Source organism: Schistocerca cancellata, chromosome 1, assembly GCF_023864275.1.
Source record: "Schistocerca cancellata isolate TAMUIC-IGC-003103 chromosome 1, iqSchCanc2.1, whole genome shotgun sequence".
NCBI lineage: Eukaryota > Metazoa > Arthropoda > Insecta > Orthoptera > Acrididae > Schistocerca > Schistocerca cancellata.
The window spans coordinates 458,948,097-459,020,185 of record NC_064626.1 but is presented as its reverse complement, the minus strand read 5'-3'; the positions used below and the strand labels follow the sequence as shown (position 1 = coordinate 459,020,185).

Here is a 72,089-nt window from a genome sequence, read left to right as displayed (position 1 = left end):
CCAACGCCATCTCTGCGCGATAGCGATGTAGATACTATCGAAGACAGTGCTGCCAAAGCAGAGTTACTAAACACAGCCCCCCGAAATGTCTTCACAAAAGAAGACGAAATAAATATTCCAGAATTCGAATCGAGAACAGCTGCCAACATGAGTAACGTAGAAGTAAATATCCTCGGAGTAGTGAAGCAATTTAAATCGTTTAATAAAAACAAGTATTCTGGTCCAGACTGTGTACCAATTAGGTTCCTTTCGGAGTATGCTGATGCATTAGCTCAGTACTTAACAATCATATACAACCGTTCGCTCGACGAAAGATCCGTACCCAAAGACTAGAAAGTTGCTCAGGTCACACCAATATTCAAGAAAGGTAGTAGGAGTAACCCACTAAATCACAGGCCCATATCGTTAATGTCGATATATAGCAGGATTTTGGAGCATATATTGTGTTCAAACATTATGAATTACCTCGAAGAAAACTGTATATTGACACACAATCAAGATGTGTTTAGAAAACATCGTTCCTGTGAAACACAACTAGCTCTTTATTCGCATTTATTTGAATAAAATATTATTTATCAGTTTAAATATACAGACGTGTAATTACTGCAACCAAATTCCAGTTTCAAACTTCTATAACTGGTACATGGTGAAGTAAGTTTTGAGGCTAGTTGATACTCCACTACCTCGTTTCCTAACTCGTGCAGATAGCCATTTGCGATCAACATTTGTTAATCGGTGAATAATGTTTCAGAAGTCAACAGTACTGATGCCACATCGATATATTTGAGAACAATTTTGTGAGGCTAACAATACTCAGCTATTGACTACTGGTAATACAGAAATATTAATTTAACATTACAGGTACACATTGTAGTAGTGGAAACGAGAGGCAAAATGAATTTACCATGAACAGTTTCCATCAGAACTGTGCTCTGTATTTATGAGGAATTATTCAGTAGACAATGGATCTGCTTTGTGACTTACATCTGATACTTGATTTTTCAGGAATTTCCTGCCTTTTAATGGAAATATAATAAACATTTTACTCTTTTATCACCAGGAATTACAACAGTTTGGTAGTCCCAATGATAGCAGTGAGCTTTGACAGAAGCTATGAGTAATATGATGTCACAGCTAAGTTGTTTCTCTAGCATTATAAGATACTGACTGACACGTGACTGAGAGTGTGTACACAATAACCAACTACATTTGGTGATCACCACAGTTATTGCTAATGCTGTAATACATGGTATATGTGCTAGTTGCACAGACAGTTGTAATTACATTGTAAACACTGTACCATACTGCTATGGTGTGTGTATCTTTCTTACTTCATTTGGACTGAGAAGAATTCTTACTTGTCCTTATAGGTTTTCACAATAATTTGAACAGACAACTATAAATGCTTTGTAATAGTTTGTACTATACTGCATAACTGTGTGTACTTATACTGTTGTATTTGATCAGACACGATTGTGGACTCACACAGCAAGCAGTTTATTATTCCATGTTTTTTCTGTCATAACAAAATGTAAAATGATTTACAGCTGAAAACTTGACACATTTGTCCACACGTATGTAATGCTGGTAGTATTTAAATTTGTGTACCATATTTGCATTACTTTTGATTGTTCACAGATATGTTGTGTTTATTATCACCCACCCACGGCATTTGTTGGGTTGGGTTGATTTTGGGAAGGAGACCAAACAGCGAGGTCATCATTCTCATCGGATTAGGGAAGGAAGTCGGCCGTGCCCTTTCAAAGGAACCATCCCGGCATTTGCCTGAAGCGATTTAGGGAAATCAGGAAAACCTAAATCAGGACGACCGGACGCGGGATTGAATCGCCTCCTCCCTAATGCGAGTCCAGTGTGCTAACCACTGTGCCACCTCGCTCGGTCAGGCTTTTGTAACTACACTTTTTGTATCATGCTTTTGTGTTTGATTCTTTTAACAGAATATTTTGAGAGGCTTCTTTTATTGTATCAGCAGAAACGTCTCTGTAAAATTCTTGTTTAATAGGGGACGGGTGATGAAAGGTGGCTGTCCTATTTGCTATGATAATTCTACAGTATTTATCTAGTGGGCTATAAATAAGAGTCATTTTGTAAATTTGATAAATGTTCTCAAGCTTTGTATTGTTGCTTTAACATTGTCGTTATGAACATACACTTTGGAACTATTTTCGAAACCAGAGTTGTTGGTTAGAGATGTCAGCTTTACTTTGTCAAAGGGGGTAGAATGTGACGGCACCAACTGTGTGGTAGTGTCCTTGGTTTGAAATGGCCAGAAGCTAACCTGCCCTGGATTAGAGGCAGTATTACTTGGAGCAGTTTTTGTAGTTTGATGGTTCAAGACAGATGTTGTTGTTGTTGTCGTGGTCTTCAGAGACTGGTTTGATGCAGCTCTCCATGCTACTCTATCTTGTGAAAGCTTCTTAATCTCCCAGTACCTACTGCAACCTACATCCTTCTGAATGTGCTTAGTGTATTCATCTCTTGGTCTCCCTCTACGATTTTTACCCTCCACGCTGCCCTCCAATGCTAAATTTGTGATCCCCTGATGCCTCAGAACATGTCCTACCAAGCCATCTCTTCCTCTAGCCAAGTCGTGCCACAAATTTCTCTTCTCCCCAATTCTGTTCAACACTTCCTCATTAGTTATGTGATCTACCCATCTAATCTTCAGCATTCTTCTGTAGCACCACATTTCGAAAGCTTCTATTGTCTTCTTATCTTAACTGTTTATCGTCCACGTTTCATTTCCATACGTGGCTACACTCCATACAAATACTTTCTGAAACGACTTCCTGACACTTAAATCTGTACTGGGCGTTAACAAATTTCTCTTCTTCAGAAACGCTTTCCTTACCACTGCCAGTCTACATTTTATATCCTCTCTACGTCGACCATCATCAGTTATTTTGCTCCCCAAATAGCAAAACTCATTTACTATTTTAAGCGTCTCATTTCCTAATCTAATTCCCTCAGCATCAATAGATTTAATTCGACTACATTCCATTATCCTCGTTTTGCTTTTGTTGATGTTCGTCTTATATCCTCCTTTCAACACACTGTCCATTACGTTCAGCTGCTCTTCCCGGTCCTTTGATGTCTCTGACAGAACTACAGTGTCATCGGTGAATCTCAAAGTAGGATTATAATACACACATCAACAAAAGCTTTGCATCAGCTCGGTTCCGAGGATTCCGAAAACTGTACAGAAAATTGGAATAGAGATCAACGTGAACATCATTTCCGCCCTTTCTATTGCTCTTGAGAACCACACATTGCATGTTGTACCACCATACAGTGAGACCTTCAGATGTGGTGGTCCAGACTGCTGAACATACCGTACCTCTAATACCCAGTAGCACGTCTTCTTGCATTGATGCATGCCTGTATTCGTCTGGCATACTATCCACAAGTTCATCAAAGCACTGTTGGTCCAGACTGTCCCGCTCCTCAACTGCGATTGCTCTGTATCCGAACAACATCCCTTTGGTTTACTCCGAGACACCTGGACACTGCCGTTGTTGAGAGCCCTTGGTGGCACAAAGTAACAATGTGGACGCGATCGAGCTGTGGTATTGACCGTCGAGGTATGACTGAACTACAGACAACGCCAGTCGTGTACCTCCTTCCTGGTAGAAAGACTAGAATTGATCGGCCGTCGGACACTTCGTCTAATAGGCGCTGCTCATTCATGGTTGTTCGCATCTTTCGGCGGGTTTAGAGAAATCTCTGAACAGTCGAAGGGACTGTGTCTGTGATACAATATCCACAGTCAACGTCTATCTTCAGGAGTTCTGGGAACTGGGGTGATGCCAAACTTTTTTTGATGTGTGTATAAGATGAATGAGAAAAGGTAACATTTAAAGGTAACGTGCTTTGCTGTATTTGTTGAAGTAGTAAGTGATTGTTACAACAGTGCTTATGGTTAAGATTTTCTGTACCGCTTTTATAGTCAGGTTATAAGGTTCTCTCTTTCACTACCGTATTAGATGCCAAAGAATCGTTTTGCGAGTCAGTTCATGTGTGATAAGTGTGGAAAGTTGTATTGTTGCTACGACTTAATGAAGCCCAATCAAAACTTAAAGTGTCGATTCAGTTATTTCACTGTCGGTGAGATTAGTACACGATTTTTCATTTGCCTTCGTGGTTTTCTTTGTGTACACACTCGTTGATTTTGACAGTCAAATCATTGTTTTCATACAAAACAAGGTTGCAGAGCAGACGAGCGTTCCATTGCGCGCAGGTAAGCCATAAATTTCATATTCAGTCAAGAACAGTGATTGTCAGAGTGTATTTACGAAAATAATTTTAGCAAATGTTCAAAAGTTTAATGCGCATGAAATATTTTATGGAAGTGCTTCATTTATATTTCAAACATATTTAATCACTAAATTTTGATGCGTTTTATTTAGTGATAATTTGTTGTGTGATTATAATAATAGTTAATGTTCAGAAGTTGTTCTCTAAGCTAACAAAGATTCACAAATTTCAGGGCCAACATTCAACACACAGTCATTTTGTCACAAAATCAGCTAGTGTACGTAAATTTTACCGAACTGATTTCTTTCTTGGAGTCGTATTGTTTGATCGATCGGTTTCTCTGGATTTCAAATCGTGTAACGTGAGCTTCACAATTTTCCATCTCAAATAACTTTAGATATTTTCGGTCAACATTTCTCAGTTAATCAGCTTTGGTATTGCACAGCCTGACGTCACAATTGTAGGAGTGAGTACTAAAACATTTTAAACGGTACTTTCAGCCGTATAACTATAGTCTATGGCACTTGTAAAGTTTTCATTAAACAAGTTCACTAAAAGATGTAAAACCTAAATGTTCTCTGGCGCCAAACCAGTGCCATAGACTATAGTTATGCTGAATTTTGAGTTTTCTCCCTTTGCTGGTCGTTGATATTGTGTCAGTGTTTCATCTTCAGACAATAATCAGCGTCAGACTGATTTCTTTCCAGAACACATTTTTTTATTCTTTTATTTTTCAGATGCATTCAATTCACGTTAGTGAAAGAATTTGCCCATAGAAACTATCAAAAGAAGAAAAATCAAACTGTTCGAACCCATGGTTTCCTTCTGAAATGCATAACGTAATGTGGCACATAGTTTCATTCTTAATCATTCTGCGTACTTTGTATGAAAAATAAAATAATACTACAGCATCTATAATTGGCAAAGCACGTTCTTGTTAGCACAGTGGTTCGTCACCTAAACAAGCTTCAGAAACCGAAATATCAATGTTCTCGAATACATTTTTCACTTAATGTACGTGAATGAGCGGAAATAGTTAAGTAAGATTGTAATTATTTGAAGCTCCTACAAATAAAATGTATCGAATACATACGCAATACATATGAAAGAGGAACAAACGATTTTATCAATAACTTAAACAGCGTATAACGAAAAGGCATGGCCAAAGTTAGAGGAAACGTTCCTCACACATAGAGACATAAAATATGTTATATGGCTATTGGTCCAGAAACACCTAATTTCCATTTTTTATATCTCTTCATAACCAGATTAATCGTCGGAAATACATCTGGTTTGAATCATAATGAACAAACATAATACAAAGAAATGTGCTGAATAATTCAACCAGTGCTGGAAGGAGAATAAAATTTTACTGTCAAGGAATAAATCACGAAGGTTCATATTTCGGTCCTCTCCTCTTCCTTGCTATGGACTGTCGAGAATCCTCAGGAAATTGTGCAGTTATGTAATCAACAAATACGATTATTTTCTGCCAGCGTTTTGGCCGACATTATTGCTGACTGTTTTTTAGGACATCATGTTCTTCCAACTAGGCTGAGTGAAAAAGCTTGCGATGCTTTCTTAGAGAACACACTGCTCGTTCTGTTAGAACACGTCTCGTTACGATTGTGGCAAAATATGAACTTCATGCACGATGGAGTTCCGCCTCATTTCGGTGTTAATGTTCGTGGGCTTCTAAATAACAGTTTACGTTGCTGATCGTTAAGCGGATGTGGACTAATTCCTCAGTCTGTACGCTCTTCGTACCTAAAACCATTAAACTTTTTTTTGGTGTGGTGGAGGGGTGTCGGTGCGTTTGAAAGCCCTTGTGTACGGAGTCTTTGTACCATACTGCTATGGTGTGTGTATCTTTCTTACTTTATTTGGACTGAGAAGAATACTTACTTGTCCTTATAGGTTTTCACAATAATTTGAACAGACAACTGTAAATGCTTTGCAATGGTTTGTACTATACTTCAAAACTGTGTGTACTTATATTGTTGTATTTGATCAGACAAGATTGTGGACTCACACAGCAAGCAGTTTGTTATTCAATGTTTTCTCTGTCATAACAAAATGTAAAAAGATTTACAGCTGAAAACTTGACACATTTGTCCATACGTATGTAATGCTAGTAGTATTTAAATTTGTGTACCATATTTGTATTACTTTGTGATTGTTCACAGATATGTTGTGTTTATTATCACCCAGCCACGGCATTTGTTGGGTTGGGTTGATTTTGGGAAGGAGACCAAACAGCGAGGTCATCATTCTCATCGGATTAGGGAAGGAAGTCGGCCATGCCCTTTCAAAGGAACCATCCCAGCATTTGCCTGAAGCGATTTAGGGAAATCAGGAAAACCTAAATCAGAACGACCGGACGCGAGATTGAATCACCTCCTCCCTAATGCGAGTCCAGTGTGCCAACCACTGTGCCACCTCGCTCGGTCAGGCTTTTGTAACTACACTTGTTGTATCATGCTTTTGTGTTTGATTCTTTTAACAGAATATTTTGAGTGCCTTCTGCTATTGTATCAGCAGAAACGTCTCTGTAAAATTCTTGTTTAATAGGGGACTGGTGATGAAAGGTGGCTGTCCTATTTGCTATGATAATTCTAATTATCTAGTGGGCCATCAATATGAGTTATTTTGTAAATTTGATAAATGTTCTCAAGCTTTGTATTGTTGCTTTAACATTGTGGACGTAGTGTGGAAAGCTGTTAAACAGTACGCAATTCTCCAGGGGTATATCAGCGCATCACGGATTCACAGCGATGCCGGTTCCAGTTTGTTGCTTGTATCCTTGCTAACCGAGGGTATATTGAACATTTTATTTAGATAAGTGTCTCACACTGCTCTGATATGTTGTTTTCTGTATATTTCCCATTGTTAAAATGTTGAAGGGTTGTAGAAACTGAGGCCTGACATGGAAATGAAGCGTCTCCGGAAACACGTCCATATAACATATTTCCTTCCTCTACGTGTGAGCAATATTTCCTGAAAGTTTGACCACACCTTTTTGTTACAATCTGTATAAAAATAAATATTTCATCCAGACAAATCAAGTGTAACAGTGACGGTCATAAATTAGTCACTTCCTTACACGGGTACACTGTCGCTTTGGAGCCTTATACATTAATAGAATTGGAATGACGCAGTCATGCGACTTCCGCAACTGACGTTAGTCAGTGCAACGGCAGGCGTGTATCTGCCAGATGATATGGATTCAACGCAGTAAGCTGGAGACAAGACAGCGTGGCAGGGAGGAACCATCCTGTTTGGTCGTGACCATGAGCACATCACAAATGAAGCTGACTGGCCATCATGTCTATAAAGAATTGTGTACCACCCGTAGCCATGTAACGCAGCCTAAGAATATTAGTCGCAAACAACTGATAGCCGACATGGACTGTGTACGCGTGCTCACGCTTTGTCAACGACATTTCGTTTCAAACCATCGAATGTTACGAAGTGAGCTACGTGCAATGGACGTTCCTAAATGCAATATAACATATACCGTACAGTTAAAAGGAAGTCATGCTTGATCAAGGTCCGCGTCACCGTCCATTTTTGACCAGACATAACGTCTGAGAATAGAAAGAAATAATAATAATAGTAATGGTAATAATAACAGATATAGAGTGATTCTGAATTCACCATTCACGGAACGCTGAGAGCCTGACAGTGTTCTGTCATAAACGCAGATGTAACCCCCACTCGCAGATAATACTATATGTACAATGTGTTAGGCCTGCAAACCGAACTACACACGACGACATTTCCGTATTTTCTTTTAAACTGTTATCATTCGTTTGGCGTATGTAGGAAAGAGGTTTACTGCAAGCTCTGAATTATATGAATATTAATTGAAACTCGAGGAGATCGGAGATCTACGGATAGTCCACGGTTGTCCACAAAATTTGAAAGGTGGCTACACTGAGCCACAGCGCCAGAAATCGCGCCAGAGAGTATTGTTCCGCCGCCTCCACTGGCAGTGATTATTGAGACGTAGCGGCAAGCAGTTCTTGCCGAGAAGTTGTGGTGGACACTGCTTGTAGCTGAAGTCAGAGTGAGATGCGGCGGTAGTGGAGAGTGTTGTTCCATGTTTATGCAGTTATTTGATGGGAGAGATAGCAGATGTTGTTCCAATGGAGATATTGTAATGATCTGAGTGCTTTTCGTCAATATAAATTAAGGTAACTAACTACTGTTCTTTATTTTCTTATTATTTGTGTGTCCTGAATAATGCTTCATTACAGGTTCAGTCAACAAAGCATCTGGCGTGTGTTCTTGTATTAGAGTGTAATTCTGGGTTTCTTGCACAATTATAGTATTTCTAATTTTCTTTTATCACGTCAGTATAAATGATATTTAAAAATTCTTGTCTTGTTGAAGAAGAACCGTGCCAGATGTGCGTTGAGTCATACTACCACATACAGAACAGCTACACTTGTGCTTTGTTGGTTTCGTAGGTTTTATAGTTGCTGGGGACTTAATTAATTAACTGTGCTAACGAAAATTTTCTTACATTCTTTGTTGTCATTCTAAGCAGTCAGATTGCGTACTAATACTAGTCAGGGCCAGCCGTTTACGAGACTTGCGTAATCGGACATACAGCTACTAAAAATATTTGCATTCATATTTAATTTTAATTTAGCCCCCATGCACGATATGCCCTTCCTCCACAGGCTAGAATTTGATGGTATTTTTGCCAGCATTGGTGGTGAAAATACCACCAAATTCGTCAAAAAAAATACAGACAAAAATAAAAGATAATATTAATACGTAAGTATCATATAACTAGATAAAATTTTGGCTTTGCACTGACCTTTCAATAGCCTAATATATAAAATACACTAAGCAATACAAATTCTTTCATACATGTGACTTTACATAATAGTTTACACAAATATCATGTGGTTAAACAGTTCAATCAATAGCGTCAGCAATGACGAATATGTACAGGTAAGAGTCTCATAACTTTTCACAAACAGTAATACACAAAAAATCAGTTTATACAAATATTCACAACAAGTAGTTGACAGTTCCAGCAGTAGCACCCAGCAATGTTGAGTAGGTGCAGACACCATCAGGTGACATCATTTCAGTAGAAGCAGTCCATCAGTGGCACCCAGCAATGTTGAGTAGGTGCAGACAGCAAGAAGTAACATCATTTCAGTAGAAGCAGTTCCATTTGTGGTACCCAGCAATGTTGAAGAGGTACACACAGCAACAAGTCACATTTTTCAGTAGAAGCAGTTCATCAATGGCACCCAGCAATGTTGAGTAGGTGCAAACAGCAACAGGTGACATCATCTCAGTAGAATCAGTCCATCAGTGGCACCCAGCAATGTTGAGTAGGTGCAAACAGCAACAGGTGACATCATCTCAGTAGAATCAGTCCATCAGTGGCACCCAGCAATGTTGAAGAGGTACAGACAGCAAGAAGTAACATAATTTCAGTAGAAACAGTCCATCAGTGGCACCCAACAATGTTGAACAGGTGCTACAGCAACAAGTGACATTATTTCAATAGATGCAGTCATCAGTGGCACCCAGCAATGTTGAGCAGGTGCAGACATCAGTCCATAATATTCACTATCACTAATCACACTGTTGATCAGAGTTTATCAGCAGAAATGAAACATGTCCTAGTGGCACCAATCACGTAGAAAAAGTGCAAGTAACAGTCCATAATATTCACTATCACTAATTAGACAGTTCATCAGCAGTAATTAAACATTTCCAGGTGGCACCCATTATGTTGAACAAGTGCAGGTAACAGTCCATAATATTCACTATCACTAATCAGACAGTTCATCAGCAGAAATTAAACATTTCTAAGTGTCACCAATCATGTAGAAAAAGTACAAGTAACAGTCCATAATGTTTACTATCACTAATCAGTTAGTTCAAGCATGAACAATAGTTTGAATGCACATACAAATGCTTTTACAATGCTCTTACACTAAACATACAAATCATAACAAACACACAAATGATATCAGATAATTGTTATATTACTATTACAAATACACAAACATCAGTAAACCTATAATATTTATGGGTGTCAGTGCAAGCCACTACAAACAAATAAAATAATATTTAGGAGATAGGTGGGTAGGATTAGGAAAGGAAAACACACAAGACACACTCACTCATCTTTCATCCACATTAAGTACTACTGTGTAATTGGATAGTGTTAACTGTGTGAATCCACTTCTGTCAAAATTTCATGTTTATCATGTGTATCAAGTAGTAGTGACAGCATGTATAACAGTCAATAATAGTTAAGTCAACGTCATAGTCATCATGTCAAGACCAATGTTTGCCAAGCCAGATCAAAATGTACGGTTGCTGAACAACTGTCAGTGTGCCAAGATCTGCAACTTCCTCTCTCCAAAAAAAAAAAAAAAAAGTACATACTGCTTAGTGATTTAACAAAGTGTGTGTAGACAATCTTCCTTCCATTTTAGTGTTCTAGTCTGCTATCTTCATCCTCCTTGTTCCATATAGACCAACAACAAAAAAGAAATATGCACCTCACTTATTTTACCTCTTATACACCATAACTCCAATCAACTTCATATAATCTCAATACCTCCATAATACCTCTTCAATACGTCGATACATATAAACCTTATTGCCAGTATCATTTCACTTCCATAACAACTGTTTCCTCTAGTCAGTCTCCTCGATCGAGTACAGATAAAATCCTAATGCAAACCTCCTCATCCCATACAATCCGAAGACACACTGTCAACACACAACCTCTGTGTAATCCATCTGACCAAAATCTTCTACTCATTATGAATTATAAACAAAGAATGCATACATGACCTCTAACAGACTTAGTTCGAATAACTCTCAGTAACTAAGTACGATTACGGAGTGTGAATGATCCTAATATTTCACAGTGTGTACACCACTTCAAGAATTATAGCAAACAGAAGCAAACATGTGGAGTATTTCTTGTGTCAAGTGTCACTTCCTATTTCAATTGCTCACGAAAAATGCAGTGTAATAACTGTGTTGGTATGTCATGTCGTTAGCTTCCTTCCTATTGGCATACATTTATACAGCTTTCATAAAACCTCCAGCTCATGTGATTTCTATGATGTTTCTTGTACTAAAGTCGCTCGTCGAATTACTGCAGTTCATTTTCTTATGTTAAAATATAAAGCACTGAGCGTAAGCAAAACAAGCAACAGCGAGTAAATATACCAGTAGTGAACAGAATGTCAACAAGTGGATGCAGCACAATTTCTATAACGAGGCTTCGCCAAGCGAACAATCCGTAACCCATACCACATCGTAACCCACACTCCATGTCCGTACACTGTACATCAGCATTGCTATATACCAAATTAATGTATAGTTATGACAACAAGCAGAAATGTGTAAATGTGCAATCCATACGCATAGCGGTAAACATATATCTTACGTACTAAACAGGTCATTAGCATCGTATCTTAATAAGTAAACATGAAGGCGCAAGCAGATAAATCACAAAGTATAACTTACATACCTAACCACATCAGCACAATTAATCAGGTGACAATTATAATTTAAATAAATAGGCACAGCAGGCACATAATTAAAAATATGACATCAGTGAAAAGGCAGTACAGCCAAGCGATGCATAATATACACAAGTAACAATCCAGTACATAAATAATCATTGTCAAAATCAGTTAACGTATGCAAGCACGTTGCTTCACAAGTAATTTCATTGAACATGTAATTAGCGCAAAGTATGAATCACGTAATCGCGAGCAGCAAATTACGTCTAAAGTACGTACCTAAGTGGAAATATGTTACCTGAAAAATAAACTCAATTAATAATTACCTTTTTAGTTTATTACTTTCTTCTTCGAAATGACATTTTTCCTGAAATTTTCTCGATAGCAAGTCGTCTTAACGTCGGACACGCACAGAATTTACCTGAAGTTCTTAAATATTTTATAGAACCGTATCCTGAAAAATACTGAATGTTAATAACAGAATTCATGAAGTCACTATAGCTTTATACTGAATTTAGTCGGAGAAATTAGACTGTGTATTTATTTACGGCTGTCAGTGCATTCGCACTGAGCGCTCGATCAGCTGTAGGCGCGTGACGTAGGAAGTGATTGTTTGCGGTCAACGACTGCCTTGTGCGGCGCGCAGACTTGACTGTTGCTTTGAGTATATGCCGCCGCCAAAACACAGCGCGGTATCCTTGTACTCTCCGTGTGTTTACATACAACTGTTAGTTTCTCAAAAGTATGTCATTCTACAAAAATTTTTCAAAAGTATATCATTCCACAAAAATTTTAACGTTAGATATATGATGTATTCCCTTAGAGCGTCGTGATTTAAGAGTTTCTACTTCGACAGTGTTATCATGAATAATTTTGCGAATTCTATATGGACCGTTATAAAGCAGAAAAAATTTCCGACACAAGCCTTTTCCTTTGTGAGACAAACGATGAGCCTTAATTAACACCTTCTGACCAACTGACAAGATTTTTAACCGACCAGGACGCTTAGCTGATTTCTCTCTTCTAGCAGCCGCAGATGCAATATTTCGTACAGCCAGGTTGACAACTTCAGAATGCCGCAGTTTCCGTGAAGGCGGAAAAGGAACGATTTCAGAAATGCGATTTGTCGGTGCTTTGTTTTTTAAAGAAGTTGAATCATTAGGGAGTTCATTCAGGATGTTTTGAAAAATATGAAGATACTGATCCCACGTTCTGTGATTCTGATGACAATAAAGACGACACAATTTATTGATTTCCTTCATCCATCTCTCTGAAGCGTTAGATTGAGGGTGAAAAAGTGAAATGAAAATTGGTTTAATTTTACGATGCTGTAGAGTACGAAGCCAAATTTTAGAACGAAACTGTGATCCATTATCTGATATAACCTTATCAACATGACCCACTTCTTTAAGAAAATGTTTGATGAAAGCGTTAGATACTGAACGAGCTGTTGCTTTGCGTAAAGGTGTAAAACACACATATTTTGATGTCAGTTCCACTGCTACGAAAATGTACGCAAAACCATTAGTAGATCGAACCACTGGACCGAACAAATCAACTGCAGCCATGTCCTTTAATTTTGCAGGAATGACAGGAAACAACGGTGCTCTGTGAGAAACTGTCGGCGGCTTAGCCTTTTGACATAATTTGCATTTGGCAAGAACAAATCGAATACGTTTTTCCATATTATTGAAGTAGCAATTTTCTCGTAATTTATGAAAGCATTTTCTGGGACCAAAGTGTGCATAACTGAAATGCGTATACCAAATCAGCTTATTAACCCACTCATCAGGAATACAAACTAACCAAACAGAGTTGTCGACCGATTTTCGTTTGAAAAGAATGTCGTTGCGAACTAAATAATGCTGTCTAATCGCTACGCTTTCCTTTCTCCTCCACTTCTCCTTAATGTCCTTCCAGATTGGATCCTTATTTTGCTCCTTAGCGATGTCCTGGAGCGAAGACGAAATAAAGTTCTCAAACGCAACACCTTGAATATACATCAAACAATAATTGTTTTCCTTGCAGTCCTCTTCAGCACTTTGTTTCAAACCCATAGGTGCACGTGATAAAGCATCGGCAACAATATTTGAAGAACCCTGTATGTAAACAATACTAAAATCAAACTCCTGTAGGTACAACGCCCATCGTGACAACCTGCCATGAGTTAATTTTGTCGACATAAGAAACTCCAGAGCTCGATGATCGGTGTAAACCTTAGTAAGCCTGCCAAACAAAAATGTGCGAAATTTTGTAAAAGCCCAAACAACAGCCAAAGCTTCAAGTTCCGTAATCGAATAATTCTTTTCTGATTTAGAGAGAACACGACTTCCAAATGCAATAGTCTTTTGTACTACAACGCCGTTTTCTTCTATCTCTTGAAATAAATGTGCACCTAGGCCTTTGTATGATGAGTCCGTCGCCAAACAAAAATCTTTAGATAAATCCGGGTGTGAAAGAAGTGGAGCAGCAACTAAAGCATCACGAAGTTGTTCGAATTCTGACTGAGCTTCCTCATCCCAACACCAATTAGATTTCTTTCCGGATAGTTCACATAAACGAGGTGTGGCCAAATTGTCCAATCTAACAAAGCGTCTAAGAAAATTACAGACGCCAAGGAAACTACGAACATCACGTTTTGTGGTAGGAACAGCATAATTACGAATAGCGTCTAATTTTTCTGGATCAGGAAGAATACCTTCTGTAGAAATAATGTGACCGAGAAATTTCACCTGAGAACGACCAAATTCAGATTTTTCTAAGTTCACTGTAATGCCAACTCTTGCAAAAATACGTAATAATGAATCCAAAATTTTGTTGTGCTCACTCCAAGAATGTTTAGCAATAAGAATGTCGTCAACATATGAAGTAATATTGTCACGAAGATAAACAGGTAAAATTTCATTTAAGCTGCGAATGAATGCTGCTGAAGATACAGTAAGTCCAAACGGTAATTTCCGAAACTGGTAACAGTTACCAAAGGCTAAAAAGGCAGTATATTTTCTACAATCAGGGTGGAGTTCTATTTGCCAAAAACTTGCGCGCATGTCAATCGTCGATAAAACTTTAATTCCATGGAAATGTTGAAGAAGTTCATCTAAATTTTGTGGGCGGTCAGTTTCAGGAAGGATGATATTATTTATCTGTCTGGAATCCAGAACCAGACGAATTGACCCATCCTTTTTAAGAACAACGTGTAATGGGCTAGTATAAGGACTGACTGCAGGCTCAATAATGCCCTGATCTAACATGTACTGAAGTTCATTCTTAACCTTGTCTCTGTAAGCCAAAGGAATAGCGTACGTTTTCCCCCGAAATGGTGTGTGTTCTTTTACTTTAAATAAATATTGTAAACCTTGTATAGTTCCCGTGTGATGACTAAACACTGTAGCATGTGAAGTCAAAATTTGGTGCAGCTCTTCTCTTGCAACGTCATCTGGCACTTCAGCTTTCTTAACCTTTTCATTAATTAATTCTTCGCTATTAATTATATCATCCATCGCGTCTCTGTATCTATTGTCATTGTCATGAATAAACACATTGTCGTCATAATGCTCAACGAAAACATCAGAAGTAAGAAACCTTAAACATTTTGTATCTGACTCAGATCTTGTTAAACACTCGAAAAATTTCAAACATTTCGGCATTCCGGCAATAGTCAAATTCACACTTCCTTCTTTAAAGTTCAAAATTGCCTTATGTGCGTTAAGAAACTCCATACCTAATATAATTTGTGTACTGAGTAATGGAACAATAATAAAATTAGCAGAAAATTCGTATCCTTGACAATTGAAATTTAGGTTGGTCTGTTGTTTAACTTCTACACCCTTTTCCAGAAATCGCTCCTCGAATTGTAGTTTTAGAAATAGGTAACACAGGACAGGCAATAGTCCTTTCACATATACGAAAAACTGATTCACTAATGACATTCAATGGGCTCCCAGAATCTAGAACTGCAGTGAACTGATTCTTACCCACACATACTTCAATAACAGGATGTAAAAATGCGTCTACATTATTTTCCTTTTCGTCTAACAAAATGTCTCTCATGTCTTCCAGGCGTACGTAGTGTAAAGTCGTAGTGTCATTACTTTCAGAACCGTCTATATTGCTGCCAGAAGCCGAAGCTGCAAGTCATTGTCGATTGTTTGCGTCACGTCTTTGAGTATTCGCGTCATTCCGCGGATCCATTTCTACGATTTGCACTTGTCTCTCTGAAGTTCTGTCACGTGGAGGATGCCAATTAGCTCCCTCCTGTCTGTTAGATACAAATTCTTGGTTGTGTCTGTTATTAAAATTTCTGTTTTCCTGTCTGTCTGCATAACTACTTCTTGTGTAATTTCGACTGTCACTTCTGAAATTATTGTTGTATCTACTACCCTGGTTATTTCTGTAGTAAGAATTTCTATTACTGTATGAATAATTTCTGTCTTGATGATACCGATTACTGTTTCCGTATGATTGATCATTCCGGAAGGAATTACCGTTATTATAATTGTCTGTGTAATTTCTGTTAGAACGTCTGTTATTGTCATAAGGCTGGTATCTATTGTCCTGTCTGTTACGTCTGTCTATAACACTCCAACTGCGTTTACGTAGCTTACGTAATCAATTACCAAATTTGGTTTATTACGTAGTATGCCCCAACAGATCAAATAGTCCTGTCACAGAAAAGCCACGTATAACACTCCCCTCTGCTTGCTTCTACTGTACCATAACCTCTATGCTAAAAGCAGGTTGTAACATAGAACAATTTTGTAAAAGCAACTATGGCACAAAGCAACAGAGCAGTGTTACCCTCTGAGAGGAATTTTGTTAGTTTGACCGTGTTGTTCCTAACGGAGGTGGCTTATCGGAAATGAAAGTAAGAATTACGAAAATATTGGAATAGTGACAAACAAAATTTTGCCTAGCTATACTATTCCTAGAATAAGGGAAACGGTCGCCAGCCTAATTAGGCAAGAGAAATATTAATGTTCTCGTTTATAAAAGTAGGTATAAGTAACTATAGTGGACAAACAACCTAGACTTAGCCACACACGAGTGCAATGAACTCTGACACACATATGTTTTAAGATTGAAGCTAACAGTTAGAGCAGCAGGAACTATTTTCAAAATTATAACAGATACCGGAACACAATATTACTTTCAGGGTTTACACAAAGTGAATGGTCTTTATAACATTATTATTACTGTGCACTTCTAATACACAAGAGAGACAAACACTTGGCAAACACGAGAATGTAACGTTTCACAACTGCAGCTTTCTCACTTTTACTACAACGAAACACACTGTTGACAAAATTGCAAGAAACTGACTCTCCTTTTTAGAATTTACTACAGGCAACAATGTGTCCATTTACTTCATAAGCCTCAGTCAATCTTTTAAGTTTGAAGTTGGTAACAGCACTTTAAATAGCAGATTCAATAGGGGAATTATTTCAGCAAGCATCATTAACTATAACTTTCTCTTTACTATGTTCAAAGGGGCATCAATTAGAAAACTGGGTTTCAATGTACTTTCAGTAAGGACACTCGGTAATTACTTTACTTCAAACGGAGAGGACCCTGAGAGGTGTTATGATGAGGAGTAAAATCAAGGTATGAACATAAATTCCGATATGAATTACCTTATATTTCAGCACACTAACACATCCATTAGGCTGATCCTTCACTGTACATCAATATAGTATTACGTTACAGTGATTGCGCAATGTGGTGGCAACTGCATGTTGGTAGGTGGATTCGCAGACAGAATTGCTGGACTCTGTCATTTCTTCGTGGCGATGATTCATACAAATTCCAGAATAGTTCCAGCTATTTATCCACCCATCTGAGGCATTGGAAAGAAGCAGGAAAAGCCTCTCTCTGAATCAGCACAATATGCACCTTTACAATAGCAGTGCACGGACTCGTAGATCGTCTCCGACTGCTGGCTCGTCTCCGACTGACTGCTCTTCCCCGACTGACTATCAGTTCCACCTTTTCCACCTATGCCAACCACAATTTGCGCGCGCTACACAGTTCCGTTCCTGAGGGGAACCACTACACCATTTACATACAAAATAACTAAAAGCCCTAAGTGAGGATCAGCAGTTTACATAACAGCAAACAAATACATTAAATAAAACAAAACATTTTCACCTATTGACACTTCTACAAAAAATTATTCACACAAAATTACAATTACATACAATAAGTTCTGTTCCCTCCAAATGGGACAAAGAACTTTAAATTACAGATACACTACTTTGCATAGAATCAAATCACGACATCAAAGGTTTGACAAAGAAAAGAGTACACAATTTTATGTTATCGATTCAAACACATTTACAGACGATCAACAATGTAACAATAAATAAAGCAAAAGCCAAATAAATCCATACAGCATAATAGCTGTGGTGTTACATGTCATTCTCAAAGTTCCCCATATAACGCCCGTTCCGATCACTATCCCTTTTCTCTGTAAATCTATTGTAATTACTGTTACTGAAAAAGTTAAGAAGTGCCGTCATCGTTGTCATACTCAAGTTCTTGCAACAAAGTCTTAAAGGTCTCAATGTCGTCTTTACATCTTTCGGCTAAAGCAATTTGTCTTATGGATTGTGGCAGCTTAGTTAAACAAATGCGAATTAATTCAGTCGGGCTATAAGGATTGGAAAGGAACTGATTCTTTCGAATCATGTCTTCAAAATATTCCGCTGGCGTGCGGAACTCAGACTGTTTGAAATTACGCTGCATAATAAGACTGTGTTTGACTCTGTCTTGCGTGTTTTTGGACCAATATGCCGATAGAAATGCATGATAAAAATCATTTAGGCTATTACAATCTCTAATGAGTCGCCGGTTAGTTTTCTAAATATCCACACATAAATTCCAGTTTGTGACTTAGTGGCCAATTTGGTGGGAGTGCGTACATAAATTGATCTAACCATGAACATGGATGTATGTCATTCTTAGAATTGCGGAAGATCTTAAATTTCCGAACAGTCAAAAAGTGTTTATAGTCAAAGTTTTCGCCTCGTGGCGACAAAGACCTACCGCGTCTGTTCCAGTCCGAATGTCGATTATTGTCAAGTTCGCGCGCCTGGCGCTCTCTTGTTGCATCCCGTAAATGAAATAAATTACTTTCTTCACAGGCCTCTGCTACCTGTGATTCTAAATTTCTTCTGCTATATTTTCCTACGATTTCGCCTTCAATTTGCTTGACTTGCTTTCGTAATGCCTCAACTTCCCTTTTAACGCGTTCATTAAATTTTCCCTGATTTTCAACATGCTTATTTATGTTCTGGTACTCTTCGGTTTCTGAAAATGGCAATGAAGCTGTGTCATCTGAATCTCTGTCCCCATTTAAGCTAAGACTTGTCAATTTATCTGAAATCTCCTCAACTCTTTCCGATAAGTCACCAATTTGTTCTTTCTGTTTATTTACGTCTTCCGTAAGTGTCGCGACTCGCGTTTCGGTATAGTCACATTTTGTAGTTAACTGTTCATATTGTTGTGTTAAGTTATTTAATCTGTCATTTGGTACGGATTCCTCGATTCTCTCAAATATTTCTTTCTTATCGTGTGCACGTTGTAAATTTAACTCTGAAAATTGCTGTACTGTCACGCGATCTCTTTCCTCCTGTTCTCTATCCTGTTCCCTTTGTCTAATCTCTACTGCAACTAATCTATTATTGTGAGCATTCAAAATCGGTTGTACTTCTTCTTTGATTTCTTTCTTTAATTCATCTTTCATATTTTTGAAACAAGTCCCTATTCGTGAATCTATCCGTGTTTCCATTGTTCCCATTTGTGATCCCAGTGAGTCTAACCGTTTTTCCATTGTTCCCCTATCTGTTTTTAATTCAGATCATAACTGTGATCCCATTGTTCCCATCTCAGTTTTAATTGTTCCTATCTGTGAGTCTAACCGTGTTGCCACTGTTTTTAATTCAGATCCCAAATTTAATATTGCACTCATCAACTGCTCCGTGTTAAGTTGTTCGAAATTCTTTTCGCCCCTAACATTTCCCACAAAACTAACTTCCTTCTGCATAGCCATAAAGCTATCTGTATTCGATACTATTCCAAAATCTTCTGTCGTTAATCTCGGGTTCTGTGAATTTTCTGATTGAGAAAAATTTTGAAATGGTTCCGGACTATTTTCCCGACTTATTACATTGTTTTCCACTTCATTATCCATCATACTGTTTTCCTCTGTTGGCGAGTTCGCCATGTTAACAATTTCTTCATTCTCACTATTCATCATTTTTGCCTTTTTCATCGATCGCGTAATCATTTACAAAACATACAAAACTCGTCACTATATGAAAATTACACACAATGACACTTTATCACCAACAATATCAATCACAAGAAATGCTTCCTTCAAACACGATTAACGAACAATAGAAGAATGACAATTACCAATCTACACATGCAAAATAGACTACAATTACTAAACTACAAATTACTACTACAATACTACTGTCTACTATTTTTACAATCAGAAGATTCCAAGGGACGATCCGAAGCAGCGGTCGCCACGTGCATGGGGGCTAAATTAAAATTAAATATGAATGCAAATATTTTTAGTAGCTGTATGTCCGATTACGCAAGTCTCGTAAACGGCTGGCCCTGACTAGTATTAGTACGCAATCTGACTGCTTAGAATGACAACAAAGAATGTAAGAAAATTTTCGTTAGCACAGTTAATTAATTAAGTCCCCAGCAACTATAAAACCTACGAAACCAACAAAGCACAAGTGTAGCTGTTCTGTATGTGGTAGTATGACTCAACGCACATCTGGCACGGTTCTTCTTCAACAAGACAAGAATTTTTAAATATCATTTATACTGACGTGATAAAAGAAAATTAGAAATACTATAATTGTGCAAGAAACCCAGAATTACACTCTAATACAAGAACACACGCCAGATGCTTTGTTGACTGAACCTGTAATGAAGCATTATTCAGGACACACAAATAATAAGAAAATAAAGAACAGTAGTTAGTTACCTTAATTTATATTGACGAAAAGCACTCAGATCATTACAATATCTCCATTGGAACAACATCTGCTATCTCTCCCATCAAATAACTGCATAAACATGGAACAACACTCTCCACTACCGCCGCATCTCACTCTGACTTCAGCTACAAGCAGTGTCCACCACAACTTCTCGGCAAGAACTGCTTGCCGCTACGTCTCAATAATCACTGCCAGTGGAGGCGGCGGAACAATACTCTCTGGCGCGATTTCTGGCGCTGTGGCTCAGTGTAGCCACCTTTCAAATTTTGTGGACAACCGTGGACTATCCGTAGATCTCCGATCTCCTCGAGTTTCAATTAATATTCATATAATTCAGAGCTTGCAGTAAACCTCTTTCCTACATACGCCAAACGAATGATAACAGTTTAAAAGAAAATACGGAAATGTCGTCGTGTGTAGTTCGGTTTGCAGGCCTAACACATTGTACATATAGTATTATCTGCGAGTGGGGGTTACATCTGCGTTTATGACAGAACACTGTCAGGCTCTCAGCGTTCCGTGAATGGTGAATTCAGAATCACTCTATATCTGTTATTATTACCATTACTATTATTATTATTTCTTTCTATTCTCAGACGTTATGTCTGGTCAAAAATGGACGGTGACGCGGACCTTGATCAAGCATGACTTCCTTTTAACTGTACGGTATATGTTATATTGCATTTAGGAACTTTCGGGTCATTGAACATGTATCAATAATTACAGATTTTTGTAGTTGTATGTATATGTTTGGATGTAGCTGTATTGCATTGATGTACTGGTGGATATTTTGAGGTATGACTCCTGTAGTTGATAGTATAATTGGTATAATGTCGTCTTTATCCTGATGCCACATGTCCTTGACTTCCTCAGCCAGTTGGATGTATTTTTCAATTTTTTCTCCTGTTTTCTTCTGTATATTTGTTGTGTTGGGTATGGATATTTCAATTAGTTGTGTTAATTTCTTCTTTTTATTGGTGAGTATGATGTCAGGTTTGTTATGTGGTGTTGTTTTATCTGTTATAATCGATCTGTTCCAGTATAATTTGTATTCATCATTTTCCAGTATATTTTGTGGTGTGTACTTGTATGTGGGAACGTGTTGTTTTATTAGTTTATGTTTTATGGCAAGTTGTTGATGTATTATTTTTGCTACATTGTCATGTCTTCTGGGGTATTCTGTATTTGCTAGTATTGTACATCCGCTTGTGATGTGATCTACTGTTTCTATTTGTTGTTTGCAAAGTCTGCATTTATCTGTTGTGGTATTGGGATCTTTAATAATATGCTTGCTGTAATATCTGGTGTTTATTGTTTGATCCTGTATTGCAATCATGAATCCTTCCGTCTCACTGTATATATTGCCTTTTCTTAGCCATGTGTTGGATGCGTCTTGATCTATGTGTGGCTGTGTTAGATGATACGGGTGCTTGCCATGTAGTGTTTTCTTTTTCCAATTTACTTTCTTTGTATCTACTGATGTTATGTGATCTAAAGGGTTGTAGAAGTGGTTATGAAATTGCAATGGTGTAGCTGATGTATTTATATGAGTGATTGCTTTGTGTATTTTGCTAGTTTCTGCTCGTTCTAGAAAGAATTTTCTTAAATTGTCTATCTGTCCATAATGTAGGTTTTTTATATCTATAAATCCCCTTCCACATTCCTTTCTGCTTAATGTGAATCTTTCTGTTGCTGAATGTATGTGATGTATTCTATATTTGTGGCATTGTGATCGTGTAAGTGTATTGAGTGCTTCTAGGTCTGTGTCACTCCATTTCACTACTCCAAATGAGTAGGTCAATACTGGTATAGCGTAAGTATTTATAGCTTTTGTCTTGTTTCTTGCTGTCAATTCTGTTTTCAGTATTTTTGTTAGTCTTTGTCTATATTTTTCTTTTAGTTCTTCTTTAATATTTGTATTATCTATTCCTATTTTTGTCTGTATCCTAGATATTTATAGGCATCTGTTTTTTTCCATCGCTTCTATGCAGTCGCTGTGGTTATCCAATATGTAATCTTCTTGTTTAGTGTGTTTTCCCTTGACTATGCTATTTTTCTTACATTTGTCTGTTCCAAAAGCCATATTTATATCATTGCTGAATACTTCTGTTATCTTTAGTAATTGGTTGAGTTGTTGATTTGTTGCTGCCAGTAGTTTTAGATCATCCATGTATAGCAAATGTGTGATTTTGTGTGGGTATGTTCCAGTAATATTGTATCCATAAGTTGTATTATTTAGCATGTTGGATAGTGGGTTCAGAGCAAGACAAAACCAGAAAGGACTTAATGAGTCTCCTTGGTATATTCCACGCTTAATCTGTATTGGCTGTGATGTGATGTTATCTGAATTTGTTTGGATATTAAGTGTGGTTTTCCAGTTTTTCATTACTATGTTTAGAAACTGTATCAATTTAGGATCTACTTTGTATATTTCCAGTATCTGTAGTAACCATGAGTGGGGTACACTATCAAAGGCTTTTTAGTAATCAATGTATGCGTAGTGTAGGGACCTTTGTTTAGTTTTAGCTTGATATGTCACCTCTGTATCTATTATCAGTTGCTCTTTACATCCTCATGCTCCTTTGCAGCAGCCTTTTTGTTCTTCATTTATAATTTTGTTCTGTGTTGTATGTGTCATTAATTTCTGTGTGATGACTGAAGTTAATATTTTGTATATTGTTGGTAGGCATGTTATGGGGCGATATTTAGCTGGGTTTGCTGTGTCTGCTTGATCTTTAGGTTTCAGATAGGTTATTCCATGTGCAAGTGTATCAGGGAATGTGTATGGGTCTGCAATGTAACTGTTAAATAATTTAGTTAGATGTGAATGTGTTGAGGTGAACTTCTTTAGCCAGTAATTTGCTATTTTATCTTTTCCAGGGGCTTTCCAATTGTGTGTAGAATTAATTGCTCGGGTGACTTCATGTTGCAAAATTATCACTTCAGGCATTTGTGGTATCATCTTGTATGTGTCTGTTTCTGCTTGTATCCACCGTGCATGCCTGTTATGTTGTACCGGGTTTGACCATATGTTGCTCCAGAAGTGTTCCATGTCTGTTATGTTTGGTGGATTGTCTATTTTAATGTGTGTGTTATCCATTGTTTGGTAAAATCTCTTTTGGTTTGTGTTGAATGTTTGGTTTTGTTTCCTTCTATTTTCACTTTTTTTGTATCTTCTAAGTCGTTTGGCTAATGCTTGTAATTTCTGCTTTTTTTTCATCTAATTGCTCTATTGCTTCTTGTTGTGAGATTTTACCTAACCTTTTTCGTTTTTTGTCTGATATTTCATTTCTTATAAATTGTGTTAGCTGTCCAATGTCTTTTCTCAGTTTTTCTATTCTGATCTGTAGCCTGTGTTGCCATGCTGGTTTTGTGGGTTTCTTCTGTGTGTTGGTTTGTTCTGATCTCTGCCTAGTGTGTATATTTAGTGTAGTGAGTGCTCCTATATAAACCAGTAGTTGTAACTCTTCCATAGTTGTGTTTTCATTTATTTTGTTGTGTATGATTGTGTTGATAGTTTTTATTGTTGTTCCGACTTGTGGGTTATTTGGCTGTCTATGCAAGAATGGTCTAATGTCTGTATTTGTGTCTTTGTATTCTATATATGTCAGCTGAAATTTCTCTTCTATGTCTAACACGTGTGTCTCTTCGTGTTCTATTTGTGCTTGTTCTGGTGGCTGTCTTAAGATTTCGTTTTCCTCTGATTGTTTAATTGATGCATGTTGGTCATTGTTTGTTTGCTCTGGGATGTTTGAGTCCATTACTGTATTTTCTTCTTCTTCTGATTGCACATTATTTTGTTCCAGTATTTGTTGTACTTGTTGTTTGATGTTTTCTAATTCTGACTGGGGTATCCGGATATTTTTTATTATTACACGGATCTGATCAGCTAGTCGTTGTTCTGTTAAAAATTTTAATTCCGGGTATCTGGTAATAAATGTTGTGTATACTTGTGATATCTGTATCCAGTTGTGTTGGTTCCTAGGTTTGTTGCTTGGTAATAACAGAACATGAGGTGTCGATTAACTTCATCTGACCATCTCATCCTCTGTCTTTGTTTTCCTTCTAGGGTGGTTGCAGGAAGCATATCCTGCAAAATACCTCTATTTGGATTATTATTATTATTATTATTATTATTATTATTATTATTATTATTGTTATTATATGCTGCTCATGTACTAAGCATTATGCAGCAAGACCTGTACATCTGTGACAAACACTGTCTGTCATGTGGGAATTAAGTTGACCACAGGAGTCTACGGGATCAGTCTATTAGTCAGACGGTGTGCTCAGACTGATTAGACCTAATTATAAATCAGGGTCGACTCATAATGGTGTACCTTGTGAGACACACCGTTACTGCCTCTTACTCACCTATATTCCGTTTACTTGATTATGTTTCCTCCCGAATGGCTATTCAAACCACCTGTGGCGCTCAAAGCAACTCGAGACAACCAGAAAACAAGTGACGACCATTATTCTTTTGGATCTGTTAGAGTACAGAGGTTCTCTGCACCAAAGAAGATTTATGAAGGTTTCTATTACGTGATCGTATAAACTGATTGCTTAAGCAGGTGAATAATTGTGACTGCTCTATAGCTTACAGCGGATTACACTCATCACACGATAACGAATAAATATACTGTCGACAGTACGGGTGCGGATGTTGTCTTGATGACACTGGGGTATATGAATCGTATCTGAGTATCGAAATTCCTCATGAGATCGGATTCTCTCAGAGAGCACTGGAAATTCATTATTCAGTTCAGTTCTTTCCAGACAACTGTCGTACTTCCAACATCTACGCTGGTGAACTGGGTATGCGGGAAACCGCGTAAGAAAGTGGCAGGTGTAGCAGCCACTGAGTCCTGGACACAGCCTGCTGTTGCACAATGTACAAGTCTTTCTACCCGCAGTGACCTCGCTATTGAGGCACAGGGCCATGGATCACTGAGACGAGCATTGCTAGAACTGAGCGACAACATGCTGCGGTCGGTGAAGTGTCTTAACTCATTCCATCCACAGGACACGGAGCCAGTCCTTCTCATTCTCCCCGAATTTGCCGCCGTCCACTGACGGATGGGTTCCCATTCAGGCGTGGTGACCCACCAGTGTGTATGGCTTACGCCTATCTATACGCCAAACAGGGTGGGCCATAAGTGAGGTGTCACTTTGTTTCGTCTGGCGAAGTGATAGCCAGTTGTGAACTTGACTAAAGTCTATTCACTGAGAGCTGGGACGAAACATAAACAGTGTCACGTGAGCGACTACGCTCGTTTCCAGAGAAAGCATTCGGTGTTCACGTGATACGTAGGGGTGTGGAAAATCCATGGCGCATGCTTTGCAGCTGGCGGCGTTCGGCTGGCTGCCGAGCTGCACAGCGGACCGTGAGAAACCTGGGCAACAATGTACGAAATAAATGTAACAATAATGTTAAAATAATGTTAAAGTGAGTTCATTCTGTCGAAGCAGATTTTTCATTCAGGTTGCTAACAAAACGCTCTATTAAAACACAATTAATTGTTAATTTTAATAACAATACCAGTAATAATAATGAGAAAGGACGAAACAAGGTTCACTCTGTCGAACTTGAACTGTTTTCATTGAGATTTATAACAAACCGCTCCTCTCTCTCCTCTATGATGCAGTCTAATTTCCACATTTGAGTTTCCACTTTTTCTACGACATGGAGGACGCACTTGTTCGAATCCTCTGCAGTCACTGTTCTCACTGCTTCTTCTAGCAGTACTTTAACTTCCGGCATTTTGTATGTTTTGTTTTTCACTGCAACATAGCCTTTGATTGTGGCCCACACTAACTCGATGGTGTTTAATTCACAGTGGTACGGAGGAATTATGAGAACTGTTTTCCCTGCATTATTCGCCATTTCATCTATTGCGTATTCGTTGTGCGCTGTTCTGTGATTTTTACCTATATCTAAAAGTTCTTTCTTCAACATACCGTCTTCGAAATGGATGTTTTTAGATTTTAGCCACTCTGATATTTCGTGCTTATTGGAATTCCCATTGGGAACTTTTTCTTTTCTCCGAGAATGGTACGGCGCGTTATCAAGAACAATAACTGCATTTTCCTGAAGCCGAGGAAGAACATCTTGAAACCACTTCTCGAAGGTTTCGGCGTACATCTCCTCATATAATCTCCACTTTTCTTGGATTCGAAAGTCCACAAACATCCTTCAACGAACCCTGCTTTGCTGCGAATGTGTGCGATAATCAGACGTTTCCCTTTACCTGATGGGCCCTTGCTTCCGGTGGATAACCCGAACAGAAACGCTCGTTTTGAGGAATTTATAGTGTCATCTACCCAGACGTAACTTCGGGTATGTCCTGCGTTCACCCACGTCTCGTCCAAATAGTAAATGGGTCTGCCTTCATCTCTCAACCGTTTAATGGTTCGAAGATAACGCCGCCTCCATAAGAAGATATCATCCCTATCTATTAGCATTCTATCGCGCGCACACTGGACGTATATGAAATTCATTTCTCTCAATAACTTATAAAATGTAGTTCTCCGAAAATTGACCAGATCTGCATCTTCGTTCACGACTGTAACCACTTTGTCAATTGATGGCAATTCGTTACGAAAAAAAAATTCGCGTACTTTCTTTCGTATCGCATGTCTATCGAAGTCATCAACATTTTCAGAAAGTTGGTCGTAATTTTCCTTTCTTGGTACACTTCAAAGAGTGTGTGGCCTTGTACTCACTTACCACACGATACACTGAAGAACGTCCAACACCTGTAGCTGCAACTGTTTTCGAAACAATATCACTCATCGACTGCTCTGGATGTAAAAGTTCCGTTTTATACACATTAAGCACCATGTGCTTCTCAGAACTTAATGATTTCTTTTTTGCTCGCTTCTTTGGTGGACTCAAACCTGACACGTCGACCTCGCTCGCTGAATCCGTGGATGACATAATAAGGACAGCCGTATATGATGCTAATGAAATAAGTGAATATATAAAATAAGAAACCATGTGATGCTATTGGATGCGCACATAAACAGTGAATGCTCAGCGTGACTACAGACACATATATTTACTCTAATAATCAACAACTAGTCTTTCAAGCGTCATTACAGATGAACATAAGATATGCTGAAATCGTCGCTGTACAACACCCACTAACGAGCTCACACCTGCAACTGAGGCGGCCACACAGACTGAGCGCCGCGCCTGCGAACCGCAGAATGCATCGTTCATAAAGGACAAACGGTTGCACCCATCACATTCGAACAGACTACAAAATTAAATTCAAACCTTTCTGAAACTTCTGTCGCTTACACCCCCACAAAAGAATTTAAAGGGAAAAAGTTTGTCGTTTACTATATTTCGGATGATGATTTGGTAAAAGTTCTATATCAGACGTGAGATTTTAATTCATTGCTTCACTATTACTGACTCTATTGGGCAGAAAATTTGCAGACGTCATCAACATATAGCACTGAAGGCAATTATAAAATTATTTTGCTGTGCGACACACAGTTTAGGAGATATGGCGTGATAAATATATAGTAACGCGAAAAAACAACTTTTCCTGAAAGCTTAAATATTTCTCTTTTTGAGTGACAATAAATTTTAATGTAATGTAAATAAAGGTGTCGGAAGGTAGTTCTCGGATCACTTTATCATCTTCAGGTGCCAAATTATAAAAAACACGACTTTCATTTTTTAATTTCTTACGCCCCAGCCTTGTACACCCCTCGACGGCAGCGCTGTGGTCACGCGCCTTGCCGTGTTTACAGTACGTCTCTTGTTTCGGTGAATGGAGTATAGTGCGTAGTACCCACAAGTCAGTTGATATTATCAGTGAGGTTAGATTATTGGTTGTTGCGTGGAAAATAATGAGCATTAAGTTAACTGTAGCACAGGGTATATTTCATTTGCAAATATCGTGTAAACATGACCATAATTACTGCGATATTTGTGATTTGTTTGAGGAAGAGTTTCCAAACATTCATCCTTCATCTCGACAAGATATTCCAATTTAAGTTTCCGATTTGAAGGGACTGATTGTTAGCAGAGGTGACTCATTCAAGTACACTCAAGTCTCTTACTACAGAAGAGACCCTTATCTTTGTCGCGCAACGTTTTGTGAAATCACCGACCAAATCTCAAAGAAAAGAGTCAAAGGAGTATGGAATAGAAAGAACAAGCCTACAAATGATTCAATGAAAGCTGAAATTGAGACAGTGTAGGTCTATTTTACCTCAAGGCCTAAATGAAGATGATCCTGACAGAAGTATGAAATTATGAGAGATTTACGCAATCCGTCAAGAAGCAGATCCCAAGTTTTACAAAAACATTCTTTGAAGCGACGAAGAGACTTTTAAGGTGAATGTCAGACTGAAAAAAACATAGCCATGTCTACTGGGATTCTACGGATCCCCATGTGCAGATGGAGGCTGCGTTAAACTCTCCTGGCGTGAGTGTATATGTAGGGATTTTCAGAGGTGAGCCAATCGGGCCTGTTTTTTTAACGGTACTGCCAGTTACCTAAATTACCTAGATATGTTTCAAGAAGTGTTGTTAGAATTAGAAACAGTCCAGGTTTTGAACATCTACAGCCGGTTAAGGAAAAGCAATATGGCAACTATATGGAACACCCCGATTTATGAAGTTATTGAGCCAGACTCACCAAACGAAAACTTTGTTGAATGCTTTGGCAAAAGGGGTACAACTGAGTGGCCTCCACGATACCAAGATATCACACTCCTGAATTTTCGGTATGGGGTATTCTACGAAATAACGTTTGTTCCGTAATGATTTGTGATTTCGATCATTTAAAGGAACAATTCCAATCAGGATTTGAAAACTCACAGTCCCAGAATATTTGTGACATAATTATTAAATCGGTGCCAAAAAGATGCAATGTTTGCTCATAACAGCATGGAACCAACTTTGAGCGTTTTCGGAAGTTTATTGAACTCTATATGTTTCTGTGTTGACAATAAATGTACATTTTGTTTTGTTGCATCAAACGTATTTTTGGTAACTGATTTATCATCCACACTTTATTTTAAAAGAGGGCGCGTAGATTGTACGTGAGAGGGCAGTACCTAAATTAGTATTTTGGTTATGAGAGCGTAAATTTTACTATCCTGCCGAATCGTAACAACCAACATAAAGTGTATTATTTTTCTAAATGTCTACAATTTTATGTTGAACATTTCCTGTTATTACACTTTCGATAGTATAATTTTGTTTGACTCGGTTTTAGTTCTGTGTTTGTTAACTGTATAAGGCTGTTCGATTTCTTTATACTTCAGGACCTCTAATCTTAATAACAGCTGCTAGAAAAAATAAAGTTGTATGGTACTGTTAATGGGGTTTATCAGAAACTCGTAAAAGGAATAAATTATTGTCCAAGAAACAGCTTCATTTCCACAGTGTACAAACTAGTATAGTATTACAGAAATCTAAAATGACCGATGTGGGCAATTACTATTTATGGGAGACGTATAATAATTTCGTGTTCCAGGTGCGTGAACCAAGACAAATCTTAAAACTTTCATACTAATATTAGTTGCAGCAGAGTCTGTGCTGTCTGCAGCCTTGCTCTCGTTCTTTGAGAGTGGAGCTAAGTATGTATTTAAACGTGTAATGAAGTGCGATGTGAACATATAGAAAAACTGCGTTCAAAATGTACGGATATTTTGTACAACAAGCGCGTGTTTGTGTTAAAATGTAGGACAGACACGAGACACACATACTGAATATTGATTGATCTGTTAGTGGCTTCTCCTGTAAATCGATTGCTTATTCTTATCTAGTATATAAATGACAGTTTTCAGAAACTTCATGATGACTAAAAGTCGATATCAGCTCCACAGAATTTTTTAAAATTTTACCATGTTGGACAAATATCCGGTCCTCAGTTCTCATCCTTAATGGCACATGTGATTTATATGCACTATAGACTAGTACATAAAGATACTTTCAGTTGCTGCTGAAGATGGGCACGATCACCGATACGTTTCCTACATAACAAATTTAAGAATACACTGTCCAACCACATTAATGTGACTACCTGTCACAAGCCTGATTAACCAACTTTTTCAGCGCGACACGAGCAGGAAGAGAGTCAGTGAATCTCTGGAAGATACTGACGATAACACGGAGCCACGCAGACTCCAGTGTTGCGGCCAGCAGCGCTAGGTTTCTCGTTTGAGGATACATGGCGCGAACTACCCGATTGAGGTGATCCCACAGATTCTGGATTTGGTTTAAATCCATGGACTTTGGCGGCAAGGGGAGTACGGTAAACTCATCATGAACCACGCATCCACACTGCTACCTGTGTGACACGTTGTATTGTCTTGCTGATGGATGTCGTCGTGCCGAGGAAAAACAAACTGTATGTAGGGGTGGACATGGTCCTCAAGGACAGATGATCCATTGTACTTTCCAGAATGACGAGATACTCCAGGAAATGACATGAAAATATTGCGCAGGATATAACGCTCCCCCTGGTTGCAAAGTGTTTCCCTTCAGTCGTTTCACGCCGCACACGCCAATGGCCATCTGTCCGATGAAGCACAAAACGTGACTCATCTGAAAAGGTCACCCATCACCATTCAGTGGATATCTAGTTGTAGGACTGGGATGAACATTCCAGCCTTCGTTTCCGGTGAACAATAGTCAGCATGGTTGCACGAACCTGGCGTCTGCTGCGGAGGCTCATACGCAGCAATGTTCGCCGAACGGTCGTTGAGGAGACGCTGTTGATAGGCCCTTGGTTCGTTCATCTGGGCGTCAATTGCTCAACAGTTACTATGTACTGTTTCTCACGTTCCCAGACAAGTATCCTCCTGCTAGTGCTGCCACCTGCCAGCGGTGAGTGGTTATTGCTCGTTGACGTCGAACATAGGCGGTGTTCACATTATGTGAGCGGACCGAGTAAATCCTACGGAGCTGATGTCGACTTTTAGCCACGAAGTAACTGCGGTTCGTGCAAGCTGCAGAGGACTCTTTGTATAAAATAAATAAATGACAATGAAATGATTACCACAATGTTCCTTGATTTCTCACTTGGTACTAATTCTTGAAACTTTGTGAATTAGGCTTTTGCGGAATAGTTGGCGTTAAGCGTCTGTCAGATAGGTTCTTAGCACTTCCGTGACACTGTCCACCGCTTCAAAAATCTGTGATCAATGGTACTGTCTTTCTTCGTGTAATTTCAGTATCCCCTGTTAATATATTGGTATGTGTCCCACGAACGTAAGCAGCATTCCAGAATGCGCCGCAGAAGTCTTTTGAAAGAAGTCTCTTTTGTTGTGTGATTACTGTTTTTCAATATCGTCTCGATGAATAAATCACTGAAATTTACCACTTGTTTTACCTACAACTCAGTCCATGTGATCATTACATTTCCTATCGCGACATATTGTTACACCAGATATTTTTATTTCATGGTCAGCATTTTGGAGTCAGACAAGGCTGCAGCGAACAGATGAGAAGGATTAGTACGCTAGATGACAACTGTCGATGATAAAAAATCGTTATAGTAGAAGAATTAGTTGTAATCATAGATTAGTAAGTAAAACTTCTTACTGCTTCTAACCACATAAACTGTTCTGTATTTCGGCGCTATGAAGGGTATTTTCGTCTTAGATATGGAATGAATGAAACGAAGAATACACGTCGTGGTGAAAAAGAGATTAAGAAAATTTAATTGTTTGTGGTACATGTGCTTTGCAAAGAAAAGGTACCTATAATGCATACCGAACTGTTTGTCGTTTAACAATTTGAAGAGATTGGCATCATCCGAAACAATTTTAAAATGAGGCGTAGTCGACTGTAGAAGCCTTACCTACGGTTTCAGTCGTTAGAGTACAAGAAGTATTTGTATGTTAAATACTTTATGTTTTGATCTGCGGAAGCTAGCATTGCATGCTCATACGTGGTCGCTTTGATTACGCCTACAGGCGTAAAAAGGAAACACTTGACTTTCCAGTAAGCTGGCCGGGGTGGCCGAGCGATTCTAGGCGCTACAGTCTGGAACCGCGTGACCGCTACGGTCGCAGGTTCGAATCCTGCCTCGGGCATGGATGTGTGTGATGTCCTTAGGTTAGTTAGGTTTAAGTAGTTATAAGTTCTAGGGGACTGATGACCTTAGAAGTTAAGTCCCATAGTGCTCAGAGCCATTTGAACCATTTTGAACTTTCCAGTAAGGAAACACAGTTCCAATGACCAATGTACAGGGTGTTTCAAAAATGACTGGTATATTTGAAACGGCAATAAAAACTAAACGAGCAGCGATAGAAATACACCGTTTGTTGCAATATGCTTGGGACAACAGTACATTTTCAGGCGGACAAACTTTCGAAATTACAGTAGTTACAATTTTCAACAACAGATGGCGCTGCAAGTGATGTGAAAGATATAGAAGACAACGCAGTCTGTGGGTGCGCCATTCTGTACGTCGTCTTTCTGCTGTAAGCGTGTGCTGTTCACAACGTGCAAGTGTGCTGTGGAAAACATGGTTTATTCCTTAGAACAGAGGATTTTTCTGGTGTTGGAATTCCACCGCCTAGAACACAGTGTTGTTGCAACAAGACGAAGTTTCCAACGGAGGTTTAATGTAACCAAAGGACCGAAAAGCGATACAATAAAGTATCTGTTTGAAAAATTTAAACGGACTGGGAACGTGACGGATGAACGTGCTGGAGAGGTAGGGCGACCACGTACAGCAACCACAGAGGGCAACGCGCAGCTAGTGCAGCAGGTGATCCATCAGCGGCCTCGGGTTTCCGTTCGCCGTGTTGCAGCTGCGGTCCAAATGACGCCAACGTCCACGTATCGTCTCATGCGCCAGAGTTTACACCTCTATCCATACAAAATTCAAACGCGGCAACCCCTCAGCGCCGCTACCATTGCTGCACGGGAGACATTCGCTAACGATATAGTGCACAGGATTGATGACGGCGATATGCATGTGGGCAGCATTTGGTTTACTGACGAAGCTTATTTTTACCTGGATGGCTTCGTCAATAAACAGAACTGGCGCATATGGGGAACCGAAAAGCCCCATGTTGCAGTCCCATCGGCCCTGCATCCTCAAAAAGTGCTGGTTTGGGCCGCCATTTCTTCCAAAGGAATCATTGGCCCATTTTTCAGATCCGAAACGATTACTGCATCACGCTATCTGGACATTCTTCGTGAATTTGTGGCGTTACAAACTGCCTTAGACGACACTGCGAACACCTCGTGGTTTATGCAAGATGGTGCCCAGCCACATCGCACGGCCGACGTCTTTAATTTCCTGAATGAATATTTCGATGATCGTGTGATTGCTTTGGGCTATCCGAAACATACAGGAGGCGGCGTGGATTGTCCTCCCTATTCGCCAGACATGAACCCCTGTGACTTCTTTCTGTGGGGACACTTGAAAGACCAGGTGTACCACCAGAATCCAGAAACAATTGAACAGCTGAAGCAGTACATCTCATCTGCATGTGAAGCCATTCCGCCAGACACGTTGTCAAAGGTTTCGGGTAATTTCATTCAGAGACTACGCCATATTATTGCTACACATGGTGGATATGTGGAAAATATCGTACTATAGAGTTTCCCAGACCGCAGCGCCATCTGTTGTTGACAATTGTAACTACTGTAATTTCGAAAGTTTGTCTGCCTGAAAATGTACTGTTGTCCCAAGCATATTGCAACAAACGGTGTATTTCTATCGCTGCTCGTTTAGTTTTTATTACCGTTTCAAATATACCGGTCATTTTTGAAACACCCTGTACAAGAGAGCTTTCTTTACGAAACAAAATCCCATAACAAAATCTGATGACTGACTGGAGGACAAACAAGGTCAGCAAAAGGCAGATGATCTGCGCTGAAGAGCCATTACGAGTGGAATCTGCGATGAGACGGCGTCAGAACGCGCTTGCTACGCCCGGTGGTCGCATCAACTGCGGCTGGGTTTTGCCAAGGCTGCCAAACAGGTTCTCCCTCCCACCAGCCATTCTCGGTCTGTTAGCGCGTAATTGCAGCTCCGTGCGAAGCCGGGGCACGTGTGCTTCCGGCACTCGCCGGAGCTAGACTTAGGCAAAAACCCGTATGTGTGTTCTTACACCGCACATTTCTTATTTACGTCGGCAATCTTGTGTGAACACTCTGAGAAAATGAGTTTCTCCTCTAACAATTTCACAAAATTGTTGAAGTATTTCAAGGGCGCCAGTCGCAATAGTGGTAAGAGTAGAGCGCAAAATGTTGAGCTTAATAATTCAAACATAGTTGTTGAGAGAAAATTTGAGTGATTGGGGAGCAATGATGAAGGCATTTCCACATGTTTCAACTGTGAATCTACTCCTATTGAGATACATGTGAATGACCTTCCACTTAACATTCATCAATCTTATTATGTAATTTTTACAGACGACAGTAGTGCTATAATAAATCTCTAAAATGTTAATGATGTTTTTCAAAGAATTATAAACCGGTTTTCTGCAAATGGATTCTCCCTAAATATTGAGAAAACACATTATATTCACTTCTGTGCAACAAATAGAGTCATACCAACTATTGACGTAGCACATGAACAGGAGTCAGTAAACAAGGTAGAATACTCCAGATTTTTGGATGTACTCATTTCTGAAAACTTGGACTGGAAGAAGCATATTACTGAGGTGCTAAAATAAAATTAGATACTCTGCTCTTTGTATAATTACTAGTTTCTGAAACAAACGAATCGGTCTCTTAGCATATTGGGATATTTATACTCAATAATTTATTATCGAATAAGTTTCTTGTGTAACTCATCATTTAGAAAAAAAGTTAAATTGAAAAAAAAGAGAGAAATAAGAATAATATATGGCGTTCACCAGCAGTCATCTTGTGGGCACTACTTGAAGGACTTAGACTTCTAACTACACCTTCACAATTTATGTGTACATTCGTTAATGAAAACCATCACAAATAATCCATCAAAATTTGAGAAGAATAGTGAAATTCATACCTACAACACTAAAAGAAAACAGTATCAAGGCTGTAAGTGTATGACCGCGCGGAGTGGCCGCGTGGTTTGGGGCGCCACGTCGCGGATTGCGCGGCCCCTCCCGCCGGAGATTCGTGTTCTCGTCGGGCATAGGTGTGTGTTTTGTTCTTCACGTAAGTTAGTTTAAGTTCATTTAAGTAGTGTGTGTGTCTAGGGACCGATGACCTCAGCAGTTTGGTCCCTTAGGACTTCACTCATTTTGTATGTGTAGGCTTCCGCAGCCATTGTCTCAGTCAATAAGATTTTTCTGGGTGTGTGTCTACACTGTGAGTGTGTAAAATTCTCCGACGTTTCGAGAACTACTGCAAATGGCTTCCTCAGGGTGTTTTTGCTAGCTCTGGCAAGAAAAACACTGAGAAATCTTACGCAAAGTGCTATGTTTACAAGAGTTATTCAAAGTGAGATTCTATTACTTTCATGTAGGCGTGGCATTTTCCCAAAAAGATCTGCCGTGGCCAACCAAATAACGTCGGCGTTGTGCGGACAGTGCCACAGAGTTCTTCCCAGGAAATGATTTAAATATCCACAACTGTAATGTGGCCGAAACTACTTAAATGACTTCACAAAAAAATATTTAATTGAGGGCAGATCTATGAGCTATCCACGAAACTATACCTATAATGATACACTCCCATTTTTTTAATCTGGCTTGCCTGCCCCACTATGTTAGTAATTATGTACATATTAAGCATACTTATTAAGTCAGTTTATTGCATCATAAGTTAATGATTCATATGCTCTCGTACTCTACTGGCAGATCTACATCACAGTGCGTTCAGTTTTTTCACCCTTGAGTCAATCGTTTGCTGATCAATGTTCCTCATATGAAATTATTACAATTGCATTTCACCCTCGCCATTGACAGTTTGTATTACCATCAAGGAAATACTCCATGTACTGCTGAAGCATCATGTCGTGTTTCTTACTGCACCAGTTCTTTGTAGAACATCTGCCACAATTCGGTAGGCATATTCATCGAAGAGCCAAAGAAACTAATACACCTGCCTAATATCATGTAGGGCCCCCGCGAGCACGCAGAAGTGCCGCAACACGACGTGGAATGGACACGGCTAATGTCTGAAGTAGTGTTAGAGAGAACTGACACCATGAATCCTTGAGTGTTATCCATAAGAGTACGAGGGGAAGGAGTACAGCACATTGCAACGCATCCCAGATATGCTCAATAATGTTCATCTCTGGAGAGTTTAGTGGCCAGTGGTAGTGTTTAAACTCAGAAGAGTGTTCCTGGAGTCACTCTGTAGCAATTCTGGACGTATGGGCTTTCGCATTGTCCTGCTGGGATTGCCCAAGTTCGTCGGAATGTACAATGGAGATGAATGGAGGCAAGTGATCAGACAGGATGCTTACGTACGTGTCACCTGTCAGAGTCGTATCCAGATGCATCATTCGTCCCATATCATTCCAACTACACACCGCTCGATACTATTTGAAGCGAGACTCGTCCGACCAGGCAATGTGTTTCGAATAATCAACAGTCCAATGTCGGTGTTGACGAGCCCAGGCGAGGCGTAATGCTTTGTGTCATGCAGTCATCAAGGGTACACGAATGGGCCTCTGCTCCGAAAGCCCATATCGATGATGTTCCGTTGAATGGTTCACACGCTGACACTTGTTAATGGCCCAGCATTGAAATCCGCAGCAATTTTCTGTCACGTTGAACGATTCTCTTCAATTGTCTTTGGTCCCGTTCTTGCAGGATGCATTTTCCGACCGCTGCAATTTCGGAGATTTGATGTTTTACTGGTTTCCTGATATTCACGGTACACTCGTGAAATGGTCGTACGGGAAAATCCCCACTTCATCGCTACCTCGGAGATGCTGTGCCCCATCGCTTGTGCGCCGACTATAACACCACGTTCAAACTCACTTTAATCTTGATAACCAGCCATTGTAGCAGCAGTAACCGACCTAACAACTGCGCCAGACACTTGTTGTCTTACATAGGCGTCGCCGACCGCAGCGCTGTATTCTGCCTGTTTACATACATCTGTATTTGAATACGCATGCCTATACCACTTTCCTTGGCTCTTTAGTGTAGTTTCCGATATTGGAAGGATCTGCGAGATGGAACTTCGCCAGAATATAGGAATTTGGAAGGAGAGTATATGCCTGCCGAAACATCGCGGTCTCTCTGCGAATTGACGCAGAAAGAAAACAGCATTAACCGCTTCATAATCTTTCATTTTCATACCCTACACACTGCTCTGTAGGCCAACACCTCAACCCCTCATCACTCAACTCCTCCCACTTAGTGCCTTACAATTTATGCTCTTTTTACACTCTGGTCATGAAATGTTTTTGCATGGTGGTGCTCCACTACTGCAATATGTTTACTGAAAACAACCTTTGTATACACTATCAGCTTGTAACGTAGTAGACCAGGAAAAAATACTACGAAATCATTGATGCCAGAACTGATGATAATCTCGATACAATGGGTGCATAAAGAATAAATATTTTGCAGGTACCTGCTAAAATGTTCAGTCTTGTTTCCACTTGGTTAAGAGTTTACAAATGTTTAATGGTCAGGAATTTGACTTGTAGTTCATTATTTTACGTAAATTTTCCTTCGTAGAAAAACCCAGAAAAATCGATACGTTATCAATTCCTGAATCTGCTTTTCTGAATTGTTAACCTCAGAAATGCTAGATGAATAACTTTCAGTGTAAAATCTAGATTAAATACAAATGTTAGGAAAAATTAATTCTGTAATTAAAATGGAATTAAGAGTTACTCTGATGTGATTGTTTGCAGAACATGTGTTATTAATCTTCGAACTGAAAATGTACTCTAACCGGCATTGTACAGGCGACGTTCAATAAGTAATGCTACACACTTTTTTCTCGGTCAATTTCTGTTGAAAAAATGCGAAATTCACTATGGGACATTGTGGATAAACCCTCTTCAGCCCCTACAGTTTCATAAAGTTACGACAAGGGCGGCGCTGTACGTGGGCTTCCAAATGGTATCTGTAATGTAGTTGCGCTCGATGCAAATAGCTTTCATTGAGTTTCTGTTGGTGGAAAACCAGAGCATCGCAGACATTCGTAGGCGCTTGCAGAATGTCTTCAGAAACCTAGCAGTGAACAAAAGCACGTGAGTCGTTGGGCGAGACGTCTATCCTCATCGTAACAAGGTTGCACAGACCAGGACGATATCCTGCATGCTGGCCGGCCGCACGCACCTGTGACTCCTACAGTGTTGGAACGTGCGGATATTCTCACTCGTCACCACAAAAGTGCAAACAATTTCTGCTTCTCCATGACAGTACGAGGTCTTACAAAAGTCTGCGCACCCAACAGGAGGTCACAAAACTTCAATGGACCGTCCTTCTCCAACCACCCTACAGCCCGGATCCCGCACCCTCCGACTTCCATCTGTTTGGGCCAGTGAAGGATACACTCAGCGGGAAGCAGTACATGGATGATAGCGTGGTTACTGATTCAGCAAGATGTTGGCTCTGACGTCGATTAATAGAGTGCTACCATGTGGGAACAGAGGCCCTCCAAATAAGTTGGGAAGAGACCGTCGCATTGAACAGAGATTAAGTTGAAAAATAGGGTTTAGTAGTCAAAAAAGTGTGGGATAGTATGATGTATTGGAATCCCGAATAAAACTAATCTCTTTTCAGAAAAAAAGTTTTGCATTAGTGACTGAACGCCCCTTATAATTACGTCAAATATTTTCCTCCAGCCGGCCGGGGTGGCCGAGCGGTTGTAGGCGCTACAGTCTGGAACCGCGCGACCGCTTAGTTCACAGGTTCGAATCCTGCCTCGGGCATGGATGTTTGTGATGTCCTTAGGTTAGTTAGGTTTAAGCAGTTCTAAGTTCTAGGGGACCGATGACCTCAGAAGTTAAGTCTCATAGTGCTCAGAGACATTTTATTTTCCTCTGTTTTGTAAAGTGATATATTGTGTCCAACTTGTTATAAAATCTTAACTTTTAGTTATAAGTTCAATTATGTTGTCCTTCTGATAATGCCTTGCAAGGTTCAAATGACTGCTTTCATTTATAAGTTTGGGTAGCAACGCCTGCCAGTGGAGTTTTTTGGATTTGTGTGTTTAGTTTGAGATAGTTCCAGATATCAGAATCATGGAAAGTTATGCTATGTTTTAGAGTGTCAAAATGGACAGTGTTCTTATGACCTGGTGCTAAACCAAAAATAAAAAGAAGTTAAAAAGTATATAATTTTTGCGTTATTAAATATGAAGTTTGTATCCTGGAAATAATTGACACAAATCCCAAAGCTAAGTACAACTTTATAATCAAATTCATTCCGTGTTACCATCCGATGCTATTAAATCTCGGTGATGTTCATCGGCTTGATCCAGTTCGATCACCTGGAAATAACAAATTAAATTTTTTTACAGATTTCAAATAACAAATAAGAAATTTCGACTAAACGGATGGTCGCGTTACAAGCTACTGTTTGAACTATTCTAATGTGCTCCTAGCTTCAGTCTATGCGGACCATCTTCTGGAACTGGGCAAACAGTCGTTTTAGCGTCTTGCACTCCGATGTATTAAATATAGCTGCCTTAAGATTGACTTAAATAGCAAACACCAGTATTTATATCAAATGTCGCTAACACACTTGATAACTGGGCAAGTCAGATCTCCCGCTGAAAAAGCAGCTAGTAAACTTCTTGCAGGACATGACTGGGTTAGTCTTATTACGCTCTTGGCGCAGGTATTGTGAAAATTTCGTAACTGCATTGGTGGAAACGTATTCCACTTGTCTGTGGGCTGCTGCGCTGTAGATTTCCAGGGAGCTAACTGACCACTGTCAACGCGCAAAGGTCTGTGGCCAGTTATCAAAACTGTGTTAGTTACAAATAATATACTTACTTTTGTTTGACTATTTAAGTCAGTATGAAGGTAACTATATCTAATACATCATAAACCAAAACGAAGAAACAACTTTTTATCCACTACCGGAAGATGGTCTACATAAACCGAAGTTAGACGCAGTTTCGTGGTTACTAAGTGTTTGAGGCAGGTTACAAATGCAAAAGATCAGAATGTAATATCTTGTTTGGGTCTAGGAATTTCTTTTTGCACTTAATAAGAGAAGATTTAGCATTATGTAAGCGTTCAGGACAGCAAAATTTCATTGTTGGATCCAAACTACGGATCTCCTAGGTTAAGTGAACACGTTCTCTCACTTAAATTGTCACTTAATTTAACTTTGGTTGATACAGGAACAGCCATTTGTTGTGCAAAGCTGAAAGCGCAGACTTGCATTTCATCGTAATCGAATCACCATTCCAGAGTATCATTACTGAGGTGTCGCTTTGTTGATTCTTTTTTTTAAATTAAATATTTAAATAAAAATGTACATAACATATTATGGTTTATTTTTCTCATAAATAGTTGACCGTACATTAGAGACTAACATTAATGTTGATAAAGTCTTAAAACACCACACGATGCTGTGTTTATGTTAAAAGGTGAGGAACATTTGAAGGTTTTTTTCTCATCAACTCTGTTAGCTAACACAATAATACTGTTGTATGAATATCGAGTTACGTTGATGTTCTGAAAATCATAGCTTTCTCATGTCAATACACGCGAACACCTTTCCATGTCTTAATCTTTCTTAGCAAAAAATTAATCAATTTCACTGTTTCAGTGCAGCACGTATCGTGCGAGGAAAACACTAAGTCAACTGGAAAGAGAGAAATGAACCAACAAGAAAGGAAAATAATTCATTTTATATCTTGATGTCCAGTAAATATTGTCGGAAATCGAATGTAAAATTTTTCTTACGCGGCGATACATTTTCTTCGTAGACAAAGATCTTAAAACACGACGACACAATCAAACAACGAGGACGCCATATGGCGCCGCATGTGCAAACTGTTATTCCTCACGACTGACGCGTAACAAGTCGCTTCTAGATTGCTACGTAACTATCAGCCTTGGTAGACATTTAACGTGGAGGTGTTGTTGGAAGAGCGAAGTGGAACTGGACGTGCATTGCCTTCTTTGTCAGGGACTAGACGTTTGGAGCGCGGTTTTGAAACAACAGCCCGAAAGAACTGATGCTGCGGGAACGGGCACCTGGCGAAAATAAACAAGTGAGAAGCGGCAGGTGGAGGCAGACTGGAATAATTGGCCAGTGCTCTCGCGGCAGCCTTCACGTTACGGGCTTACGCAACCCGTGCTCTTGACGCAGTTGGTTGTGACCTTCAAGAGTAATTGGCGAAAATCTGTGAGGGAAGACTGACGCAATCAGGAGTAGGAATTAAAACAAGCAGTTCTGCGCGTTTTGCACAAAGAAGAACTTTAATAAAAAAAAAATATGCCAGTGTGCATTATACTCGAACATCTGTAGCAATACTGCGACACGTGCAGTATCCCTGCACATTTAATTTCAGAATTAAATTAAATTTTTTTCATTTATGGCACTAGAAAGTTACATTGTAACGAAATAAGTACCTCATCATACACAATGATACTGAACGATGAACAAATACTGACGTCCGTCTACGTAATAACAATAATCAAATCAGTCAGAAGACGGTCGACTTTTTCTCTTCTTTAAAAACACATGGTCTGCGTAAGGTGAATCATGATATGAGTGAAACCACAGAAGGAATCTCTGACAGTACTACTACTTGTACAACATATCATTAATGATTCACTGCGGAAAACTGATAATGTGTTTAATGGAAGAGAGACCTGAAAAATAGTTTTACTATAATTTTCTATCACAGGAAAAGCAATGATTTCATAAATTTACCGAGTCGGTAGGGGGTCTTACAATGGAAGGCAGTAACAGGTATGCGTAAATCACTTTTAATGCAGCCTCATATTTGAACAGCAATAATTATTTACGACACTGTGCCTTTAGCCCGAGTTGATAGTACGCTTTATGAAGGATGTTGCATTTTATGATTTGTCAGAAATATTTTCGCACAACAGTCAATCACTAACGAATAGGCATCAGCAAGTAAAGTCGGAAGAATTCCCATCTTCGTCATCGATTGACTAATTATAGGGATCGAGAATTAGTTGAACACTAACAAGTGATGTTTTTATCAAATTCAGGCACTTAAAAATTGTTCTTCACTTGGCAAAAACGAAAGAGTCGCTACCAGCCGAAGAGCTGGCTTCGCTCTTAGAGCTGGAATAGGAGCCTCCAGGACCGCCTCCAGCTGAACTAGACGATGACGACTTGCTGGAGCTTCTGCTACCTCCGTGGCCCCCACCAAGGGAACTGGATCCAGACGACGACTGGCTCTGACTAGAAGAGCCGCTGCCTCCAAAACCGTCACTTCCTGACGTGGAACTAGACGACGACTGACTGTGGGACCCACTGGATGAACCTCCACCTCCACCTCCACCTCCAAAGACTTCCTGCACAGCTAGATCGAGGGGCATAAGTGCGCCTCCACCACCAGCACCACCTCCAGAAGTTGATCCAACACCACCATATCCTCCTCCACCTGATGAGAGACCACCTCCACCGCTGAAACCACCGCTGCCACTCTGGCTGGCAGCGTTACTCGATGCCTTACTACCAGAGGAAGAGCCACCTCCAACAGCTCCGTAGCCTCCACCTTGGTTGTAACCATTATAGCCTCCTCCACCTCCGACTAGTCCACCAGATCCAGCAGTGCCTAGGCCTCCACCTCCAAACTCGCCTCCACTGCTGAAGCCACCAGTGCCAGCTTGACTACCAGCATTGCTTGATGCTTTGCTTCCAGAGGAAGAACCGCTGACACCACCACCAGGCCCTCCATACCCTCCACCATAATTCAAACCGCCTCCTTGGACTCCATACCCTCCACCACTTGAACCACTGCCTCCATGTCCAGCACTTCCACCATATCCGCCACCACTGAGGCTTCCTCCACTGTTAAATCCACCACCTAACTGAGTACCAACAGAACTGCTTCCAGCTTGGGATGAGCTCTGGCTACCTGATGTTGCCCCACTGCCAACAGAACTGAGACCTCCACCAATACCACCACCACCACTACCACCACCACCACCACCACCACTACCAACATATCCTGCACCACTGTTGTAATTTCCTCCTGCTCCACCTTGTCCATATCCTCCTCCATACTGTGCTCCCTGCCCATAGGATCCACTTCCACCTTGAGAAACACCTTGGCTACTCAGTCCTAGTCCACCACTTGGTGCATAGCCACCCACAGTTCCACTTTGCCCTGTTGAACCACTAGCAGCTTGGGCTGAACTCTGGCTCTGACTTGTAGAACTGCCTCCACTTCCACCATATCCACCAACGCCATAGTTACCTTGAGAGTATGCTGGGACACCTCCTTGTACCCCTACGGGGCCTCCACATCCCCTTTGACATCCACCACCACCACCTCCACCTCCTCCTTGGCTGTATCCACCAGCAGCATTTGCTTGTGATTGAGAATTGCTGGATGATCCACCGCCTCCAAATGCACTACCACCTCCGTCAGTGACTTCCACAGGCACAAGCACTATATGAGTGGTACCTCCACCTGTACCCTCTCTTCGGCCACCTCCACCACCATACACGCCACCTTCAATGAAATTTGCTTCAGGTCTATAGAACCCTCCTTCATGCTTCTTGTGGAAACCATGAGCGTGTCCATATGGTGGCCCATGCGGTCTAGGTGGAGGACCTTCAAATGGTGGAGGGCCTTCAAAAAGTGGAGGTCCTGGAGGGCCCGCAAATGGTGGGGGTGGTGGAGGTCCTCTGGGTCCTGGAGGTGGTAGAGGAGGCCCTTGAAATTCCCCTACTGATGCAATATAAGGAGATCTGCGCAAGCCATGATTACCGTATGAATTAGCAGAGCTCTGTGCATTACTCGACGCTCCAGAAGACGCCCCGCCAGCATTTGGAGGAGGGGCGGCGTATCCACTACCATATGAGTTAGCAGAGCTCTGAGCATTGCTCGATGCACCAGAAGACGCGCCTCCACCACCACTGCCAGCTGAGCTCTGGGCGTTGCTCGAGGCACCTGACGATGAACCTCCGTAGTTGGGAACGGGTACACCGTAGCCGTTCCCGTAAGAGTTTGCCTGCGCATCACTTGCTGCTCCGGAAGAAGCGCCTCCATACCCGCCGCCACCACTTCCTGAGGAAGCACTGGAGCTTGCTGAAGCGGCGGAGCTGCCGCCGCCACCACCGCCGAATGGGAAGCCAGCACCAGAGTCGGCATTAGATGCCGATCCGGAGAATCCCGCTGATATTCCGAAGGGTAGAGTGACGCCGGTGCTGTAGCTGTTGCTCGAGGCACTGGAGCCACTGCCACCGAGCGGCGCGACGAATGGTTTGAGGATGCCGCCAGTGGCAGCGTTGATGATGCCACCCAGCAGGCCTCGCGCTGGCCGAACTGCAGCACAGAAATAAGTGCTATAGTGACAGCGAGAAAACTCGTCATAGTTTACACGTCTGAACTTAAATCACTTTCTTAAATAGAATAACTTTGATGCTTACAAGGGAACCTCCCCATCGCACCCCCCTCAGATTTAGTTATAAGTTGGCAAAGTGGATAGGCCTTGAAAAACTGAATACAGATCAATCGAGAAAACAGGAAGAATATACAAAATATACAAACTGAGTAGTCCATGTGCGAGATAGGCAAAATCAACGATAGTGTGAGCTCAGGAGCGCCGTGGTTCCGTGGTTAGCGTGAGCAGCTGCGGAAAGAGAGGTCCTAGGTTCAAGGCTTCCCTCGAGTGAAAAGTTTAATTTTTTATACAGTCTACAGGACAGAAGGATCAGGCATTGTACAATTTTAGTGTGGGAGTAGACGTGATTACCATTCCTCCAGGTTGTACACCTCTTGTGCAACCGTTAGATGTGTTTGGTTTTCGCCTTAGGTTAGTTAGGTTTAAGTAGTTCTAAGTTCTAGGGGACTGATAACCTCAGAAGTTAAGTCCCATAGTGCTCAGAGCCACAGGGAAAACTGTGCGACTGTGAAACTGTTGCAATCATTTGTTGCAGTCTGCATATTTTTTCATCACCTTTTTGGGAGTGATTATCACATACACAAGAAAACCTATATCGGGCAAGGTAGAAGAATCTTTTTACCCATTCGCCAAATGTACAAGTTAGGTGGGTCGGCAATATATTCCTGTCATGTGACGCACATGCCGTCACCAGTGTTTTCCTGTGGAGGAATCGGTTGACCTATGACCTTGCGATCAAATGTTTTCGGTTCCCATTGGAGAGGCACATCCTTTCGTCTACTAATCGCACGGTTTTGCGGTGCGGTGGCAAAACACAGACACTAACTTGTTACAGTGAACAGAGACGTCAATGAACGAACGGACAGATAATAACTTTGCGAAAATAAAGAAAGTAAACTCTTCACTTGAAGGAAGACTTGAACCAAGGAGCTCTGGTTCCGCAGTTGCTTACGCTAACCACGGGACCACAGCGCTCCTGAGCTCACCCTGTCCTTGACGTTGCCTATCTTGCTCATGGACTACTCAGTTTGTATATTTTGCTTATTTTTTTCATAGTTCCACACAACTTCTTCCTGTTTTCTCGACTGATCTGTGTTCAGTTTTTCAAGGCCTATCCACTGTCCCAACTTATAACTAAATCTGAGTGGGGTGCGATGGGGAGGTTCCCTTGTTAGCAGCATGAAATGCCTGGTGTGGACATGTACATTGCTTTTGTTGGGGAACGTGGTACGTTAGCGATAAGTGGTGTACTTCCGGGTATTAATCCGAGTTTTTGCTTCAGTTTTACGCATACTTCGACGACCGACTCAGCAGTCTTGTTCAGGTTCCGCGAGTTCTGCTGTTATGTGTGCTCTCTGCCTCGACTCCAACCAACTGAAGAAGACGACTAGGTCGGTCGTCGAAATATTGTGCGTAATATGGAAAAAAACAAATCATATGAAGAGCAGTAAGCACACAAATATTCAAATACACTGAGAAAACCCGAGACATTGTGTTACCAATTAGTCGTAACTACTGACTGATTAACTCTGTCGAGAGAAATTAGTGTTATCCCTGCTGCATGGGTTTTTAGACAAAAATGTGGAGGTCGTTCTCCTCTTGTAGTATCAGTTCGATATATTACCAAAAATTTCACGCCACAATATATAAATGAAGATATACTCAACAAGTTTCCTATGAAAATCATTGATAAGGGAAAAATAAAAGTTATTGCCACAAGCTATAGTTCAGTTAATAAGGAAAGAAGCTTAAGTTTTGTGAGTAAAGTTGTCGCCATTGCAGAAGAGGTTGAGGATTTCACAGTTTGAATTTTATATGCCATGAAGTGCCTCAGGCATAATTAACTAAATTACCCCTTCCTGGATGGATGTATCACTGGGAAAAATAACAACCGTAAAATTTCTATTTCTGTTCGTGCGGTGTGACCTGAAATGGAATGACCATATAATATTATTGTAATGAAAGCAGATCAATGGCAGATTCATTGGAAGAATCTTAAGAAATGTAGCTCTTCCACAAAAGAGACGGCTCACGAATCACTCGTTCGATCGATACTTGTATTGCTACTCAGACTGGGACACTTAACAGGCAGGATTAACAAAGGAGATAGAGAAAATTGAAAAGCAACGTGCCTTTCACCACAGGTTGGCTTAGCAAGCGGAAGTGCGTTACAGAAGTGCCTTCAAATTCCACTGCCGGAGGGTCCAAGAGAAAGGATTGCTGATAAAAATTCCGATACCGTTCTTTCCAGGAGGTAAATTATTGCCTTCCATGTACTTCTTGCGAAATGATTAAGACTGGAAAAAAGGAGGTATTATAGCTCATACGGAGACTTATCTGAAGTAATTTTTCCTGCCTACAATTCGCGAAAGGGTGATGATAGGGGGAGGGGGAGAGGATGGGTGATAGGCAACATCCGTCATACACCGTAAGGTGACTACAGAGTGAAGCTATTAATGTGATGATACTACATTAGTCGGAGACCAGACATTGCTTTATTCCCATGAATTCCCAGCCCCGGCCTGGTGACATCACTTAAGAAAGCACATTGCTGCAGCAATCGTGTATTTTGTAAGAGGACTTAACAACAGTTGCATTTCCAGATGGACGCTTCCATACGTCTTACACTTGGGGATAACATCAAATGCGTCTTTGGTTGACTAAAAGACTTGAAACTTCACTCTTTGAGATTATAGTAAGTATTTGCAATGATGATGTAAGTATATTATATGAAACTATTCCGTAGCTTATAACCACTAAGTAAAATGACATGAAAGGCACACAGAATATCTTGATGTGACGACATCTCTTTCTGAAAAATGAATCTCACAGAATTTTGCATAAAGAAAATTAAGTTCGTCGTATTCCTGCAAAGAATGAGTGATAACATGCAATGTTCATGTATCGTTTTATAACCTTAGATCTTAGTTAAATATTTTGCAGCTTAAGGTCTTAGCTGAATGTCTCGAAATGCACATGTATTGCTGAATGTAGTTGCCCCAGACCGCAAGAGTAATAAAGGTTTATACGCTATAGTTGCAAAAGACGAAATACAAAAGAAATACTTGCCGTTGTGGCGTTTGACGTTGCGTTATTTAAAAATAGGTAGTATAAAACTTAATACCATAGGATATTATAACACGGAGATTTGTAATCAACACAAGAAAGTGACGATAAAATAATTAGTGACAGGAACTAACAACACTTACACCAAAGAAATGTGCATTGCAGACTGCAGAGGAACAAAACAACTACAATCTGATGAAAAAGATCTGGACATGTGTTAGCGGACATGTACTGTGGGATGTGCCCATTCTTCGCCTCTAAGATGGCTTGAACTCTGCTGGGGATGCTGTCAGTGAGATGTCTCCATAGTCTGTGGAGAAACGGCAGTTCATTCTTCTTCGAGAGCTGAAACCAGAGAAGGTCCGGCGCTGGGGTCTGGAGCGATGTTGACGTTCTAACTCGTCTCAAAGTGTTCCATTGTGTTCAGGTTGGGACTCTGGACAGGTAGGTTCGTTTCAGGAATGTTGTTTTCCACAGACCATTGCCTCAGAGATGCTGCATTATGACAGGGTGCACTCTCAAGCTCAAGCTGATTCAGTCAGTGTACCTCTACTGCATGCAGTATACCAGTATACAATGCTAAAATTGTGATCAAATACTTTGCGATTAGCGTTTTCTTATGTGTAATAAGGGGACCACAACCTGCCCAAGAGAAAAGACGCTACACCGCAATGCCACAGCCTCCGTATTTCACCATTGGTAAGTTATGTTCTTCAGGCATTCGCTAAACCCACATCCTCCCATCGAATTGCCAAAGAGTATAGCGTGGTTAATCTCTCCAAATCACTAGTTTCCCCTTATCCACTGCCTGGTAGCGTCACTCTTTGCACTACATGACGCGTCGATTAGCATTGATTACAGAAATGTGTGGCATTTGAGGAGCTGCACAACCGGGCCTTTTAACTGCCGCACACACTGTGCTAGCGGGAGTGCTTGTAGTACTTTGTAATTGACTAGTGATCCATTCTATCGATTTCATGCAATTTTACAACCACCCTCCTCAGTGCTCAACGATCCCTGTCCTTCAGCACACGAGGTCTGCGTAGTCTTGTTTCAGCTGTGGTTCTTTCTTCGCATTCACATTTGACTTCACATTCACGTTACCGACAATACACCTGTGCCACTTTACAATCATTGAAACGTCCCCGATGGATTTGTTTCTCAGGCGACATCCAACGACTAGTCAACGTTCGAAGTCATTGCGCTCCCCTGTCCGATCAAATCTGCTGTTACTGTTTCTCTAACAACGCAGTATTCCCTGCCTCCTCTTATAGTGGCGCATCCTCTTTTCGTGACTTATAATGATCAAATTGGCGTTACATAGGGGTGTCCTTACACTTTTTGTTAGATAGAGTTTTGTAAGCAGAAGAATGTTGAATTGTCTGTGACGCTGCCGTGATTTTCGGAAACAGCGACGTCGACTTCAAGCGAAGTGACACCGAAACGTGAAACACACCTACCCTTGAACGAAAGTGAAACACATCTACGATCAACATTAGACAAAACTAAGAAAATAAATGAGCTTGCTCAAATGTGAGTTCCATTGCTAAATTTATCGATAGCGGGTTTGGAAGCGCATCTTCCGGCTGCTTCGCCATTTGGGAGAGTAATGACTATATTTGTATGCTGTCCTGTCGATCGTTTTACTCACATTATTAATTCGTTATAAGGAGGATGAATTTCTTTACAAACGTGCATCTGCTCTATGGCAGAGAACATGCTTTTAGTTTGCATCTCAACTGTATTGGCAATAGGTGTAGATGTGCTAGAATTGATTGACAGAAGGGTTCATAAAGGGTTTCCAGTTACGTGGTTGCAATGTTCCCAGAGTATTACGATCTCTAGTTTGCTCAGGCAAGTAGTTATTTCATAATTGTATTTGCAATACGTGTAGACGTGCTACAAGTGACTGACATAAAAGGCTTCCAATTTTTCTAAAAGTCGAATGTTCATCATTCAACTAGCTTATAATAGGTACAGTAATATATCTTCTGAGAATAATGGTCGTAGCTTCGGAATTGGCAGGTGAAACCATCATTTACCAGCCGGATCAAGAATGGAAGACAACTGGAGGAATTGTAAACGTTCACTTTACCACGCCACGCATAGGAACATTCAAATTATATCCAGTTTAGCAAAGCGACGTCTTCTTCTGATGGCTTTCTCGTGTAACTGTCCTGGAAGTATCGTACGAAATACTTGTTCTGTCTGGATGGGTATTAATATCTTGAAAACTTATTTCATGTCCTCTTTCTTCCGAAATACTGCTAAAGTCTTTCAATACTATTTATTATCTGTAGAGTTGTGGTCTACCAAAACTATAGCTCGCTAGTTTTGGTACACTACATAAATGACGTAGTAAATGGTAGGAATACTGGTGGCATTGGTAGCACTGGTAGGGAAATAAACACAAATGAATGTGTAAGAAAGAAACTGAGAGTCGACGCTGTCTCTTTGTTTTTTTGGTTGCTTGTTTTGCACATAATTAGCACCACATATCATTCTGTGTTAGTCCATTGTCTACTTTATTTCCTTACAGAATATAAATTTACTTCTGCGCTTTTATGTAACCGGAACAATTACTTTTGATGCAAATAGAGTTTACACACACAAACGTAAGAAATATATAATTGTTGTTGTTACTTTGCACTCAACGGAACATGCTTCATCATAATCAAAGGCAAAAGATTCCTTTTATTGTTGGTAAATGCAAAAGTTGATTACGAAGCATTTTTATCCAAATCTGAAGCCGCGCGGGGTAGCCGCGCGGACTTATGCGTCTTGTCACGGTTCGCGCGGCTCTCCCCGTCGGTGGTTCGAGTCCTCCCTCGGGCATGGGTGTGTGTGTTGCCCTTAGCGTAAGTTAGTTTAAGTTAGATTAAGAAGTGTGTAAGCTTAGGGACCGAAGACCTCAGCAGTTTCGTCCCATAAGACCTTACCACAAATTTCCAAAAAAATTGAGATATATTGAATCGATGTTTGAAACATTTTTGTTTTGCTGTTTTCTTTTATTTTACCTTTTGTTGAGCAAATTTCGTTTTCTAGCGCTTTATGATGAATCTGTTTTGTTTTCTTTATTCTCTCTATAACGTCTCTCTGTTTCGCGTTACAGCTCAACAATTTTCGAATAAAACAAGAATTCAAAAATGCTTCAAATGGCTCTAAGCACTATGGGACTTAACATCTGAAGTCATCAGTCCCCTAGACTTAGAACTACTTAAACCTAACTAACCTAAGGACATCACACACATCCATTCCCGAAGCAGGATTCGAACCTGCGACCGCAGCAGCAGCGCGTTTCCGGACTGAAACGCCTAGAACCGCTCGGTCACAGCGGCCTGCTAAAAACAGAATTAAACTTTGACAGATACAGCCGCAATTCTGATATGAATACTGTCTTTTTTTGGATTACATGGCGCTTTATATATCCTCACCCAATTTCTAGACGGTTTACGGCTTCCGGATTTTACCGGAAGGCATGGTACATACGTAAAGAAAGCGACTGTTATGAGATAACGACCGATAGGTATGCAACACACTTAATATAAAGGTAATGCAGGTCGGACGTTAACTGACTAAAGGTGCTAGGAAAACTATCATAGTCTACACTCACGTTAGTCTATGGAAGCCCACGGTAGTTTTACGACTCTAATTATCAGCCTTCTAATAGAAAGGTCAGTAAAAGTAATTGCAACTTTCCAGCAGAATAGGTTCATTTGGTTCAAATTATATGTATGGCCATGTCTCGCTAATTACCTTTAGATCTTTGTTCGCTAAGAATCATTATTCTGAGAAGCATTGGACTTTTGAGGTCTGTAATACCAGTTGCCTGTTATATATTAAATTCAGTGGTGAACACAACGCTTTCTGTCAAGACATAACCTGATGGAGGTGTCTCAAAAGTCACATATACCTTTACTGATGATAATAAAAGGCGAGCATCACACACTTTTCGACTTCATTGGAGCTTAGTTACAGATTTTCTATAAACTGGCTCTCGCTTTACAGCCTGCAAACCTCCAGAAATTGAACACCGACTTCTTTTACAATACAGGTTAGTCCTTGTCTACCTTTAATTTGCCTGCTGCAGCCTATTTAAATTTGATGAAGTAACGTCCGGCTAGCCTTGTAGGTGGTTTTCACACGCTGTTGCATACAAACGTTCATTGGAGCGAATGGAAACCCTAATAATCCCTATATTTGTAATATTATTTTGCAGATAAGTTTTAGTTTTTGAAAATTTTAAGTTTATTGATTAGTACCGTCCACTTATAAGGACCAGAAAATCGTAATAAGTGCAAGTTATTGAACGTATATATTTCAGCAGTGTACTTCATAATGAAAGAAACTGTGCCGGTATCTGAGCTCACTTCTCCGCGATTCTGTTCGATTCAATGGCAGATGTACAGTAAGCAGTCGCAGAAGGAATTTCCTTGTCGTAACATTACCAACGTCGACCTCATAGATGGGCAGATTCAGCTACTAGACGAGGACGTTGAACTTAGTTTCCCTACAGTCACTCTTAGTGCGGACTGGATTTCCCACCATGTGCCACTATAATTTTTTGAAATGCAGTCTGTAACATCAACAACAAAAATACGACATTTCACAAGTGTGCCACCGACAACAATACGTCTCACTTAACAGGTATAGATCATGTGTAGGCAGTGGCAGTCATTTTCACTCTGACCTTATAGGGAAGCTCAGGAAAGGATGGTTATAATCTTATTCTTTTCTGAACATCCAGTACATACACTATGTGATCGAAAGTATCCGGACACCTGGCTGAAAATTACTTACAAGTTCGTGGCAACCTCCATAGGTAATGCTGGAATTCAATATTGTGTTGGTGCACGCTTTGCCTTGATGATAGCTTCCACTCTCCACGTTCAATCACATGCCGGAAGGTTTCTTGGTAAATGGCAGCTCATTCTTCACAGAGTGCTGCACTGAGGAGAGGTATTGATGTCGGTCGGTGAGGCCTGGCACGAAGTCGGCGTTCCAAAATATCGCAAAAGTGTTCTATAGGACTCAGGTAAGGATTCTGTGCAGGCCAGTACATTACAGGGATGGTATTGTCATGTAACCACTCCGCCACAGGCCGTTCATTATGAACAGGCGATCGATCGCGTTGAAAGATGCAGTCGCCATCCCCGAACTGCTCTTCAACAGTGGGAAGCAAGAAGGTGCTTAAAACATCAATGCAGGCATGTGCTGTGATAGTGCCACGGAAAACAACAAGGGGTGAAAAGCCCCTCCATGAAAAATACGACAAAATCATAACACCACCGCCTCTGAATTTTAGTGTTGGCACTACACACGCTGACAGATGACGTTCACCGGGCATTCGTCATACCCACTCCCTGTCATCGGATCGCCACATTGTGTACCGTGATTCGTCACTCCACACAATGTTTTTCCACAGTTCATTCTTCCGATGATTACGCTCCTTACACCAAGCGAAGCGTCGTTTGGCATTTACCGGCGTCGTGTGTGGCTTTTGAGCAGCCGCTCGACCATAAAATCCATTTTTTCTCACCTCCCGCCTAAGTGTCATAGTACTTGCAGTGGATTCTGATCCAGTTTGGAATTCCTGTGTGATGCTCTGGATAGGCGTCTACCTATTACATATTACGACCCTCTTGAACTGTCGGCGGTCTCTGTCAGTCAATAGACGAGAGCGGCCTGTACGCTTTTGTGCTTTACGTGTTCCTTCACGTTTCCACTTCACTATCACATCGGAAACAGTGGACCTAGGAACGTTTACAAGGGTGGAAATATAACACAAGCGACACCAAATCATCTGACCACGTTCGAAGTCTGTGAGTTCCGCAGAGCGTCCCATTCTGCTCTCTCACGATGTCTAATGACCACTGAGGTCGCTGATATGGAATACCTGGCAGTAGATGGCAGCACAATGCACCTAATATGGGGAAACGTATGTTTTTGGGGGGTGTCCGGATACCTTTGATCACATAGTGTATTTAGCCTCAGTGGTTTCTCTATCACGTACCGTTTTGTCACGGCGTTTCTTTGTTATAGACAAAACACACATAATTGGAATGAAAAGGAATGTAAGTTTACAATTTGATCAAAGGTTTTATTGACATGTAAACATGAAAAGACATCTTTAATTGTAGCCGTGAATGGGCTCACATTTCCGTTCTCTCTTATTCTGAAAGGATCTAATGTAGTGTTTCCTTCGATGATTTGTCTGTTGTAGGTTTAAGTGTCAAACAATAACCTCTCACTATATTGGTATCCTACGGCTCTGATCCTATATTTCCACCAGATCGAAGTGCTGATGAATGCGCTCACGTTATATCTCATTCCCATCTAGTAAATTTTTAGAAAAGAAATCAAAGCGGCTTTCCGATAAACTTATTGAACTCTTCCAGCGTGTTGTCCACGGTATAAATATAATACAGCTGCAGTTCGCTGCCTAAGAACTAAGTAACAACCTAGTTGAATGATATATAAGCCCCTGGCACTCCCATCACGCAGTCTTTTTTATTGTAACGTAGAATAGAACTTAATGTTTCGAATTGCACTCCCAAGAACCACACATGCCTTCTAATCAACTTCTGATCCATGAAGAAGCTTATAGCAGATATTCTTGAAACATTCTCCATTTTTGGGATGACATTCAGGAAATTTTCCAATTGAGCCCAACGTAATGTGTAAAGATATTTGTAGAATTTTTGTCACAGCCACGCGCAAAATGAAGATCCAAGGACTTTGTTATATTAGTTACAACATACATAACGAGTGGCACCAAAATTTCAATTTCACGTTTTTATTGATTGAAATACTATATGGAAAACATAAATCTGAAAGTGATAAAATTGTATTTGCATTGTACTGTTAATTTGACAAGAAAGGTGCGTGGTGTGATTTCTGTTTTATTACGTTATTAGAATTCAACTCTTCACAAACGACAAGAGTAAGTAGCTTTCATTAAAAAAGTTTTTCTTCGTTGTTCTGTGTAATATTAAGCATACATTTATTATATTAACTTTGATCTACACTGCCATTTTTGAATTAATTAAAAAAAACCTTATTGAAACATTCAATTTCAAACTCATTTATATGGTGTTGTTTCAGTATATGCTTCAAGAAGAGCAAAAGTTCTTGCGTCTTTCGGATTTTTTTAGATACCATCGAGGAAGATGTACATCTCAACCAGATAACATAAACGGAGTAGACAAAGCAGTTCAAAGTAAGTGTGCATTAGTACGCAATAAATTAACCATTGAAAAACCGAGGGCGTTTATTGCAAGAACGATGAAAAGACATGTTACTTCTTCTTATTCGCTTCTCAAGAAGTGATCACATCATTAAAAATAGAGAAATTGAAGTAGAGGCTCCAACAGTCATTTTTCAGCGGACTATTAACGAAAGAAATGGGAAAGGGGTAAATGATAATAGTACACAATTTAACCTTCACCATACACCAGAAGGTGGATTCAGATGTGTGCTTGCAGACGTGAACGAAACGATAGCAGTTACAACAATTTTATCACCGGCATACAGAGCAATATATATTTCAAAGGTTGAAAGAATCATAATTGCCTCATATTTGGCTTCTTTTGTATGTACTGTAAATTTTCGTAGCATGATTGCGATGTATCACGAGGTTTAAGTGCAGTCAAAATTATGTGGGACTAAAGCAAAACATGCTTGACCCCATAACTTGGATGTTATTGTAGTAGTAACTATGAAGCGGCGCATCGATAATGACGTACTTATGATTATATTTGCAATGAAAACACTTCTGAAACAGGCGATATTGCTGAATGTGTGACTGTCCTCCAGGTAGTAATGTTGGGAATTGTACACAGAGAAACATCGCGAGGGAGGGAAGAAGTCCTCATCTTCTAGAGCGGTGTATTAAGTCACTTTGTTTTACCGATTTCGAAACACTCAGAAATCATATGTCCTAGAATAAAACGCAGTAAACTCAGTTGTTTAAGCAACGTTCGAATTAGGAAACATTTGAAGGCAAATAGATATGTAAATAATGCTATATATGTAGTCGCCAGAAGTCCATTTCGCCATCCCTGGATTGTCGCTTCTAGAAATTTCTGACTGTGGACTAATACGGTCTGAACCGATTTCACAAACTCTGAAATTTCTGCACTTTTCTTGTGGAATTTAACTAATAAATGATTCTACAGTTGGCGGAACATATAGGTCTATTCAAGACAAATACTACTGGTGAAACAAGTATTCAAGAAATACGAGGAGCAGGGGTTTTTTGAAGAGTGGTACGTAGTTCAGTAAAGTAAATCGAGATGACCCTTATTCTGAAGACGACTACGAACCAACTTCCCTGACGACCCGATTTGATTGACTGGCATCCGATTATGGAAAGTTAGTGTGGTCAGACTAGACATATTTTTCATTACTTTCCCACTCACAGGTGCTACCGGTACGTGCAATCACCTGCATGATGTTTATTTGAAGCGTGAGGTAACACCTTTCGAAAGCAGAAAGGCAATATCAAAGTTAACTGTCAATAAGACAGAGCCGTTAACTTATAGGGCTAAAAAAGTTCTTTAAACAGTACGACATCAATCGTGGCACTGTTTGACGTAATAGCTTTTTCTGCAGTGCTTAGGGTCAAAAATTTGATTTATATTTACCAACAAAAGGGCCACGCTACGAATTTAGTACGTCTGTCATTCAGTGCATGTTTCCAATTCAGCCTCAGGATAAACTAGATTAAGATTATTTTTTCTTGGATAGAGAATCATTAATGCAATGATTTGAAAACAGTCGTCCTACAATATAAATAGGTTTGACTACTGGATGAACTTGAATTTAAATGCCCTGCCGTAAGTGTCTTGCTTCCCTGCACACTGTGTTTTGTAAAGGGGCGACAGCAACGTTTAAAAAAGTTCTTATTTAAAAGTAGATTGGAAATTAAAATGTATAGATCAGGCGCCAGTGCTGTTTGTATTCATCAGAACAATGCGTACTAATAGAGTTAATTCGTTTCTACAGCCGCCTTTGTAATCATCTTTGGCAACAGCACACGCAAAATAATTAAGTGATTCTATTCTCTATTTTGAGAAACATTATCATCGTGGTACATCAGACAGTACCGGATAAGCTGCTGACTCATAAAATACCTTGTTATCAGAATTTGTTCAGGTATTGTGTTACGTGTCACATGGTACAGGAAATCCAGTGACACTGAGCTTGATGTTTATGCTGTTTATTTATCTCGCCAAACGTAGCTATATGTCTTAAGTCTCATCGCCGTTATCACCAGCAAAGTATTAGTTAAAATTTAGTACTTCCTTAAACTGAGTTACATTCACTAAATACAACGAGTAAGTCAAATGTATGAAGTAGACGCTAGGTTACTGGATACTACGACACTTTGCCAGCCACTATACAGCATACAGTGAGATGTTTTGTCGCTTACGTCCTTATAGAAGGAATCCGTACATCTGGGAAATGAATATATTGCAAAAAATATGATTTCCAATATTTGGCTTGAGAACCGATTAATTATGTTTCTTAAGTATCTGCAGTGTCATTGCAGACACATCATGCTCTGCATCATATTCATATTTAAATGTCGACCTGTATTATGCTCATAGCCGACATTCTCTCTAGGAGCAACCAGCTCAAATGAAGGGGACAGTAGACCTCTATTCAGGGGCCATTGGTGGGAATACTTTTCGCTGCTTTTTAGGATTTTCGCCGATTCCCTAAATTACATAAGTCGAATACTAGAATGGATAAGACCACAACCGAATAAACTGTAACACTGCTGCTGCAGAAGCAAAATTGCAACGCTCTGTTCTTTCCAAGTACCAGACGTTTCTGATAAACAGGATACTCGTTTGCGAAAACAAATCTATGATGTCAAAAATCTGCGTATAGTGCCATGCATCTGTAGTATTTCTTCCTCCCCAGTTTCGACAGCCAAGATGGAAGGAATATCTGTATATGAGCAGACCCATCGTCGTTAATTATTGGCAGTAAGTGGCAGTGTAAGTCAACACTGATTATAATAGAAGAAACAAAACTCAGCGAATGACTTGTCAGGTGACTTCGACGCTAGTGGAAAAGACGAACAGTCTCTGTTAGTGGAAAGTTCTCGTATGAGACTGTTACTATATTTGGAACTGAGCAGCGAAACTTATTGCTTTTACTGAAATCACTTTGTTATTGTATCACTTTTCGACTAAAAAAGAAAATTAATTTGGAAAACAGCGGGTAGCAGAGATGTTTTCACGATGCTACGAACGTGAAATGGTGACAGCGGCACTCACCTGAGGGTTGTTCGTAGGCGTCGCCTCCAAACAGTAAGTGCAGGTGCGGCTCAGGATACGCGATCGCCGGGCGGCTAAACGCCGCCAGCAGGAGGAGCGCCGCCAGGGAGCCCACCATGCCTCCGCAGTTCAGCAAAGCACAGCACGAGCGGCTAAGCAGCGTCTGGCTGCGCCGCGTCTCCGCTGGGCTATAAATGTAGCGCCCAGCTCGCCGTAATGACGTCACGGCGCCGGCAGCTCGCACACTGCCAACAACTGACACATGCGGTCAACAAAATTCCCCCGCAGGGGAGGAGGTCACCTGTTTGTGAATGAACCGCGAGAGCTGCGATTACGTACCGGGATGCAGCGACTGTGGATTACCGACACCCATTTACACCTACTCTCCGTCACCTGCTCATTTGCGTGGTTATGCTAAGGACTGTTAAGACACTCTATCCAACTTCGTTTTTGTTTCACACATTGCTACTTATTTCTCGAGTTTATGGCGGCTTTCGTGATACTTCTTACTGGGCGTTCTGAAGACCTACTGTGCGTGAAGACAAGCAGATTTCGGTGGAAATTAATTAACTTAAAGTTTTATCCCTTGTCTCGCTGTCGTCGGTTTCTTCTTAGAAGGAACACATGTTAAGGCTTGTGCTAAGACTTTAGGACCAGAAAATAGATTTAGAACGTAATTCATCGTATTTATAACGAACTGGCAGGAAAGTGCTCCTATGGGAGCAAAAAAAAAAAAAAGTGCGAATATGTTTCTGTTTATTTAAAAGCCTCTGACTGGAAAGTGGAGTACCATCCGCATCATTCTACTTTCCTCTGCAGCTTCTAAAATTGGAACAAAAGTTTTGGCATGTGAACATACTCGCGCTTTTTTTAAAATGCAGTTTACCTCAGACTCTCACAAGGTTCCCTAATTTTCTCTTTACACCCTTCCCCCTCCGTCCCCGACACTGTCTCCTTGACACTTTTTCTAGCACTGTTCTGTTACTGTCAACCATGTTCTACTGCACTGAGTTCCTCTCTTTCTCCCACGCTGTCACTGTCCCCTTCGCCCTTTCTATAATACAACGACAATCTCTTTGCCATTGTCACTGTCTTCTTCTCTCTTAGTCTTCAAAGCGTGAATATGTTTGCGTGCCAAAGTTTTTGAGAAATTTTTTTAAAGCTGCTGAGGAAATTAGAAAGAGGCAGCTGGTAACCCACTTCTCAGTCAGTGTTTTAAATAAAATGGAGCATATACGAATTTTTGTGCTCTGATAGGAGCAGTTTTGCTCCGGTCTCTTCTTTTCCCTGCTGCAGCATGCCATGGGACTCCTATGAAAATAAATGTCTTGGTCAATAAAGTTCAGACAGTTTACTTATGTGAAACTAATTTCACACCTCAGACCCGATTTAACGAGCAAAAAAATTTTCCGTGTGCTTCAGTACTAAAAGATGAGGTTCCCAGATGATAACGGAGACACTTTACAGCAAATTTCTCCGTGCTGCTTCACTTTATAACCTACGTTTTCGCTTCACGCCGAATTTTACGTGCATATTTCGCTCGTGGTCTGGCGGTAGCGTTCTCGCTTCCAGAGCACGGGGTCCCGGGTTCGATTCCCGGCGGGGTCAGGGATTTTCCCTGCCTCGAGATGACTGGGTGTTGTTGTGTTGTCTTCATCATCATCATTCATCCCCCTTACGGTCGGAAGAAGGCAATGGCAAACCACCTCCTCTAGGACCTTGCCTAGACGGCGGTGCGGGTCTCCCGCATCCTTCCCTAAGCTTCTCGGAGTATGGGACCTCATCATCATCATCATTTAAGTGTACAAATGGGTTAAATTTGAACTTCTGTAAATTGGAAATGGATGAAGTTATTAAGCAAGTTTTCGAGGTTGTTCGAGATCGAGATCTTAGGACTATATCGCAAAAATGTTGAGCCATTTGCTGTGCATAGCGGTCTTTGAATATTCGGCTGGCTTTTGGTCCACTGATACCGGCGAAAATATAGTAAAAAAAAACACTTGTTGTGGGGTTTCCCGAGGAACCATCCCTGAAGTAATGGCGATTCCGTTATGTTCCATCAAGCTCACCGTAGACCACATCATATGCAAGAAGAACCAGGCGATTTGTTTCACTTGCCTTTGCAGAAGGATGTGTCTAATATTCTTAACTTGACCTCGTACTGCAGGATAGTGACGCTAAGGCAATCCTTCCGTTGGGTATAAAAATGACCCCTAGCCCAAGTAATATCCAAAACGCTTATCACTACCTTCTTATCTCCAACAGAACCCGAAGTGTGAGCACCGGAAAATCTCGTTTTAAAACGCTGCATTTTGGAACGCATTTGGTTCGCATTCTGTCGTATTCATATCGACAAATAAAACTTTTACGCGGCCACCTTATTTGTGGCGGTAGAACGAAAAGCCAGTTCAAGTTACAAACATTTTATTTTTCATTCGATGACTAGTTTCGGACCGAGACCCATTTTCAAATCAACATAATTAAGTAGAAAATGGCGTTTCGGAAGATGTCAAAAGTAAAGGTCTATAACTGCGTTTTCAGAATTTCGATATTTCATCCATCTCTAGCGCCCGTTTACTACAACATCGGGTATTCCATAGAGAGATATACTAGTGTGTGACAAACTTATTTGGTTCACCTAAAATAAGCTAAACGAGAAGTTCCTAATGCATCGTGCAAAATATTAATATAACAGCTGAAACCTGCTCTACTTTACTTAGTAACACTGTATAATTGAGAAGATTCGCCACCTGGCACATTGTATGGCAGCCAGCACATTTTCTACGGATAATTCCCTAAAATACCATCGTCAATGTATAACTAACTGTTGCATTTCTCGCTTCAGCCAGCATGAACCACTATGTGCTAGACTGGTGACACCTTTCAGCAACGTAAATGTTTACATTGAGTAGGTCAGAGTTCCAGAAACAAAGTTTGAGTTGGTTGAACGGTTTGGCTTCCAGCAACTCACTTCGGAATAATTTGTTCGTCTTTGTTTTCCACTCCAGTTGCCTTTTGACCACATTATGCTGAGAACATTAACGCACCACAGAAGATGCGTGCAATACGGAACACACACACAATGTATACTCCGAAGCGCCGAAGAAACTGGTACAGGCATGTGTATTCAAATACAGATATATGTAAACAGGCAGAATACGGCGCTGCGGTTCGCAACACGCCTGTATAAAACAAGTGTCTGGCGAAGTTGTTAGATCGGTTATGCTGCTACAGTGGCAAGTCATCAAGATTTGAGTGAGTCTGAACGTGTCACAGTCGGCGCACGAGCTATGGGACACAGCACCTCCGAGGTAGTGAGGAAGTGGGAATTTTCCCTTACGATCATTTCACAATTGTACCGTGAATATCAGGAATCCGGTAAAACATCAAATCTTCGTCATCGCTGATGCCAGAAAAAAATTCTGCGGGAACGGGACAAACCACGACTGAAGACAATGGTTCAACGAGACACAAGTGCAACCCTTCCGCAAATTGCTGCAGATTTCAGTGCTGGGCCATCAACAAGTGTTAGCGTGCGAACCAATCAACAAAACATAATCGATATGGGCTTTCGGATCCGAAGGTGCACTCGTGTACCCTTGATGACTGCACGACACAAAGCTTTACGGTTCGCCTGGGCCCATCAACACCGACATTGGACGGTTGATGATTGGGAACATAATGCCTGGTCAAACGAATCTCGTTTCAAATTCTATCGAGCGGATGGCGGTGTATGGAGGCAACCTTATGAACCCATAGACCCTGCATGTCAGCAGAGTACTGTTTAAGCTGGTGGAGGCTCTATATGGTGCGGGGCGTGTGCAGTTGGAGCGATATGGGACCCCTGATACGTCTAGATACGATTCTGACAGGTGACACGCCCGTAAGCATCTTGTCTGCATTCATTCATGTCCATTGTGCATTCCGAATAACTTGGGCAATGCGACACCCCATTTGTCTAGCATTGCCACAGAGTGGCTCCGGGAACACTCTTCCAAGAAACACTTCCGCTGGCAACCAAACTCTCAAGACATGAACATTATTTAGCATATCTGGGATGCCTTCCAACGTGTTTTGCTCCACCCCTCCAACTCTTACGGATTTTGGACAGCCCTGCAGGATTCATGGTGTCAGTTCCCTCCAGACATTAGTCGAGTCCATGCCACGTCGTGTTGCGGCACTTCTGTGTGCTCGTGGGGGTCCTATACGATGTTAAGCAGGTGTACGAGTTTCTTTGGCTCTGCTGTATATATATTGGAGTACACACATTCTGTCCCGGGGGAGTAATTGGGTGGCAACAGGAAGGGCATCTGGCCACCCGTTGAAATAACCCTGCGGATTCCGTTGATAAAAATGCCGACTTGTCTCGAGGAGGGACAAAGGAACAAGAAAAAGAGGCAGATACATTACTGACAACACATATGACCTCTTGCCTTTTCGCCCTAGAGCTTTTGTTCTGAGAGCGGTAGACAAGAGGGCTCTTAAATATCAGGCGGACATCGGATAACAAACTGAAGGAATTACTCTGTAAAAATGAGTCCTTGGTATAAAATGAATCAGCTACAAACTTCACCAGTTCATGAAAATTTGGCGGATGGAATCTGAACCTAATTTTTAGAAGGAGAACAAGTTCTATTAAAACTTCGTGACGGCGATATATGCGTTGTACCAAAGAAAAATTCGAACCGAGCTCTCTACAGGAAATACTATTACAAACTGATTGCGCTAGGGATGTTCGGAGAACCACAAAGGTAACGTGACCAATTTATGTCTGGGCCTATGTTTCAACGTTCACGTTATGTATGTGCGGCGTTATATCATTGGTTACTTTCCTAGAAATGAGCATCTATAGTGTTTAAATACTACATGCTGTATGACGTCACTGGATAGACGCGATCCTTCTCTCCCTGTGTTCTTCACATGGATGGAACTTCTTCCTTTTAGTAGGCTACCTACCACAGAGTCACCTTAAAATGCCGTGAACTGCAGCTCACTATCATTAGTTTCTAACTGTCGTATGAATGAAGATATTGGTAAAAGATTATAAACCAATCTTTCTTTGCACTTTGGCCAAAGATTTGCAGACTTAATTCCCATTACTTTTGTCTCTAATTACAGAAATCATCTACATGATGTCGTTCCTTGCATAACTTTTCTTTGTTTTGGAACGGAAGATTAGGATGTAACGTTTCTTCAGCGATGACGTCATCAGCGAAAGAACCTTAGGTGAGCGGGACATCAGTGGTAGAAAAATTCGGGTGTGGTTGTTTTCAGTTTAAATTCTGGTAAACTCTTGAAGTAATTTACGCAGCCGAAGGGACATATAAAAAGGATGCAGATTTCTACTCAGTGTCTTCCAACTACCTGGTTAGTGCCTTAACCACTAAACCTGTTCGTTCACTATTTTGATCAGTGATTGCGGCAATTTCTTTCGACGTCTTACAGACAAGTGGTGTAGTCGTCTGCTGCTCTATTGTGTCTCTGCCACAATCTTCACATGTTGAAAAGGTATCTTCTGTGTACTGTGCAGTTGTGGTGTAACTTTACACTATTATTGATAGACATATCAGAAGAACTGAATTTTTTTATATTTTCGTGTTAACTTCTTCTTCGTGGTACTGACGACTGACGCAATGTTCAACTTTTTATCATAACACGAAAGGACACTTCATTCCAGTTCTCATGGGTACAGTTTCTTTCTATTGACCATATTGCCTCATTATTATGAATAATACATGTGGCGTCTGATTTTCTACGTATATGTAAGAGCAAGTACTTCTATAACTGCATTTATTGCTTTATTTCTGTGCATTCATGCAGTCAACGGGCTTTACAGGTTACACCACGAGAAAGAAGCTATGTACGTGTGGAAATCGTCAAGGTAAACGTAAACAGGGAAAGCTACGTAATATAAGCTGGTATTTCAGGCTGTATTACCTTTCAACTGTCGTTAAATATAACAGAATGTACTCTATTCTGTTTATATATTATATTTAATGTCTTACTGATTCAACATAAATGCCGCTATTTAAAAATAATCAAAGGATTGCAGATATCTACATACTACAAAACTGTTAATTATTTTAGTAACCTCGTTTCTACATCATGAGATAGTTTATAGAATGAGTTGCCAGCAAGATATCTTAATTTACTTTTGAATTTTGGAAATTTACTACTTTGCCCTTTATGTGTGCGGTATAGATTATTATACTTTGCTGCTATGAGAGATGATGCTATGAATTACGTAAATTCCCTGATAATTCCAGCTAACTGCCAGATTGGTTCCTTGGATATGGTCACCTCTGTTTATTTTCTCTGTCCGCCTACGAATGAACTAATACTAACATCGACGTCAGCGAGACATTAGACGAACCTTTCTTCGTTCCTAAGGACTGCTGCGGCAGAATACAGGACTCCCCTCTTTACCAACAGATAGAGGGATAAATTTCAATAGACAACGTTTGTTTGTCTGCTTCGCAACTGCCATGCACCCACCACCTCTTTAGGATCAGTATCTTAACCATCACAATCGCACCAGTATGCAATAGCTCTCGTCCTGAAAATGGCAGATATGGGTGGAAACACTCAGATTTGTGTATAGGAACAGGAGTATTACAAAAGGCATTCCTGTTTACTGTGAGCTATCTGGTAAAAGTAATTGACTCTGGGCTTCTATACTGACACCTAGCGTGGATGGTGTAAGTAATGCTGGAGTTGTCTAGGGAAAACCGTTGTGGAGTTTGTGGAACTGGTGATGGCTGTAGCCTGCTGTGGCTGTCGCCAGTAGAGGCGTTGGTAGAGGCAGGTAGTGTTGATGGTGTTGTCAACAGGATCACCCCACTCCCTTCCCCTCTCCTACCATGGTCGGTAGCAACCTATGATGAGGTGACTTCCACACGTGCAACTCATTTATATGGTAGCAGATAGGTCACATCCAATGGGCACATGTAACATGTGGCGATGAAAGGCTTGGAATGCTGCACTGGGATTATCAAACGAATTAGTGCAGGATGAAGTTCTGAGGTGTTGATGACAGCCTCTATTGTGTATGGTGAGGTGAGGGGACGAACGGGAGATTTATGCTATGCTGCACTCTAGCATCAGGATCGTGGAATTCTAAAACACTGTGATGACATGTTGTGGTGTACGTCTTCGGATCGTTTTAAAAATGTTTATCTTGAACATAAGAAGATGAATACAGGATGGTGTCTGCTTGTCTATGGCTTTGTATATGTCGAACTTGGTGACCTGACGTGAAGTAAACATATTGCACACTTAGTCGTGACCGAGCGAGGTGGCGCAGTGGTTAGCACACTGGACTCGCATTCGGGAGGACGACGGTTCAATCCCGTCTCCGGCCATCCTGATTTAGGTTTTCCGTGATTTCCCTAAATCGCTTCAGGCAAATGCCGGGATGGTTCCTTTGAAAGGGCACGGCCGATTTCCTTCCCCATCCTTCCCTCACCCGAGCTTACGCTCCGTCTCTAATGACCTCGTTGTCGACGGGACGTTAAGCACTAATCTCCTCCTCCTCTTAGTCGTGGTAGTGTGTGGACGACTCTCGACCGCGAAGAATTTTTTTCACTGCAACGGTCGCCGTTCTGCTCAGATGGAATCCCCTGGATGACGACAGGGAAGTATATCAATGTAATCACTACTGCCAACCATGTTTCAGGAACAATAGGGCGTGTTTCAGCAGTTGTAATACAAGTTTTTCCAGTTTAAGTTTTCATCCAAATGTAAGCCAAATAACTCTTGAACGATTCATCATAGTCCCCTGCACATTAAAAATGGTGGGAGATGGTTCTTATCATGGTGTATTATAACAGTGGAAAGCAATGCATTCTCTACTACGAGTTCCCGTGCTGACCACAAAACTGGAACGAGTTATGGTGGTAGAGTGTGACATCCCTCCGCCAGCGTGGCCAACAGATGCAGCATGGTCGCTGGTGCAGTTGGACGTGCTGCAGTATTCCTCCACAACGCCCCCAAACGTGCTCGACGGGGTTTGGGGAAACAGGCAGGCCAGTCAAAACACCAAATATCCTCTCGCTTCAAGACATCCTCCACCTGCGCGGTTCGAGGCATTGGCACATGATCATCCTTAAAACAGGTCGAATGTTCCCCTGACACGCGCTCGGTAGGACGACGACCGCTGCATTGACAAACAAGTCTTGGCGATCGAGGGTCGTCCAGTCACTGTCGCGACTAAGTATGGGAGAGGTTTACGTATCGTCAGATCATCGGCCTCTACATTGACAACGGCATAGCGAAGAAGTACAGAGTCACAATAACGTTGACCACTGAGGTCAGGTTCTAGGTCAGTACGCCTGTGCCCACACCATAGCACGTGGACAGCCACAAAGATTCTGTTGGACAATGTTCCTGAGTGTACCTCTTGCCATATAAGAGTGTGTCCAGCGTTCTCGAACAAAACCATTTTAGTCGTCCAAGTAAGACGTAATGTTTCATGGGCGTATTGACTTCCAGACCTTTGAACAAGGCACACTCACGGGTCATTATTATTGTGACACTGTACTCCTTTTCTATTGTACAACTTTTCGGGGGTGCATTCGAATCTCACTTTATTTTTACGGATGACAATGCGAAACCTCAGCATACAGCGCAGGTGTAGCAGCTCTTGGAACGAGAGGATATTCGACGAATACCCTGGCCTTCTCGTTCTCCAGACTTAAATCCTACCGCGCAAGCGTGATATGCTTGGAGAGACATGCTTTAGCACGTCCACATGCACCAAAGATCGTGCAGCGGATTTTAACCGCACTGGTGGAGAAATGGAACGCCCTACCACAAGAGCTCCTTGCCAACCTTGTGACTAGACGTGCGGGCCCGTTGAAGAACATGCATTGCCGTCCGTGGCCATTACAGGCGCTGTTAAGTACCACGTACTGCGATTTGTATTGTCCAGGGGTCTATTGTGGCCCGCTGCGGCTTCGGTGCAATTGTTGTCATTTCTGTTGGTCTCATTTCGTATTCTTTCAGTTACCTTACGTACTACACTGTTGCAGTTCTTTTTATGTGTAATCCATCCAGCTATGTTACTTGACCGTCAAACATCTTAGGAATCTTACGTTCACTCTTAATTTATGCACAAGAATGTAGTTTCTCTTCATGCGCGAGAAGCGGTACCTCTCTTTGAACTGCATAATTACAATATCTAAAATAATTTTACAGCTCCTTTTTATTTTGTTAGAACTAAATCAGTAATTTTAGGATTCACGTATTTTATATGTTATGGGGGCAAGCTTATGTGAAAATTCTAGAAGCTCTTAAAAAAACGAACATTATTAACATTCTACATTTTTATTCTTCAGGCCTACATATTTATTACTCAACATTGTCTCACTGGCGATGAACACGTGTGTCCCAAAGAGAGACCAGTTCGTTGATACGTTCACTGCAGAATGTTTGACTTTATCGGCGAAACCACAATTTCACCTCTCATTGCACCGCTTCGTCACCATCAAAGTGAAGTCCTCTAAGGTGTCCTGAAAACGAATGAAAATCGGTTGGGCCAAGTCGGGACAGTCTGGAGGATGATCGATGACAGTAAGCCTAAGACTTCGGATTGTTGCAGATGTCACAGAGCTCGTGTGTGGTCTGCCATTGTCGTACTGAAGGACTGAAGGAGAGGGTGCTCGATGTGTGGACGAACTCCTCGAAACCGAAACTCAATGATAGCTGGCTGTTTCTCACACACCGACATAGTTACGTTATACACCGTCATGTTGCAAATTACAATTCGGAGCCTTGCAGCGGCGGTAGAAGGCTGAAAATATTTAGACATGAAGAAGAAAGATGTAGAATTGTAATAACGATTGTTTTCAAAAAGTTTCATGTGTTTTCACATAAAAAGTTTGAAGGCATTGCTTTTCAGCAGACGCTCGTATACAGGGTGTCCCATTTATCTTGACCACCATAAATAACTGTTAGTCACATGCAAATTACAAAATGTTTGAAGTAAATCTTCTTTAGCGGTCAGGTGGACGTAAATCAGCATGATTATCTTCGTCGTAGCTTTGTGTTTTACAAAGATATGAACAGCGGTATGACTTTTTTAAATGGCACCCTGTATTTTTTATTCTGTAATTCATTTCCTCTCCTAAAGACCTGTTCTAAAATGTATCATAGTGTACCATTTACTGAAACACAACGTTATTAATTACATAACACAAAACTGGCTTTGAGCCCATGGTCACAAACTCGTGCACTTGCTGGAGTTGTCAGAAAACAAATGAAAACCAAGTAAAAACATAACACAAAATTGACTTTGACTTTCCTGTACCATTGCACAGGTGCTCAAAGTGGTGACCCTGGACACCAGTACAGTGGTGCACTCGTTGAATGAAAGAATTATTTACTGCTTCCAGTGTTGCCTGCTGAAGAGAATTACAAGCAAGCACGATACATTCCTGCATGTCCTCTGGAGTTGTTGGAATATTACGATAGATAACGTCTTTAATACAGCCCCAAAGAAAAAAGTACAGAGGATTTAAATCAGGGGACCTAGCAGGCCAAGTAACTGTTCCTCATCGACCAATTCATTTGGCAGGATACCTTCGGTTCAGAACACGACGCGCACGCAAGGCATTATGTGCTGGACATCCATCGTGTTGGTACCACATAAGCATTCTGGTTCTTAGCGGAACTTCATCGAAAAGAGGAGGAAGAATTAGTCTCAGGAAGTTGGCATACGCTGTGCCGTTTAGACTACTATTGATGAAATAAGGGCCAATAATTGTAGTACCAAGCATCCCACACAAGACGTCAACTCTCCATTGATGCTGATGTTCCACCTGTGTAAGCCATCGTGGGTTGTCGTTGGACCAATAATGCATGTTCGTTGTCTTTACCTGTCCTTTGTTTGAGAAGGAACATTCATCGGGAAATAGAACGTCGGAGAAGAAGTTAGGGTTAGCGAGTATTTGCTGCTGTGTCCACTGACAGAACTCTACACGAATCTGGAAATCATTCCCATGCAATTCTTGATGTAGGTGTACATGGTAAGGATGGAACCGGTGACGTGTAAGAATACAATGTACCGATGTACACTGATTTTAGGAATGTAAATCTCGTGTTCAAGCTGTCGTGTGCCCACATGTGGATTCATAGCAACGGAAGCGAGATCAGTGACTTTGGCAGCTTCGTCTGTGCGAGTGCTACGACGATTCCGTTGTCGTGGGTTGAAACTTCCGTTTCCTGAAGCGTCGCAACAAGACGAGAAAACATATTTCGGGAAGGATATCGCTCTCTGTACAATTCCGCTGCCTGTGTAGCATTTAGCCTACCTTCAACAACAACAATAAAAGAAACGTTACGTCGATGCAGTTTGTAGGAAGGACAGCCTTTACCATGTGTCTACTCTACACAACAGTATTTAAAAGACCTAAACTACTGTACTAAATGTACCCGTACATAAGAAAACAGTATTGCAATTACTGTTCTGTTAACTCACATTCCCCGTAAATGAGTACTATTTCTACCTTCTCTTCGTTGGTGTACATTCTACTCACACAACTCTTTAATTGACGTGGATTGACGGAATGACGGGTGTACATTCTACTTATGTTTGCATTTGGCCTCTATCAACGTCAGCACGTGGATGTGTTCCATTACATCGAGTACCTGCACTACACTGGGAGCGTTAACGTCAATGTTGTGTTATGTAATTAATAACTTTGTGTTTCAGTTAATGGTACACTGTGATACATTTTTGAATAGGTCTTTAGGAGAGGAAATGAATGACCGAATAAAAAATACAGGGTTCCATTAAAAAAGGTCATACCGCTGTTCATATCTTTGTAAAAAAACAAAGCTACAACGAAGGCAATCATGCTGATTGATGTCCGCCTCACACCTAAAGAAAATTTGCTTAAAACATTATGTAATTTGCATGTGGACAAATAGTTATTTATGGCGGTCAAGATAAATTGGACACCCTGTATACATAGACTGTGGTGACAAAAGTCATGGGTACACTAGGTATTAATGGGCAGCGCATTGGCGGATCTGCCGTTTGTAATTAGGTGATTCAGGAGAGCAGCGGCGTTTGCGTAGAGTTGTCAGTGCTAAGAGACAAGGAAAGGTGCATGAAATAGCCGCAGAAAGCAATGTGGGACGAACGCGACTCTATCTGTTTGAACAGTGCGTTTATGGGGTGTGGCAGCAAAATGACATCACCTGGGCACGTGATCATATCGGTTGGACCCTGGACGACTGGAAAACATAACCTGGTCAGATGAGCCCCATTTTTAGCGGATAAGAGCTGATGGTAGGGTTAGAATGTGGCGCAGACCCCACAAAGCCATGGACGCAAGTGGTCAACAAGTCACTGTGCAAGCTAATGGTGGCTCCGTAATGGTGTTGACTGTGTTTATATGGAATGGTTTGGATTCTCTGGTAAAACTGAAGCGATTATTGACTGAAAACGGTTATGTTAGGCTACTTGGAGACCATTTACAGCAATTCATGTGCGTCATGTTCCCAAACACGATGTAATTCTTATGGATGGCAAAGCGCCACAGTTGTTCGCGATAGGTTTGAAGAACGTTCTGGACAATTTGAGAAGATTGGGCCCGACATGAATCCCGATGAACGTTTGTGGGACGCAATCGAAAGGTCAGCTAGTGCACAGAATCCTGCAGCGGCAGCACTTTCGAAGTTATGGACGGCTATCTAGGCAGCAAGGCTCAGTATTTCTGCAGTGGACATCCAGCGACTTGTAGAGTCGATGCCACGTCGGGTTGCTGCATTACGCCGAGCCAAAGGAGGCCCGACACGACATTACGGAGCATCCCATGATTTTTGTCACCCAAATGTACACTTACGGAGTCAAAACATTATTATGACCACTGCGCATCGCGAGACTGACTGGCAGCCAGTTGAGCTGGAATAGGGAATCACTCTAGCGACGAGACGTTACGCAAATGGGGAATTGGGGAAGTAAGCGCCTTTGATTAACAGCTAATTATTATGGGCTAGAGCTTGTGACCGAGCGTCTCGGGGGACTGTCGACTACCTGCGTGCTACTGTCGTGAGCATTTATGGAAAGAGGTTGAAGGGTGATGAAAGGCAGCATCTAAAGACAGAGTGCAATGCTGGTGCAGGCACGCGTGTTTTGGAGCACACCCTTCATCACACATGGACGAACATGGGCCCCCTCAGCAAACTACCCCTACGTGTTCTCATGCTGTTAAGACGTCGTCAGTGACGACTGCAGTGGGCTCAGGATCATTGATATTGTACCGTAGATCAACGGAAACGTGTTACATAGGTTACATTTCTTGTTACAACAGTACGTCATCCATGAGAACCACTCTTCGTAACATGAGCCGTGTGACATCCGTGGGCGTGGGTGGAGGGGGGTGGGAGGGGCATTAGAGTTGCGCTGTAGGGGGAGTTAACTATGTGAACTACACTCCTGGAAAT

General features: G+C 40.8%; 1 protein-coding gene across 1 annotated transcript; it reads right to left on the bottom strand.

Annotated features, from left to right (window-relative positions):
• Positions 1-41,198: 41,198 nt before the first annotated feature.
• On the bottom strand, positions 41,199-58,814 carry LOC126176975 (uncharacterized). The gene is made up of 2 exons (XM_049924195.1): positions 58,641-58,814; positions 41,199-45,206 (listed from the first exon to the last, which is right to left on the bottom strand). Exons 1-2 carry the CDS (start codon positions 58,756-58,758, stop codon positions 42,934-42,936), a joined length of 2,391 nt encoding a protein of 796 aa, XP_049780152.1. The 5' UTR covers positions 58,759-58,814; the 3' UTR covers positions 41,199-42,933.
• Positions 58,815-72,089: the final 13,275 nt, after the last annotated feature.

What these genes read in the sequence shown, in the direction of transcription:
- LOC126176975 (XM_049924195.1), bottom strand. Translation starts at nt 58,758, where the DNA reads ATGGTGGGCTCCCTGGCGGCGCTCCTCCTGCTGGCGGCGTTTAGCCGC. An exon ending in CGCCTACGAACAACCCTCAG is followed by an intron (nt 45,207 to 58,640) that starts GTGAGTGCCGCT and finishes TCTGTGCTGCAG; the next exon opens with TTCGGCCAGCGCGAGGCCTG.